This window comes from Nicotiana attenuata, chromosome 10 (assembly GCF_001879085.1).
Source record: "Nicotiana attenuata strain UT chromosome 10, NIATTr2, whole genome shotgun sequence".
Classification (NCBI taxonomy): domain Eukaryota; kingdom Viridiplantae; phylum Streptophyta; class Magnoliopsida; order Solanales; family Solanaceae; genus Nicotiana; species Nicotiana attenuata.
In genome coordinates, this window is record NC_031998.1 from 29,233,580 (window position 1) to 29,305,668 (window position 72,089).

General features: G+C 39.3%; 1 protein-coding gene across 1 annotated transcript; it reads left to right on the forward strand.

Annotated features, from left to right (window-relative positions):
- LOC109233889 lies at positions 26,099–27,656 on the forward strand. The gene is made up of 2 exons (XM_019399741.1): positions 26,099–26,313; positions 27,274–27,656. The coding sequence occupies exons 1-2, from the start codon at positions 26,181–26,183 to the stop codon at positions 27,465–27,467; spliced, it is 327 nt and encodes a 108-aa protein (XP_019255286.1). The 5' UTR covers positions 26,099–26,180; the 3' UTR covers positions 27,468–27,656.

The window sequence follows — 72,089 nt, forward strand, 5'->3', positions numbered from 1 at the left end:
TCCTGTAATACCAGGGATATATAGGCAGTTCAGGAGCCAGAGCTCGGTCAAAACCTTCTCAAATCGTTTCTTCCGGTCAAAATTGGCCATCATATCTTTACCCAACAACTCTTTCATCCTTCTCGGGTAAAGAGGGGCAGCTGTTGATACCCAATTTTTTACTACATATTTTTATACTCAAAATATTCTCAAAATAGCATGTACATGCATATACAAGCATGCCCAAGAATTTTGGTATTTTTCCCAATTTTTAAAGCTTTTTAAAATCATTTTATTGTCTGTTTTAGCAGTACAAAATCCAATAATTATTCCCAAAATTATCATTTTGGTGAGTAATTTATTTCCATCCTCATATTTACACCAAAATATAATTAAGGTGATTTTTGTATATTTTTACAAATTTATTGATATTTTTTAAGCTAAATTGTATAAAATTGCAATTATAGCCTATATTACGATTAATAGCGTTTTACAATTATAAAATTATTCCTAGTATTTCTAGATTAACGTTTATATATTATTAATTAGTTCGTTGCTTTTAATTAGTTTTTAAAATCATTTTAACTATTTAATTAAATTAAAAAAAGGGAAAATGGCTATTTAATATATAGCCCATTACCATTTCAATTTTAGCCAAATAAAACCCCCAATTTCCCAACCCAATTTTGATTTAAACCCGACCCATATCCCCTTAACCTAAGCCCGAACTGGATCCCGTTCAATCTGGACCTCGTTCAAACCCTAGCCGCCCCACCCAAACTAACCCTAATCCCCTTCGATTCTCACTGGAATCCATGGCTTCTCAGGCCATGGAAACCTTATACTCCCCTCCTACTGCTCCTATGAGCCTGATGCTTGAAGGATCGAGGAAAGACTTCAAGGGTCTTTACTCAGATCGTCACCGATTCGAGGTTTCCGGCCAACTCCGGCCTTGCTCCGGCATATCCGAGTCTCCTGAGTCTGATTCCAACTTTATCCGACTTAGATCGGATCTCTTTAAAGCCTTTCTCACTCTAGGGTTCTTCTGAAATCCTAACTATTCAAGGTTTTTCTCCGATTCCTTTAGATCTGTTATGTATCTATGCTATGCGTGATTTTTTAAAACGATTTCCCTAAATTTTCCTTTGAAAATTGCTTTCAAAACCCCTCTTTTCCGATTTAGGGTTTCTGGAAAGTGTTCAAGTGTTTTTACGATTTTTCCTTCTTTATTATTTGTATTGTTTCTCTTATTGTGTTCTTGTATCATGTTCTCACTCGCTTTCTATTGTGTTCTTATACTTGTTCTATTATGTTCTTGTGCGTTCTTCTACTGAGTTTCATACTCCGTGATTGAATTTTCTTTTGCTGTATTTTCTATACTCCGTCCTGGCATATTCTCCTTCTGTGTTCTCTACGCTATGATTCTCGCCTGTTTTTTTTCTCTTCACCATGTTCTGCTATCTTCATCCTCTATAAGCATGTATTTCTTTTACTGTTTCTTCTACTGTCAGTTGTTCTCTCATTACGTTTCGAAACTAGTTTCTTCACTCTGTTTGCTTTGATCGTTCTACTTGTTTGCATGCTTTCTCATGAGCTTCTGAAAGAAGCCACTAAGCCTATTTTTGACTACTTGCCTCTCCATCTCTGTGTTCGATTCAACTTGGAAACCCTAGAATTTGGGATTCCGCCGGGGATTCAATTATGTAGGTTAGGGTTTTATTTTTAGAACCCTAACTCTCTGCTAAACTCTCCTGCACTGGATTCTTTCCACTGATTTTACAAGGTCATGACAAAATTCTTCGTGTTTAAGCATGCCTGTGTGCTTTTATATGTATGTTGAATCTTTCTTTAAAAGGATTTCAACTAGTGATTGAATCAGAATCCTTTTTTTGGGGTCTTTAATTGATTGTTACTGATTTTCCTTGAGTAAAACCTTTTCTTCACCTTTTCTCACTGGGTTCATTCATACCAAATATTTTGGACTTGTGATTTCTTGGCTGTTAATCGATTCTCTTCCCTTAATTATACAACCCTGTACTTTCAGAAACCTTGTCCTTAAATAACCTTTATGAATTTGCCCTCAATTGCATGCTTTGCACAAAGAGTTTGATTAATTTCTTTCCTTGGTTTATAACCGTTTGAATTTTAATCCCTTAATTAAAGAGAGCTTTATGTGATTGATTGAAAATCAGACTTCAATTATTTTCTTACCTTATTTCTCATAACTTTCACACTATAAATACCCGGCCTTTTCTTGTCACAACAGACACTGAATACACTTCAGACTTCACACTTATAATTCTCACAACCTCTTCTGAACTTTCTTGTCTGCACTTTGGCTTTCACAAGACTACTGCTTTCTTTTGCTTATCTCTTTTAAAAACTGGTATGTCTTGATTCAATTCCCAGCATCATCGTAATATGTTTATTTACAGTCTTTGCGCCTATGTCTACTTTCTGCAGAATTTGACATTGAAATGCTTATGTGCTACTATTTGCTTTACTTTCTTGTGAACACTAGTTCCCCATCCCATTTACCCCCATATGTTTGTAAGGGGGACTCAGGGCATGGCAACAAGAATTGCTCATGAACTGAGTTTTGACCCCCTAAGTAGGCTAAAGGGTGTGCCAGTGTGCCCCCATTGTTGGGTATGCCCTTGCCTACTCCTTTCTTGAATCCTGCTTGTTATGAATCCCCATATCCCCACTCCCCTATATATGTTGAGTTAAGGAATAGCCTGGCAGCATCCCAATTGCTGTCCAAGGCTGAACCTGACCTTCAATAGGTCCTAACTCCCCAATTTACAACTGACAAGTTGGTCAGGGGTGTGCCAGCACCCCAAAAATGCTTGGCATGACCACCAGCTTGCCATTTCCCCTCTACTGCACTTGCACTTACTCTTAGCCTCTAAGTTCTTCCCCCCTCCTATGAGCCTTGCCTTGGGACCTTGATTTCCCTCTAAACTTGGACATTTGAGGGCTGACCCTTCCACACTGCACCATAATCTGATTCTGCAATGATATTTGGGGTGTAAGCATTGCCTGGAGTTCTTGAAGCTCCTTGGAACTGTGACACATCCCAAATAAGAGAAAGGCTTTAAAAAATCTGATCTTGGAAGTTGGTTTATCTTATATTGTTAGACTCTGAGTCTGGATTAAGCTGATTAGATGAGATGTAATCACTGATGTAATTTTACTTTCTTTCTGATATATTTGGTCTGTAATAATTTTGTAATAACTACTGGGGTGGATAGTGAAAGGGATGGGATTGAATGCATGCTAGAGGGGTAGATATCATGTCTATAGGAATTACTACTTCCAAAATTCTGCATCTCATATAGATATCATGTCTATAGGAATTACTACTTCCGAAATTCTGCATCTCATATAGATATCATGTCTATAGGAATTACTACTTCCGAAATTCTGCATCTCATATAGAAATCATGTCTATAGGGAATTACTACTTCTAAAACTGCTGCATTTCATATAGATACCATGTTCATAGGTTTTCAGCATCTCATATAGATACCATGCTCATAGGTTTTATGCACGTCATATAAATACCATGTCCATAAGTCGTTACTAAAATTCTGCATATCATATAGATAATATGCCTATAGGACTTCCTGCATTTCGCATACGAATCTGTCACTAGGCAAATCTGCTTATAGGGGTTAAATAACCAATTGCATATAGATAACCTGCCTATAGGATCTCTGCATGACAATAACAGCGATTAAAATCAGTAACACCTAGAAAGCATCTTGTAGGAGCTATCAACTAAACCTGAATCGTCCAGTCGCTCCTAAGTCTAAAATCAGTAGTAATTTTGTTTAACACTCGCAGAACTTATGACTTTGTAACTGATAATTCTTTTTCTGCAATCAGTTTATGCCTTCGTCTCTGAACTAATAGATATCATGCCTACAGGTCCCGTTTAACACATAGGCAAATGGTTAGGTAATTAATCAACTGTGTCAGTCTTTGACAACTACATCTAAGTAGGGCTAATTTGGACTCCCTATCTGGGAAATATATGGTAATTAACCTATCCTACGCCTTAATTTAATTCAGACCAAACCAGTATGTGTAAGACATGCTAAACTATATGCTTCTCTTCAATTTTAGGAGGTTTATTTGATCCATATCTGCTTACTTGCTCTCCCAAAACTTGTTGTATATGTTTTGAATGTCGCCTTAGAATTTTATCCTTTGAAACTCTCAAAATTCCCCGAACTCCCTCCCCTTTAGGATTAGTAGTCCTATATGCCTCCGGGACTGAGAGGATTGGGACGGGTAATAGCATGCAACAAGTAACGATACTATTCCGCGCTTAATACCTTAACGGGGTGGGAAGGGTAGATATGGATATGATGACCGGTCCGCTAATATCACGTGCGACCCCTCTTCTGAGGAGTGATTGCTGGATATTGCATATATGTGATCCATATTGATTATAAACCTAGGACTCCCTTCCCTTTATGTGTTTTCTTACTTGTTTTCCCTATAAGTTATTCAAATCTTTTTCACAAAAATTCTGCCTTATCCTTTTTCTCAAATGAGTTTAAACTTGTGTGCAAGCCCCTTTATTTGAGCCCTAATTGCTTATTTGTAAAGTCACAATTGTAATATGGCCGAGAACCATACTAGTGGATCTCGAGGGGTGCCTAACACCTTCCCCTCGAGATAATTTCTAGCCCTTACCCGAACTCTGGTTTTCCAACTCAAAAACTCTTAGTGTCCTAATGCACTTAATCATTAGGTGGCGACTCTTCAAATCCAAAAACCCAAAATCCCAAAAGGGAATAGAGTTGTCCTCCCAAATGTCGTAAACCCGATTTCGCGAGAAAAAGAGGGCGTCGACAGAGGCCAAGTGGCCTACTTCAGCAGATGGTTATATAGGCTTCGAAGAAGGAGCAAATCACTATTGATTTCGTAGTTGGGTTGTTGCGGACGTTGAGAAATTTGATGCCATTTGGGTCATTCGACAGACTGACCAAGTCTGCACACTTTATTTCGATGGTGACTACATACTCTTCAGAGAGGTTGGCCCAGATCTACATTTCAAGAGATCATCCGGTTGAATGGTGTGTCTATTTTCATCATTTCAGATAGAGGCCCTCAGTTCACTTCACATTTCTAGAGAGCTATACAGAGTGAGTTGGGTACCCGGGTAGATCTCAACACAACCTTTCATCCGTAGACCGACGGGTAGTCGGAGCAGAGAATTCAGATTCTGGAGGATCAACATGTGTGATTGACTTTGAAGGGCAGTGGGATCGATTCTTACCTTTGGCCGAGTTTTCTTATAATAACAGTTATCAATCCAACATCGAGATCGATTCATTTAAGGCTTTGTATGGTCGGCGATGTCGTTCCCCCATCGGGTGGTTTGAGCCTAGCGGGGCTAGGTTATATGGTACTTATTTGGTAAAGGATGCCTTGGATAAGTTGAAGTTGATACAGGAGCGACTTCGCGCAGCTTAGTTCGTATAGAAGAGTTACACGGATTAGAAAGCGCGTGATTTATCATTTATGGTGGGCGAGAAGGTTCACATTAAAGTCTCGCCGATGAAAGGTATCATGAGGATCGGAAAGAAGGGCAAACTGAGTCCGAGGTTCATCATTCCATTTGAGGTGTTGGAGCGAATTGGAGAGGTTACTTATAGGCTTGCTTTGCCACCCAGTCTATCAGAAGTTCATCCAGTTTTCCATGTGTATATGATCTGGAAGTACCATCCCGACCGGCCACATGTGTTAAATTACAATACAGTTAAGCTAGATGAGAGTTTGGGTTATAAGGAGGATTTAGTTGCTATTGTTGGCAGGCAGGTCCGCCAGTTGAGGTCTAAGAAGATTTTAGCGGTAAAGGTCCAGTGGAGGGGTCAATTAGTTGAGAAGGCAACTTGAGAAACAGGGGGGGCATGCGGAGCAGATAGCCACGCTTATTCAGCAGTCCAGGTATGGTTCTAGACCCATTCGAGGATGAATGTTTGTTTAAGAGGTGGAGGATGTAACGACCCGATCGGTCATTTTTCTTTCTAGATCCCCATTCCCATATTCAAGACTTCCCATATGTCCTTTTATTATATTATGACTTGCGGGATGATTGATTTGATTTTGGAAGGGTTTGGGTTAAATTTGGAACACTTAGTTCCTTAATAATGACCTAGATGGCCAAATTTGACTTGAGTTAACATTTTGAGTAAACGAGCTCAGAACTGGGATTTGAAGGTTCCAATAGGTTCGTATGATGATTTTGGAGTTGGACGTGTGTCCAGATCGAGTTTCGGGGTGAACCGGGAGCAATTTTGCGCTTATTATTGAAAGTTGGAACCTTAAAGGTTTTAAAGTTTCCTAAATTTGATTTGAAGTAGACTTTTGTACTATCGATGTCTGTTTGTGATTCGAGCCTAGGAATAGGTTTGTATCGTGATTTGTAACTTGTGCGATAGCGTCATTCCGAGTTGCCTAAGTATGATTCGTCGCGTTCGGAGCTAGTTGAAGAAGTTTGAAGTTCATACGTTGATTAATTTGGTTTAGGGTGTGATTCTTAGTTTCGATGTTGTTTTATGTGTTCTGAGGCTTCGAGTGGGTCTGTATCATGTTTATGAACTTGCTGATGCATTTGGACGAGGTCCTGGACGGCTTGCCATACGGACCTAACGGAACCATCGAAACTCTGATCCGAGATCAAATACGCAAAAGTCAAACTTGGTCAACTCTTCCAATTTAAAGCTTCTAAAATAAAAACAATTTTTCTAATTCAAATCTAGAATCGCTCGAAAACCAAAACCGACCATACACGCAATTCAGATCACATAATATGAAATCATTCAAGGTCTCAAAATACCGAACGGAACGCTAACTCGCTAAGCTTCAAATGACTGATCGGGTCATTACTTTCCATATAACTTTCCAATTATAAGATTTAGGTATTATAAACCTTCAAATCTTTTCAAATGCCCGTATGTCCAAGTTAGAGCCTGCATAAGAACGTAACAGATAGCGGAAAAACTTCGGGGCATTACAGTCAATAAATAAACCAATTAACTTTATCTTATCAATTTTAGTGGATCTTATCAATTTTAGTGGATGTCTCCTTTATCATACGAATGCAATTGTTCATAAGGACAGAGGCGTATTTAGTGTTGAAGCTATTCGTTCAACTGAATCATAACGTTTACTCATAGCCTGTATTTTTGCTTAAAATATTACTCCATTAAATATGTACAAATAATAAATTTTAAACCCGTTAAATTAGATGAGATGTGGTAGAATTATAAATCTGAACCCATAAAGTTTAAATCTTGCATCCGCCTCTACATAAGGTTAACAATATCAGTTTATGTCTTGGTATTTTTTATTTCCTATAACGTATTAGAGAAAACTTGAGCCTGAAATAAACACCGCATATTCACCTCTCTTTTTTCTTCTTTTCTTTTTTTTAAAAAAAAGAAAGAAAAAGAAAAAAAGAAGGTCGGACTATTCGTCTAATTATTTCAGCATCTTTTTAGCAATGCAATACAAATTTAAATTAGTGTCTGTTAAGGAGGAAATGTTCATGAAATTGCTATCTCCAAATTTAAATTGGTCACCGTCATTTCGATTTCTAACTTACATTTTTTTTAATAATATGAGATTGATATCTTTGTTTAGTCATATCCAGCTGGCTAGTGGGGACGTTTTTTCCAGTCAAAATAATATATGCATGGTTGGCACTAGGCAGGAATCAGCAGGGCAAGCTCATGATATGTTGACAATGCCACATCATTTTCTATTACGGAGAAAAATTCATATTTCAGTACTGTATTATTCATACTTAGTTGCAAGGTCAAATGTTGGAGTTACTTTTGCTAAAATAAATGTTGAAGTTATCCTTTTTCCTCGGTATTATTTTATTTACAGAAAACCACAATTAATTGTAAAGTACATGTCGTATTTGTGTTTGAATTCTAAGAATCTTAATTAGCAAATATTCCTATACATTATGTTCGAACCATTGATAATAGGTGAATTTGACTATAATCACGCACCGAATAACCACCTTCTTGTGAACTTTAATGTGGAAAAATGACAACAAAATGCTCTTATTGGTACTTTTCATGATTTGCAGGTGATATAGGTGTAAGGAAGGCTAAGGAGCAGTTTGGAGTCAACTATTGATGAAAAAAAAGGCTAATTGTTGCATTTCCCAAGTGACCCATTCAAAACAGGCCAAATTGCCCGGGTACAGGGTCCACCGCGGTTCCACCGCGACCGCGGTGAAACCGCGGTGGAAGGTAGTCTCTGAATAATTGAAGATCCGCGAGGGTATTTTACCGCGGTTCTACCGCGATCGCGGTAGAACCGCGGTGGACACAGAAACTTCGGGGACCAAAGTGTAAAACACGGGATTTTTAGACCTAAACCCTATTTTAAACACTAGACTTCGCCCAAGAGAGGCATGTATTGATTTTTTAGGTTTCTTAGCAAGGAGAACAATTGTGAGAAAGTACTCAAAACATCTTTCTTCTTTTCTTTTGATTTTATGATGAATTCAAGTTTAGTTTATTCTCCCATAACTATGAGTAGCTAAATTTCTTGTCTAAGGCTTTGATGGAACCTATTGGGTGATGAACTTCTTGTTTATGTGAATACAAATTGCTAGTTTAATCTTTATTTGTTCAACTTCGTGTTCGTTGTAGTTAATTGACAGGATCCTCAATTAGCTGTGCCTATTTAGTGTGCATAACTTGGAAAAGAGTGCATATTTAGGGTTTTGTTGAACAACACCACTCCTAGATTATTAGAGGAATCTATAATTGCGGGTTTAAAGGCGGGATTAGGAATAACGAAGCCTTGGGTGCAATCTAAAGTGAATTGTGCTAAATAAAGCAAGCTAGTGTATCTCGGGAGAGTGCAATAGTAGATTACTGTGATTACTCGGGAGAGATTTGCGGTAAGATTAGTGTTCATGATTGATAGAGGTGTGTGGGTAAATTTGTATGAGCATAAACAGAAGGGATTCCATCAATAGGGGAAATCATTGCTTTAGCTTTTTCTCATAATTGTTTACAACCCTTTTTATTAGTTATAGCATTGTAGTTACTTGAAAGTTAGTTAGTAAAGAACACTCAATTGAGAATTTAAATATTTGGGAAGATGATTCTGAAGACTTGGTGGGTCTGAAGGTTGCAACTGATAGGTTAACTCTCTGTGGGATATCGACTCCGGACTTGTAAACCGGATTATATTTGCAGCGACCGCATTGTCCTTTTTATAAGGCATAGTTGGGCGTGATCAGAAACCAATAGCCCGTCGATAGCAGACTCTCCACTTGGCTTAAAGCCAAGGAATAAAGCATCTTATAACTTACAATAGCCACCCCCATACTGGCATAACACCGCAATAGGATTCAACTAAATCCTTCCTAAGCTCACTTAACACAACCCATATAGTATCTCAAATCATTTGCAAATCTCGCATTCATCCTCGTAACAGTCAAGCCCACTCTCATAGGCGATCCAAACTCAAATAGCAACACATATAACTCACGGGTAAAAGAGAACTCGATACAAAACAATATAGGGATCACACAACCCTCAAGACACCCCACAGGAGATAACCTGCATGCTTCACCTCAAACTAACATACCCTTATACCCTTCCACAGTCACAAATGCTACGCAATTACTTAGTCTTCCTTTTCCGAACTCACCAACAAGATATGAGAATCTAATTCGTTCCACAATTAAACAACATGAAAGATCCTCCAATATGCTCATAACTCGATACTATACATAACATCAAGGTAGAAATCAAGCACCCAATAGTCCTCTTTACATTAAAAGCAAACTCTTCTCGTCAAATTCAACCCATATGAACACATCTCGCAGTCGCATCATATTCATCACACAGCCATCCAGCCACACACTAATAGGGATACTACCGGACATATAAATCCAAAAGCACGTGCTCACACAATGAACACCTATGTGCTCAAGCTACAGTCAAAACCCGGCCTCAAGTCTTCCATCCTGTCCCTTCATCAACATACTAAAATCACATCTCGTACCTCCTCTAGGGAATCACAAGTCGTCGATGCACAGCTGATACCGAGCGCTCATGTGCACATACGAATGCGTGGAAGGAATTCAAAGAGTTATGCTTTAAGCTGAATCAATGTCGTACGATAGGGAAAGAAAGATGGAAAGTATATCCTAAATGTCTTGTAGACTCTCGAAGATAGGTGTGGACGTCATCATACCGATCCGCAAGACTCTACTAGACACTTGCTCATGACTTGTAGAACCTATGAACCTAGAGCTCTATGATTCATATAGATTGAGGCGTAGTAGTTGTTGTTGTTGGTTCCCTATTTTGGTTGAATTCTGTTACCTTATTTTTTATTTAAGTTTGGCATGTTCTTTTCTTGCACTTTGCCTGTTTGGTTGTGTTGTTTTGATTTAATAAACTTCGTTGCTGAAAAGGTTGATTTGCTTCCCACTGAAACCTAAAGCTGTTTGATAAATGGATTGGTTGTTATATTTTGGCGTTGGACTTTCATTCTCATTCTCTAAACCGTTTTCCCTGTCCCTTGGTAACATAAGAACCAAAATATTTCCATTTTGGGACAAAATAATACTTTGTCCAAAATGATAGCTTCGCTAGAAAGATGTTTGCAAGGATGGTTTAACGAGACCTAGTGCTCCATAACTATCTCTAAATAAATAACAAACAGTTCCGTATCAAAAACAAAGAAAAACCAAGCAGTCTAGTAAAATTCAAACCAAATAGGTNTATATATATATATATATATATATATATATATATATATATATATATATATATATATATATATATATATATCGCAATTAAAAAATTAGTCAGACTTCAGGAATGAAAATTAAGATGCATCCAAAAGTGTAACTTAATCAATGGTGACTTATTACAAAAATTGAGGTTCATATCTTCAAGCTGGAAAATTTTATTTGGTGGCTCATACAACTGACACTAGTTGTATGATGCATCTTTTGTCTCACAATTTTATGGATCCAAATTTTTGTAGACCCAGAAGTGTAAGATTGCGGCTCACAAATTTGTGAGAGAAAAAGGAGTCTCACACAACTAATGTCAGTTGTGTGAGGCACACAATTAAACTTCTCATTTATATAAAATCTGTAGGGAAATGACACCGAAAAATAACAATAATAATACTGCAATAATATTATTTGTAAGCGATACACGAATTGGCTTGAGTCGTGTTAGGCAGTGTCCTAAGAAACTATTTCAGCAATGTGAAATATTTTCCCAGGATTAAACAAGTCCATCTCTATTTGTTTAGAGGATACAGGAATCAACAAAATTTAAATATTACAAACCCAACTATTTAAAAGAGGGGAACAAGAGAAGTTAAACTACCAAAAAAGAAAGACAACAAAGGGAAATTGATGAATAATGAAATTATAAGGAAAGAGGAGAAGGATTTCTTTTTGTCTTGCTGATGATTTTCTTGTCCGATTAAGAGCCTATTTATAGGCACATGTGCATGGATTCATATGCTGAGGGATAGGAACGTGGCAAAGCAATTGCCACTTTTCAAAAGCATTTTGCCATTTATATCATAGCTTCTAGAAGGCTTCCCACATGGATTTAGTTAAGACATTTGTCAACAAAAGTGTTAGAAAATATTGCCACAAATCATACTAATTCATTATGGTTATGTGTGATGTGTTTATCAGGTTGGTGTAAACATTGAATGTAAGTAAGTTTTTATCCCGAACTGTTGGATTTTTCTAAAGGGCGTGAATGTAAAATGGAAGAAGCACTTTTTGGCTTGTACCTCTTCATTTCACCTTTTCATTGTCTATAAATTTAGAGACATGGCCTCATTTTTATACATGAAAATCTGAAAACTTTTCCCCTCTTTTTTACATTGTTGCATTATTTTTCCAAATAAACAAAGTGACAAGTGTGATTTGCTCTGTTTGTTGAGTTCGCTGAAGTTTTGTAATTTTGATTGCCAGTATTGCAGAATAGTTTTCTCCGTTTTATCCTGAGAGGAAGTAATCCATAACCTTGGGCAACAGTGAGGGGATTAAATTCCTTAAGCACACACAAGCAACTTGTGGGCTCGGAAATTATTTTATGTTTTGTTTTATTGAACTAACACTTCCTTACTTCTCTGATTTTCTGATTTTTAACCGAGATTACCAACAAGCAGAAGGAATTTAAATGCTATGTTCTATGTTCGTCTTAATATTTGTGTGTTGGAGACTAAGCTAGAGACATTGAAGTGTTGGAATTTATTCTGCTATCATCATTGGTACGTGATCAAAAGACACAAAAGAATTGAAACTCTCTGCGTCAAAGGAAATAAGGGCTAATTATATTTAAGTCCTTTGTCAATCCCTTGACACATTAAATAGTGATCTGGCATCAAATTGTTATGTACCGGAAGACAGGAAATTGTTGATTCCAATAGATAAAGAAAAGTCCTATAACAGTTGAGGCGATGATTCGAGGAGAAAGTGGCTACAAATCGGGTTCTACTTTCTTTACTCTACTTATTTTTAGTTTTCTACCCTTTTATGATTTATGAGATATAATTTTTTTTATAACTATTAGGGTAGATATTTATTTGATGATCTCAAAATATATCTTATTTGTATGCTAAGATTAGGAATAACTTATTTTTTAAGGAAAATTGGTATTCAGCTTACCAAATGAAATTGGCAAGTTGGCAGGTGAATTAGGCTTATACTAATACTTGAAAGTATTTTTGAGATCATGAAATAATATATGCAAAAAAAATTTATATATGTTTGTTTGATAAGAAAATATATCAAACTGTTGAAATATTTAGGCGTTATAATGGTTTAGTTGGAAAGCCATTTGAAAAGAAAATCAAAATACTTGTGATTTTCTACCCCTGGTTTGTAGAAAATTAAAATTCTCGTGATTGCTATGGAAACTAAAATCTGCGTGATTTTCTACTCGTTCGTTAAGATTAAAGTCTTTGTGACTTTCTACTCATTGGTAGGGATTAAAGTCTAGGTGACTTTCTACTCGGTTTGGAGATTAAAATCTTTGTGATTTTCTACTCCAATTTATTATTCGGTTTGAAGATTAAAAACTTCACTGTTTATCAGATCCGATATCATATATTACTCAGTTGGAAGATTAAAAACTTCACCATTTACTAATTCTGGTTGTGTCAGATCGGTTTGAAGATTAAAAAACTTCACCATTTATTCTGGCTCTGTCATGACACAAACAACAGTTCTTGTGGTTGGCTCTACAAAGTAATAGGGGCGGCAAATATGAATCTCCTTTCGAAGAAATATGTTTGGAATATGATATAATTCACCGAACGATTGCCCTTACTCACCGCAATCTAATGGAATTGCGGAACGAAAGAATAGAACGTTAAAGGATATGATGAATATCTTGTTGATAAGTTCTTGTTTATCCCAAAAATTGTGGGTGGGAGAGTTATTCTTACAGCTAACCGATTACTCAGTCGAGTTCCTCATAGCAAGACGCAATCAATTCTATATGAAAAATGGAATGGAAGGAAGCTCAACTTAAATATTTTAAAATGTGGGGATGCTTAGCTAAAGTGCAAGTTCCTAAACCCATATAGTAAGGCATATCATTTTCTGGGTCATAAATCAGAAAATTCCGACATTGATAATAATACGATAATCGAATCAGATAATGCTGAATTCTTCGAGAATATTTATCCGTATAAAAAGGAATGAGTCATCTAGTAAAATATCTAAGCGGCCTCGGGAAGAAGCAAAGGCAAGTACACCTAATGAGGTGAATCAAAGACATATTAAACGTCAAAGGACAACTACTTCCATTAGATCAGATTTTATTACATTCTTGTTAAAAAATGAGCCTCAAACGTTTAAAGACGGTCAATAGTGAGATGGAATCCATATTAAATAACCATGCTTGGAGTTAGTTGGGTTAAAAATAAATTTTCAAGAGGAAAATAAAGGATGATGGCACTATTGACATGTATAAGACTTGTTGTCAAAGAGTGTAGACAACGAGAAGGCCTTGACTATTTTGACATATACTCGTCGGTTACGAGTATTACGTACAAATAAATATTAGTAGCATTGGCTACAGTATACGGTCTTGGAATCCTTCAAATAGATATGAAGATAACCTTTTTAAATTGTTATTTGGAAAGAATAAAATCCACATGGAACAACCAAGGGTTTGTGATTGCTGGAAAAAAAAAGAAGGTGTGCGAACATGTTAAGTCTCGTTATGGACTAAAATAAGCACCCAAACAATGATATGCAAAATTTGACAAAATAATATTATCAAATGGTTTCAAAATTAATGAGTGTAAACAAATATATTTACATTAAGAATACTCCAAATCACGTAGTCATTGTGTGTTTATATGTGGATAATATGTTGATAATGAATAATAGAAATGGCACATGAAATATTTGAAATATGGGGGCGTTTAGCTTATGCATGACAAAAGCTAATGTTAGACTTGATGTCAGTATTATTTAGAAGAATTAAATGATATATTTTTTGGACCCCATAAATTTTTAGTAGATATTAATATGAAAGTCGATGAATTAATCAGTTATTCAGGCTTAGTGAAGACTAGTTGATGAAACTACCAATTCGGAAGTTGGTCACGTGCCTTTCTCGAAAGGTTATTTTCTTTCTTGAAAATTTATATTGTTTAGTTATTTTATGAAAGGATGTCACTTCTAAGGTCGTGACTTTTTATGGAAAGATACGTCTGTATATTTTTGTATGGACATGATCGTTTATGAACGGATATATTAATAAGTTGGTCTATAATATTGTGAACCAGCCGATGAAAATGATAAAAATCCATAACAAGTTGGATTTGATTCATGAACGTGTTAGATCTAATTTTAATGATGAAAATAATATATTTGCTTTTTGTGTAGGAACTCTTGGATTGACGAAATCAATTAGCAATGATCAAGGAACGTATGGAAACGTATGGATTGAGTTACAAGATTGAAGGAATATAGGCGCGGTTAAAGGAAGAAGAAATCAATCATGAAGATACCGACGGAATCAAGGGACGCGATTAAAGGAAGAAGAAATCACAGAAGATACAGATGGGATCAATTATAGATAAACTCAAGGAATCAGATAAATCAAGATCTCGCTGAATATTCAATCAAGTGCCTAAATATAGAGGATCAAGATTTCGAGTTCAACAGAGCCGTTACAGAACAACTTTATTCTTGGAAAGAATCAATCTCTTTCCAAGGATCAAATCTCTTGGGTTGGCAAATCTTTCCAGAATTCAAGCCTCTCTCTCAAAGTATTTAAACCTGTAATCACACCTTAGCTAAATATACTTTGATCGAACCAAACACCCTCTCTTTGTTCTACTGCAAACAAATATTGTAGCTCTCTAAGACCTGCTGTGTAACAAGTCAGAGAAGAAAGAGAGAACAACACTGGTGAGGCATTGTATCAAAAGAGACGAGTGATATAGGAACTGAGCTATCACGTCATTTTCATTGTACTTGAAGAAACTCATTCACTGAAGAGAACTCCCTTGCAACCCAAGGGGACTGGACTAGGATTCACATTGAACCTGAACTAGTATAAAAATTTTGGTGTCTTTAATTCCTGCATTTACTTTCAGCATCTTATATTCTGTTATTACAACTGTTAGTTTATTGCATCTAGTCGACTAATTGAAAAACCAGTCAACTAACAGAGATTAAGTTTAAAAATATACAATTCAACCCCCCTCTTGTACTTTCAATTGGTATCAGAGCAAGGCTTACATTTTTCTTTTGTTTAACAGCTTGTGAGAAAAGATCATGGCAAATCAAGTTATCATAGGAGCTCTCTTCCAGGAAGGAACTAGGCCACCATACTTCAATGGATAATATTTCTCTCACTGGAAAGTACGTATGGAGATCTATGCCAAGGCACATGATGTTAAAGTTTGGAGAGTCATCAAAAAGGGGAACTATCCCCTGCCAGCTGCTGCTTAACCACTTGCTTATCCTGAGGATATAGATTCATATATAAAAGAGCAAATGGAAGTGGTACAAGTTAACAATAAAGCGAGAAACCTGCTTTACAATGCCATAAGTGGTGAAGAGTATGAGAAAATCTCTAGCTGCGACACAGCCAAAGAAATGTGGGACAAGCTTGAGGTTACATACGAAGGAACCAGCAAAGTAAAGGAAACACATATCAACATGTTGGTTCATGATTACGAACTCTTTTCAATGAAAGAAGGAGAGTCTATTGAAGAGATATTTGCCAGATTCAGCAAAATAATTAGCGATCTAAAAGTATTTAGCAAACCATATACGAGTGGTGATCAAGTCAGAAAAATTCTCAGAAGCCTACCAACCACGTGGCAGACCAAAGTGGTTACACTTGAATCTCAGGATCTAAATAAGTTATCCTATGATGAACTACGAGGAGAACTCATAGTCTTTGAAAAGACACATCTCAAGAAGACTAGTCAAGAAGAAAAAAGGAAAACAATCGCATTCAAGGCCTCAACTGAAATAGCTGAAAATGAAATCGATGATGATCCTGAAGCTCTCCAAGAAGAGATTGATGTGCTATCAAGAAACATGGATGGCTTAATGAGAAGATTCAGGAATACGAGGAAAGGAAGAATCCCACCTAGGCGATCCAGGCAATACAGCGAACAGGACAAGAATGATGGAAAATGCTATGAGTATGGAAGATTTGGACACATTCAAGCTGAGTGCCCAGATCTAAAAAGAAAAATTTCCAGAGGCTTTAACAAGAAAAAATCTTTTGGAAGTTGGAGCAATGAAGACAGTTCAGAACAAATCCTCAGGATGTTGGACGGATGACGACACTTCAGATGACGAATGCAAAGATGACAATGAGAACTGTTTCATGGCACGAGGTGAAACAAGTGAGGTAAGATCTTATAACTGTGAAAGATGCAATGAATTGCAGGATATTCTTGATTTAACTTTGAAAGAGTCTCAAAAAATGATGAATGAGCTTAAAAGACTTAATAAAGAAGTTAAAGACTGGAAACTCAAACATGAAGTATGTGAAATTGAAAAAGAAGTACTTCAAGAAGAATTTGAGGAATTGCAAATGCAACTCAATGGCATGCGCAAATCCACCAGTCATAGTTCTGTCAGGTCAAACCCGGTGACCTACAAGTAAACTAGAAAAGGACCAGCTAGAACAAAGTCCACTAGTACTAACACAAATGAAAGACCCAAAAGTGGATCAGGAGTTACGTGTCACTACTGTAACAAAAGTGGACATAAATATTCTTTTTGTCGCTTTCGTAAAGCAAATGTTTCAGGATGGGTTTGGAAACCAAAAAACAATTCTGAATCTAGTAATACTAACCCTCCAGGACCCAAGCAAGCTTGGGTACCTAAAAGAAAGTAATCACTATTTTTTGCAGGAACACCACAAAATAAGCCGCAAAGGAAAATGGTACTTAGATAGTGCGTGTTCCAGTCACATGACAGGTGATAAAAACCTGTTCAAAGAAGTTACAAAGATTGATGGAGAAAGCGTTAAGTTTGGAGATGACTCAAAGGGAAAGATAATTGGTACTGGAACAATTCCTTTCAATAACAACTGTTACATCACTGAAGTTTATCTCGTCGATAGACTTAACAACAATCTCCTGAGCATAAGTCAACTATGCGACTCAGGATATGAGGTAAATTTTAAGAAAACAGGCTGTGCTATTGAAGACGAGACAGGTAAAATAGTCCTCCCAGGAAAAAGGTACTGAAATGTTTATATTTTTGAAGGACTTGAAAAGATAGATGGTCATATTTGCTTAACATCTATGTCTGATGATCCATGGTTATGGCATAGAAAACTTGGTCATGCAAGCATGCATTTGATAGAAAAATTGTCCAAACATGAGTTAGTTATTGGTCTACCCAAACTGAATTTTTCTAGAACTCATATCTGTGATGTGTGTCAAATAGGTAAGCAAACCAGAAACTCTTTCAAAAATAAAGATATTGCATCTACTTCTAAACCTTTGCAATTGCTTCATATGGACCTATTTGGGCCTACTAGAACTGCTAGTATAGGAGGAAAAAGATATGCTTTTGTTATTGTTGATGATTATTCACGTTTCACTTGGGTAATTTTCTTATCTCATAAAGATGAAGCTTTAAGAAGTTTTGAGATTTTATGCAAAAAGGTTGAAAGAGAAAAGGGATATCTGATTTAAACAATTCAGAGTGATCATGGAGGAGAATTTGAAAGTAGAGCAATTGAAGATTTATGTAATGATTAGGGATACACTCATAATTTCTCTGCACCACGGTCACCACAACAAAATGGGGTCGTTGAGAGGAAAAACAGAACCCTCCAAGACATGGCAAGAACCATGTTACTAGATCATTCACTGCCAAATCACTTTTGGGCATAAGGTGTAAGTACAGCTTGTCACATTCTCAACCGATGTCTCATAAGGCCCATTCTGAAGAAGACTCCTTATGAACTATGGAAATGTAAACGTCTTAATATAAGTTATTTTCATCTCTTCGAAAGTAAGTGTTTCATTCACAATAACGGTAAGGACAACCTTGGAAAATTCGATCCAAGAAGTGATGAAGGTATTTTTCTGGGCTACTCATAGTAGATCTTTTAGAGTCTATAATAAACATACATTATGTGTAGAAGAATCTGTACATGTTATATTCGATGAAAATAACCCCTTGGTCGAGAAAGGAATTACTGCAGGTGACGAAGATCAAGCTCAAGAAATTCTGGAGACAAGAAAATCTCAAGAGTCAACTGATAAATCTGCTACGATAGAGTCAACTAATGAAATCAGCAACAGTGTACCAGATCATCCGATCGATTTGACTACTAATGTAGTGCGTCCAAATGAATGGAGGAGCGAACCTGAATATCCTCAAAAATTCATCATAGGGGATCCAAATTAAGGAATGAAAACCAGGGGAGCTCTCAAAAAGAAAGCAAATTTGGCACTAATCTCTCAGGTTGAACCAAAGAAGATAGAGGAAGCTCTAAAAGACTCAAGTCGGGTACAAGCAATGCAGGAAGAGTTAGATCAGTTTGGTAAAAATCAAGTATGGAAACTGATACCCAAACCTGAAAATGTTTCTGTAATTGGAACAAAGTGGGTCTTCAGAAATAAATTGAATGAGGATGGAAAGGTCGTAAGGAATAAAGCCAGATTAGTTGCTCAGGGATATTCACAATAGGAAGGAGTCGACTATGACGAAACTTTTGCTCCAGTAGCTCGCTTGGAGTCTATACGAATCCTTCTGGCATATGCATCGTTTAAGGGATTCAGGTTGTTTCAAATGGATGTCAAAAGTGCCTTTTTGAACGGAGTTATTGAGGAAGAAGTATACGTAAAACAACCGCCTGGGTTTGTAGATTCAAAGTTTCCCTACCATGTATATAAGCTCACCAAAGCACTATATGGACTAAAGCAAGCTCCACGAGCATGGTATGATAGACTTAGTTCCTTTCTTATTGATCATGGCTTCACAAGAGGTAAAGTAGACACTATCTTGTTTATTAAAAGATCATCAGAAGGTAATCTCATTATTCAGATTTATGTTGATGATATTATATTTGGTAGTGCTAACCCTCTTATGTGCAAGGAATTTTCAAATCTCATGCAAAGTGAATTCGAAATGAGCAAGATGGGAGAGCTAACATTCTTCCTTGGACTTCAAATTCAACAATCTGAAGAAGGAACCTTTATATGTCAAACCAAATACACAAAGGAACTGATTCAAAAATTTGGCATGAGCAATGCTAAATCCATTGGCACACCAATGAGTCCTTCAACGAGTCTAGACAAAAATGAACAGGGAATCTCTGTTGATGAAACTAAGCATCGTGGAATGATTGGCTCATTACTGTATCTGACTGCAAGTCGACCAAATATTATGTTCAGTGTATGTAAATGTGCCAGGTTTCAGTCAACTCCTAAGGAATCTCATCCGACTGCAGTAAAGAGAATCATTCGATATCTCATTGGAACTGTCTCCCATGGACTATGGCATCCTCACTCTAACTCTTTTAAATTAGAAGGTTTTTCAGATGCTGACATTGCAGGTGATAAGGAAGATGGAAAGAGCACAAGTGGTACATGTCAATTACTTGGAAAAGCATTGATATCTTGGAACAGTAAAAAACAAGCATCAGTTGCATTATCTACCACTGAAGCTGAATACATTGCTATTGGACAATGCTATGCACAATTACTGTGGATGTCCCATCAACTGGGTGACTATGAACTTTCTTTTAAACTTATACAGATTTTTTGTGATAATTCAAGTGCTATTTGTCTTTCTAAAAATCCTGTTCATTATTATAGGGCAAAGCATATAGATATCAAGCATCACTTCATTAGAGATCATGTTCTTAAGGGAAATATAGAAATATCCTTTGTAGGAACAGCTGATCGACTAGCGGATATCTTTACCAAGCCACTGTTAGAAGAAAGATTCTATTCGCTTAGAAAAATTCTTGGCATTATTTGCATTAATAGCTAATAATAGGACCTTTGTATCATTATTTAATCTTATATATAGAAAAAGTCCACATTTTCTTTATGCATTAATTACGCCTCCATTTTCCCTCCTTTTTCTTCTCTTTTCACATCAGTCTCAGAACTCAAAAAAGGAAATTCAATCATCGCGTCTGATCAACTGACGTTTTTTCCTTTTCTGTACTCAACCGTCAGAAAACCTTTTCTTATGCTATCTTCTCATATCAATCTCCATTGTCTCTATCGCCCTCATACCCCTTCTCCGAAATCTTGCTCCACCTCCAACCTCCTACAATGGCTAAACAATCCAAAACTCCTTCTGTCTCCACTAGAAAGAGCACCCGCTCCAAGGGAAAACCCCCTTCTCAACCCCTTGAACAGGTAGACCTAGGGTCCGATCACTCCGATCATTCTCAACCCTTAGGAGAAAAAGCCCTGGGTAAAAGACCCATGGAAGAACGCCCTGTCTCCTCCACTCCAAAGAAATCAAAAGTTGACCTTTCTAGTTCCCTTGAGTCAGAACTCAATTTCTGGGGTTCTCCTAACAGGGACCTCTTTCTTGCCCTAACAGACAAGCCTATTGCTCATGGGAGGGTAGTCGACCTTGATGACACAGAAGCCCTAAATTGTAAGGTAAAGGACCTGTTTGTTTATCAAGGGTGGTCAAAGTTCTATTCTGTTCCTCCTCCTAAAGTCTATGAACCTCTAGTGAGAATGTTCTATGCAAATCTTTGTTCCAGTAGGTCTGATAAGTTGGAATCCTTAGTACTAGGAAAGCGTATTGTTCTTGACTGTTCCATGTTTGATTCGATCTTTCAATGCAAGTGTTCTGGTTTCCCTATGCTCTTTAAAAATTCCTGGCCCGATGATTTTGAAATTTCTTTTGATCAAGCCAAAAGATGTATTGCTGAGTGTCCATTTGAATCCCTTCCAAACCAACTAGGTCCCAGTGATGTTAGTTTTGAAAGTCGTGTTCTAGCTCACATTGTGGCAACTACTCTGCTTCCCCGTACTGGCTCTTTCTCAACTTTCTCTTTACGAGATATTTTTCTGGTCTACTATCTTGTGACCAAACTCAAAATCAAGCTGTCCTCTTGGGTTATCAATTTCATGATTGAACGTGCCGAAGATCTCACCAGTCTACCATATGGAATGGCCATCACCCACATTCTGGAAGCCCACAATATTTCCCTCTCTGCATACTCCTTTACCACTGTTTCAAAATCATACAACTCCAGAGCCTTTGCAAGTATGGGGTATGTGTGTGTGAAGGGTTCATGGGTCAAGAAACAGGAGAGTGATGTCAAGACTGCCCATACAGAATCCAAGCCCAAACCTTCTGCTTCTCATCCTAGTCTTAGTGAATCTGACTTGTCTGAGAAAATTAGCGCCATTGGTAAAGAGCTCTCTGCAATCAAGGATCTTCTCATTGCCACACAGTCCACTGTTGGTACCATTCATGCTATCTCCAAGGAAACAGGGTCTGATGTCTCCAAAATACGGGTTGCAGTTCTCAGAGTTAGGGAAAACGCTGTCAAGGCTTTCAAGGAGGTTCATGACAGGCTTGATGAAATGAGTGTCTCAGCCAACGCCAGTATTGATCAACTAAAGGAGGCCATCTGCAACACTCTTACCTATTTTCTACGTCGTTAGTGTGGAAGTTTAAGACAATATTTTTTACTGTGCTGTTTTTGGACTGAGATATCAGTCAGTGGATATTTTTCTTTCTTCTTTTGTTATGGTCTAATTCTACCAGTACATTCTGCTATAGATTCTGTTTATGCATGCTATTGTGTTATTCCCTCTTTGCTGATGCCAAAAAGGGGGAGAAAAGGATATATGTATTTTGTGCTGCAGGTATATGTATTTTGTGCTGCAGGTATATGTATTTTGTGCAGGTATATGTCTTTTAACAAGTCAACTATGGCACTCCTTGAGGGGGAGTCATAGATTCTGAGGATGTCGACTACATGCGCCTCAAGATACTCACTGCTCCTATCGAGGGGGAGTAAACCACAGAGAAGTCAACTCATGCAGTCGACTACATGCACCTTAAATTACTTACTACTCCTGTTGAGGGGGAGCAAACTACAGGGAAGTCAACTGGTGTTTATACATATATTATTTTATCATTATCAAAAAGGGGGAGATAGTTAGATCTAATTTTAATGATGAAAATAATATATTTGCTTTTTGTGTAGGAACTCTTGGATTGGCAAAATCAATTAGCAATGATCAAGGAACGTATGGAAACGTATGGATTGAGTTACAAGATTGAAGGAATATAGGCGCGGTTAAAGGAAGAAGAAATCAATCGTGAAGATACTGACGGAATCAAGGGACGCGATTAAAGGAAGAAGAAATCACAGAAGATACAGATGGGATCAATTATAGCTAAACTCAAGGAATCATATAAATCAAGATCTTGCTGAATATTCAATCAAGTGCCTAAATATAGATGATCAAGATTCCGAGTTCAAAGAGCCGTTACAGAACAACTTTATTTTTGGAAAGAATCAATCTCTTTCCAAGGATCAAATCTTTTAGGTTGGCAAATCTTTCCAGAATTCAAGCCTCTCTTTCAAAGTATTTAAACCTGTAATCACACCTTAGCTTAATATACCTTGATCGAACCAAACACCCTCTCTTTGTTCTGCTGCAAACAAACATTGTAGCTCTCTAAGACCTGCTGTGTAACAAGTTAGAGAAGAAAGAAAGAACAACACTGGTGAGGCATTGTATCAAAATAGATGAGTGATATAGGAACTAAGCTATCACGTCATTTCCATTGTACTCGAAGAAACTCATTCACTAAAGAGAACTCCCTAGCTACCCAAGGGGACTGGACTAGGATTCACATTGAATCCGAACCAGTATAAAAATTCTGGTGTCTTTAATTCCTGCATTTACATCTTATATTCTGTTATTAAAACTGTTAGTTTATTGCATCTAGTCGACTAATTGAAAAACCAGTCAACTAACAGAGATTAAGTTTAAAAATATAATATTCACCTCCCCTCTTGTACTTTCAGAACGAAGGTGTTATAATTTACATATCGTATAGACATGTATTCTATTTGTGGAATATGAATAAATAACATACAAATGCTAGTAAAAGAGGGAGTGGTTGCGAAATGTGTTATATATTAAACGGTTGTTGGCACAACTGAGATCAACCATCCAGCTGCTGTTATAATATAATGTTGTTATAATAATTGGATATGTAATAGAAGTTGAGATGTATTAGTCTACGACAAAAGAAAGTTTGCATTGAACTGTCATGACAATGAAATGGGTCTTAAGATATTTGAAATATACTCAAAATTATGCTTTGTACTACAATAAGTATTCTGTGGTAATTGAGGGGTATAGTGATACAAATGAGTTTACTGGTTCAGCTGATTCTAAATTCACAAGTGGATATATCTTTACAGTTGGTGGAGGAGCGTTGTGTTGGATATCATCCAAATAAACGTGCATTGCTCGCTCTACAATAGAAGCTGAGTTCACAACTATAGACAAAGCTAGTGAAGAAGCTAAATGGTTCCGAAATTTCTGAGAAGACAGTCCATTTTTGACCAAACCGTTAGCACCTATATGTATACATTGCAATAGTCATGTAGCAACAGGAAGGGCCGGAAGCACTATTCATAACGAAAAATCTCGTCACATACGACGAAGACATAATACCATTAGACAATTACTCTCTAGTGAAATTATTATAATTGACTATGTAAAGTCAAAGGATAATGTGTCGGATCCGCTTATAAAAGGTCTAACTAGAGAGGTAGTTGAGAGATTATCGAAGAGAATGAGACTATGGCTGAGGACAATTCAGTGTGGCGGTAACTCTACCTAGAAGATTGGAGATCCCAAGATTTAGGTTCGACGAGATCAAATTAAGTCATTAGTGACGGTTCAACATTGTCAAATAAATCTTTGGTCCATTCTCGTGATGAAGACAATGTTCAGTATCAAGGACAAAGCATTAAGGCTTTGTAATGGTTCTAAGTTTGATACAGGATATATCAAATAGCGTATCTATGGGATTACACGTTTAGGAATCACCTAGATAAGTGTGAAGTGTTAACCGCTTCAAGGAGAGTTCTGTAAGGCCAATTCTATATGCACTTATAAAATCAGACGGTGTTCATGGCTGAAACAAACACAACAATGAGAACCAAAAATGTTATAAGGGTTGATTGTGTGACTTATGTTTGTCTAAGTATACACCAAAGCTCGAAGGTTCAAAAATATCAATTCTATCGATTGACCGAGTATATCCGACATAAGTTCACTATGGAAAGTTCAAAGGAAAACATACTTATCCAGATGCGATTAATCCTTGCTTGCGAATCACACAATTTTCATGCATATTTTTATACATATGGCCATTCCCCATTCATGTGGGGGATTGTTGGGTTTTTTTTCTAAAGAGTGTGAATGGAAAATGGAAGAGGCACCTCTTGGCTTGCACCTCTTCATATCACCCTTTCATTGTCTATAAATTTAGAGACTTGGCCTCATTTTTATACATGAAAAATCTGAAAACTTCTCTCCTCTTGTCTACGTTGTTGCATTATTTTTCCAAATAAACAAAGTGTCAAGTGTGATTTGCTCTGTTTATTGAATTCGCTGAAGTTCTGTAATTTCGATTGCCAGTATTGCAGAATAGTTTTTCCATTCTATCCTGGGAAAAAGTAATCCATACCTTGGGTAATAGTGAGGGGATTAAATTCCTTAAGGGCACACAAGCAACTTGTGGGCTCGAAAATTATTTTATATTTTTTTTATTGAACTAACATTTCTTTACTTCTCTGATTGCTGCTTCTTTGCCATGCGCTTTGCTTCGCTTTATTTTATAGAAGAAAGAGACCAAATGAGAGTGAAAGGCAAGGGCAAGCGATAGAAAGGAGAGTCCCGATTTTGAACAAAGATTACAACCACGAACAACTGTCCCTTTTATGTTACACAAATCATGAACCGTATGCTAACGCCTATGTATTAATTAAGTTTAGTAATTAAATTTAACTACATGAGTAAAGACTAAAGATAAAACAATTAGAATAGACATCTATTTTTACGTGAAATAATCTTAAAAAGTTGATTTTGTGACTCAGGTTCATTTTAATCCAACATTCCTTTTATTTTATCTCGTATTGACAATGAGTCCCGCAATGAAATTTTGAAGTGCTTTATTCTAATTTTGTAGTTTCTTAGATTTATTTTAATTTAACTATGGTAATAAATTTATTTGTTTGGTACATACATCCATGCTTAAGTTTCTATTTTTTTGGCATTCATAAGTTTAAAAAAAAGATTGTATTTCCAAAACTTAATTCAATTTTTTTTTTAAATGAAACCAGTAACATTGTTGATAAGAAAAAGCAACTCTTATTTCACGTTGTAGCATCATTCATGGACTCAGATAATCAAACATCTGGTCAAATGACATAATAAATAGTTATTTTTGTGGTTATTATCTTAAAACCTTTCATGGCTACCCTTGGACTCCGGTAAACCATGACCATGCATTTCCACTTTTACGTTCCATGTATCCTTATATTTAGACCCTGCATTTTCCTCTTCCTTTTCAACTGCAATATTTTAATTTCTCCAATAAGTTAAGAGGAAAGCGTACGTTCTAGCAAGAATAAAATATAATGGCACGTAAAATCATGATTCTTGCCCTCGTTTTCTTCGGCATGGTGTGCATGGCCTCAGCCATTGATGGCCCGGCAGCTTTGAAAGATGCCGCAAACGCTCCGATTGCAGTTGAAAATAACGATGTCATTGGTACTGTTGAATTGTGATCATCTCATCTAAATATTTTACGCACATTTTTAATTACTTATGTTATGTTTCAACACGGCCCTTCACATGGGCTTGCATTTTTATTTATGGGTCAAACACATGGAAATGTTTTATGGGCTTAATTTGTAAGATTTATGGGTCTTCATAAAAACCCGAAAAACCGAACCAAACCGAAAATCGAACTAAACCGACCAAAAAAACCGATACTTTTTGGTTTGGTTTGGTTTTGGTTTTGAATTTTAAAAAGCGATCAAATTTGGAATGGTTTTGGTTTTAATCAAAAAATAACCGAAAAAACCGAACCAAACCGACTATAGGAGTAGCTATTTCAAATTTATTATTACATCTATATATATGTATATTTTATACAAAGTTTCAGAAATTCCAAATTTATTATTACACCTATATATATGTATATTTTTATACAAAGTTTCAAAAATTTTATGGTGAATGTTAATCGTTTGCACTTTTAGTGCAGTTCTTTACCTTTATATTCTAGTTTGATTGGTAGTTTTCTTTTATTAAGTGTAAGAAATCATTTCATGTTAAAAAAATATATTTTTAATTGAGTCCTTAAATTATTCATCACTATTTGATTCAATTATCATCAATATATTTTGGTAAATAATAGATTTGGTGAAGGGCAATTGATTTGATAGTGTTACGTCGAAAATGTGGTCGCCGGAATATGTGTTTGGTAGTGTATGTCTTATATTTAAGAAAAAACCGACAAATAATCGAAAAAAACGAAAAACCGACAAAACCCGACATAAACCGAATCGAGAAAAAACCGACTTAATTGGTTTGGTTTGGTTCTAATATTTGAAAAATCGACTTACTTGGTTTGGTTTCTTTTTAGAAAAATAACGATCCAAACCGAACCATGAACACCCCTAGTAAGAATGAACACATTTTTAATTACTTATTTATATTATGTCTTAGGTATCGTTGATGGAACCATGGAAAATGGAGTTGTAGCTGCTGCACCAGTTGGTGGACCAGTTCCTGCAAATGCTTTCCCTAACATAAGTTTGCCATCACCACCAAATAGTGGAGCCACAACTGGCACCCTTGACTTTTTCTCCATTGCCACCACTGTTGTCTCTGTTGCCATTGCTGGTTCATTCTTTTTTTGAATGCCAAATTAAGAACCGGACATCTTATCTGGAGCTTGAATCATTGTGTTGCATCTTTTTTCTGGTTACACATTTCCCTGTCTTTAATCTTTATGTAATGTGTTACATATTATGTTGGACAATATGTCAAAGACAGCATCTTTGTTAACCATGAATATTTAATAAAAGAAAAAAAAATGTTGAACCGAATTTCTTCTTCTTCTTGCTCGATGAATTATTACTTTTTCTTTATTCTTATCATGACAATACTATATTAAAGGAAAAACAAGCAATTAAGAACACACCGTTCTCCCAAGATTATCCGTATTTATTTCACTAGCCAAATAGTGCAATCACATGTATAAAGAACACGAATTACACTATGAGTCGCGGTCTTTGTACGTCATGTTCGTTGTAAGTTAGTCTATGTAAGTACGAGACATACTTTTGAGGTTAATTACAAGCACTTAACCTCATGTCTAGTACGTTACACTTTGCACCTTTATGTTGTTGGTGTCGTGAGTGAGCTAATGTACACCCCGTATTTTCATACGTCAAAGTGCATCTTAAGTTAATCGACATAAGCCGGGAGAATAAGATTATCTTTTAGGGTACAAGTGTTTATGATGTTTAAGCAAGTGATAAGCAAGTGTTGTAAAAATTGGAGGCTAAACGAAGTGAAAAAAACAACTTCGTCAAAGTTGGCAAATTGGGAATGTTATAACTCATACTTTCGAGGTAAGATTAGGAGCGTTTAAGATGGTAAGAAGGTCATGTTATGAGGTATTTGAATCATATAATAGTGATATGTAAGTTTTGAAGTCAAGTAAGTTGTAAAACAAAAGTCGGCAAAAGTTATCGCAAGTTACGTTTATAAGTTTATTGAAATTTAGGTCTAATGTCAATGAGCTTTTCTCCCAATATACTTGGAGTTACGAGGTCATCCACCCACCAAATTGAAGTTCTACGAGTCTTCTTTGCAATGCATTAAACCGTTCACCGATACAAAATCGTAGTAGACAAATATTTATATTTTTGCGAGACTATGTAGACTGCCCCATTAGGACCCACAGAGGTGGTGGAAAGTTTCACCTTTCTATTAAAGCGATACAACCCTTTTACCACCCCATTTTTTGCCCAAAACTGAACCCTAAGCTCATAAAAAGCTCCCAAGACCTTCTCCAACCGTTCAAGTAAAGTTCTAAAAGAAATTAAAGTGGTTTTTCCCATGGAGATTATACAAGTGTAAGAGAAAACTTGTTCTTCCCTTATTGTGGTGAGATTGAAGTTATCTCGAGTTGAAGTAAGGTATAAAGGGGATGATTTCGTGCATCTATGGTAAGGCTCACTCTCTCCTACATGTGTAAGAGTTTAATGAAGTCTTTGAAGTGTTGTTTGATTAAGAACTCATGAGATAAAGGTCAGAAATCTTATTTAAAGTGTTATGTTGTAGTAGACTGGTTTGAACCCATGTTTGTGATGTGTTGTTGCTGGAAATAGGTGGAATAACTTGGATATGACGTGGTTAATGTTGTTCTTGTTTTTTGTTGTTGTTAAGGGCTTGGGGAAAGTAGAGAGACGTAGGGAAAGTGCTGCCCGATTTTGTATAAGCAAGCTTGCCGCTCGTCGGCTATCGATATGTTCTTAATATTGATAAAAGCTATAGTTTCATCTTGTAGACCAGCGTGTTGATGAGTCATTTGTGGAATCGTGAAGAATAGCTACGTTTGATTTATGTAAGGTCTTCCTTCCTTATTTTGTCATGATTTCGTAAGTCATGCCACCCTTATAAGAGAATTAGGGACAAGTTCTTGTGTATGCTCTTTGTCGACGAATTAAGGCCGTCTATAAGTTTATGACGTTAATATAGATAAGTTGTAAGCTATCTGGAGTTGCACTTCATGAATATTCCCTAGAAATGAGTAGAGCTCTGGGAAGCTTGTATTGTATATAAGATCAGAAGTGTATTCTCTGATTGATTGTTACCTATAAATGGCTTAACGAGCTAGAGGTCTTGCACAGTCGATAGAATGACTTAATCGCTAGAAACAGATCATGATAGTTAAATAAAGATAGCCATAACCTCCCTAATGTTAGGGAGAACGAAATATAAGTTAAGAAAGGTAATAAGCTGCCTAAACACGAGTCCCCTTGTAGATTAAAGATTTTGGACAAATGAGCTAACCAACGAATGGTAACATAAAAGTAGAAGAAGATAAAGTTATATAAGTTGTAGAATTAGATTGTAATAGGGCCACACGATAGTCATACACATCCTAGGATAGACATGAACTTCATGAACTTCCTAAAGCTAAGGGAAGTAGGATATGAGTAATGAACGTAAGAAGCAGTTTAAAGGAAACTAGTTATCAAATACGAATCATGAGTTACAGAGAGTACTGGACAAGTTTAATTTTTTATAAGTACGAGTACCTAGCTTATATATTGTTGATTTCTAAATGTTGTTGTGTTAGGTTTCAGTTTTAATGATGAAAAAGATATAACTGCTTTTGGTATAGGAACTCAAGGAAGCATCCAAGATTGAAGGAATCAAGAGGAAGAAATCAATTAACCATCTGGAGATTCGCAATCAATCAGAGATTGATTTAAATGGAAAAGAAGCAATCGAAGATCTTGCTAGATAATCAATCAAGCTGCTATTTTCAAAAGGAGCAATAATCAAGGAGTAAAACCCACATTATCAAAGCTTGTAGAAGGAAAGCTATCAATGAGGAAGAGCAACGGCAAGCTGCTAGTTTCGGAAGAACCAACAATCAAGGAGTAAAACTCGCTCATCAAGATCTGTAGAAGGAAAGCTATCAATGCCCTCTCATCAAGGAAGAGCAACAACAAATAACCTTATTCTTGGAAAGAATCAATCTCTTCCCAATGATCAAATCTCTTGGGTTGTCAAATCTCTTCTGCAAACGGCCTCCTACAAAGTATTTATACACATCCTTAAGGCTTAGACAAATATACTTTGATTGAACCAAATACCTTCTCTTTGTTCTACTGCAAACAAACATTGTAGCTCTACTAGATCTGCTGTGTAATAAGTTAGAGAAGAAAGAGAGAACAACACTGGTGAGGCTGTTACACCCCATATTTTCGTACGTGAAAGTACGCCATAAATAAATTGATGAAAGCTCGGAAATGAGATGTTGCATACCGCATTTTCGTATGTTAAAGTTTCGTCGTAAGTTAATCGACGTAAGTTCGTGAATGAGATTATTTTGAGATTATAAGCATTATGCTATTTCAGACAAGTGATGAGTAAGTTCGTGAAGGTGAGAGGGTAAGCAAGTCGAAGAAAGTGAATTTCGTCAAGTTTGACAATTTGGGATAAAATATGGCCCGAGCTAAAATACCCGATATTTATGGACTAGTGTCATACAAGGTACCACATGACCATAATAGTAAGGTGTATAAGGTATGTTAAAAGTGAGTAAGTATTTTAAGTAATTTGAGATAATCCGTAATCATGTGAATTATTGGATAATGAGGGAATTAACAAGTTAATTAATAATTAGTGGTTGATTAATTGAAATCTTTGGATAAAGACAAAGCCAAAAAAAACGTGGCAGCCCCTACATGAGTCATTATGTGACTCTTGCATAACTTTGCAAGGTGTCAACCTTTAAAGAAATATCTTACTGATTGCTCACATCCATGTTATATGATTGCTCGTGCAAAATGTGTAAAGTGCAAGTCAATAATCTATATGTAAGCAGTACGACCTTATACATGAACACAAGCTTCTTACAATACCATCTTCAACATAAACCTTTTCCCAAATGTAGATAGGCTAATAATTTAGCAGTTGGCAGAAAGTGTGTATAAAACAAAAATCATAATGTCATGCAGAATGATAGCAAAAAAAACTTACCTGAGCAAAATGAGCTATGTATCAGCAGAATTGGAGAACCATCAAAAATGACCAGTGACTCAATCATTGCGAATTTCAGCAATTCAACGATGAGCTCCCTTAATTAGATACATGTAGCGTATCAACCTTTGACAGCGCACAAGGTTGAGATCAATTCATAAGTGATCATACGGAATTTTTTACCAAAAATTCATACGAAATTTCATAAGATAATGGCAACGGGATTTTGTGATTCGGAGAGAGCACGGTACAATCTTTCTCAGGAATATCATACGGATTTTGCCCTACTCCGATCTTGCCGTCGCGAGTTTTGTCGCAATTGTCATATGTTAGAAGGATTGTCCAGAGAACCGGCTCAGGTATGTTAAGGCTATCCCTTCTTTCTTTTGGCATGATCTATACGACACCAACGAAACGAGAGAATGCACAACTTCCATTAATGACTCTATTCATAGAAGTATTAGAGGTGCCTATGTTCTTGAATTTCCATGTGTCATATTATTCTATTATCTGTTCATGGGTCTCAGAAAAATACGTAAGTTGAAAAAAAAGTTTACTTCATGATATTACTCGAAGGCATAACGGTCTTATGACATTCCAAGAGATTTTATTGACGTACTTCTCATGCATTGCATTCATGTACATTGACCCATGACCAGATGGCATTATATACGTGTATATATGTATATATATTTATACGGGATATGGGAAAAGGTTATGGCATTATATACGCACCACCACCTGATCAGCGCTGGTATACATTGATGATTTGCCCATAGTGGCCAAGATGATATGATGGGATGCCCTCAGAGACTTGATGATGTTATGAACGCATATACCCATGCATGGTATGACATTTATACGCATATGCATGATATTATAATACTAAATGATTCACAAAGTTATTCAGATATACATGTTGAGTCTTTTACTCCATGTTTCTCTCATGTCTACTAGTTACTGATTTTTATTCCTTACATACTCGGTACATTATATGTACTAACGTTCCTTTTACCTGGGGACGCTGTATTTCATGCCCGCAGGTCCTGATAGACAGGTCGAGAGTCCTCCAAGTAGGCTATCAGCTCAGCGGAAGGTGTTGGTGCGCTTCATTTGCTCCGAAGTGGCTTCTTTGGTCAGTATGATTAGTACATGTATTGATTGGTATGGCGGGACCCTGTCCCGACCTTTATGATATTATGTATTCTTAGAGGCTTGTAGACAGATGTCATGTATATGGATACTTGTATGGCCTTGTCGCCCTATGTTTCGAGTATATAAAGAATCATGCCGGCCTTATAGGCCCGTACTTTATATGTATAAGTTTGTATTCCCTCATACTTTACTCCGGTTCATTTACCTATGATAGAATGATATGAAAGATATGTTAATTGGTACTTGGTTGAGTAAGGTACCGGGTGCCCGTCGCGGCCCATCGGTTTGGGTCGTGACAGAGGCATGGTATCAAAGAGAAACGAGTGATATAGGAACTGAGCTATCGGTGTAGATCACACCATTCACTATGTACCTTGAAAAACTTATTCACTGAAAGAGAACTCCCTTGCAACCCAAGGGGACTGGACTAGGATTCACATTGAAGTCCGAACCAGTATAAAAATTTCGGTGTCTTTAATTCCTGCATTTAGTTTCTGCATTTTAAATTCACTCTTTACTGTTATCAAGTTATTTACATCTAGTCGACTAATTAGAAAACTAGTCAATTGGCACCGATTAATATTAAAAAATAAATAATTCACCCCCCCTCTTGTACTTTCAATTGGTATCAGAGCTTGGCTCACATTTTTCTTTTTCTTTACAGCTTGTGAGAAAAGATCATGGCAAATCAAGTTATTATAGGAGCACTCTTCCAAGAAGGAACTTCGCAAGTGTGGCCACCATACTTTAATGGACACCATTTCTCTCACTGGAAAGTGCGTATGGAAATATACGCAAAGGCTTATGATGTTAAAGTCTGGAGAGTTATCAAAAAGGGAACTATCCTCTACCGGCTGTTGCTCAACCACTTGTTGATCCAGAAGATATAGATTCATATATAGATAAGCAAATGGCAGTTGTACAAGTCAACAATAAGACAAGAAATTTGCTCTTCAATGCTATAAGTGGTGAAGAGTATGAGAAAACCTCCAGTTGTGATACATCCAAAGAGATGTGGGATAAACTTGAAGTTACATAAGAAGGAACCAACAGAGTAAAAGAAACACATATCAACATGTTGGTTCGTGATTACGAACTCTTTCAGATGAAAGAAGGAGATTTTATGAAGAGATGTTTGCCAAATTCAGCAAAATCATTAGCGATCTAAAAGCCATTGGGAAACCATACTCAAGTGTGATCAAGTTAGGAAGATTCTTAGAAGCCTACCCACTACTTGGCAGACCAAAGTGGTCACACTTGAATCATAGGATCTGAATAAACTATATGATGAACTTCGAGGAGAACTCATAGCTTTCGAGAAAACACATCTCAAGAAAACAAACCAAGAAGAAAAGAATAAAATAGTTGCATTCAACGCCACAACTAAAATAGCAGAAAATGATATCGATGATGATCCTGAAGCTCTTCAAGAAGAAATTGCTATGGTGTCAAGAAACATGGATGGTTTAATGAGAAGATTCAGGAATGCGAGAAAAGGAAGGATGCCACCTAGGCGATCCAGGCAATATAATGAACAAGACAAAAACGATGGAAAATGCTATGAGTGTGGAAGATTTGGACATGTTCAAGCTGAGTGTCCAGATCTAAAAAGAAAAATCTCCAGAAGTTTCAACAAGAACAAATCATTTGGAAGCTGGAGTGATGAAGACAGTTCAGAACATGAAGAAATAGCAAATCTTTGCTTCATGACAATTATGGAAAACGACATGAACAAACTTTTAGGATACTGGACAGATGAGGACACCTCAGACAATGAATGCAAAGATGACAATGAGAACTGTTTCATGGTATGAGGTGAAACAAGCGAGGTAAGATCTTATAACTGTGAAAGGTGTAATGAATTGCAGGATATTCTTGATCTTACTTTGAAAGAGTCTCAACAAATGACGAATGAACTAAAGAGACTCAACAAAGAAGTAAAAGACTAGAAACTCAAACATGAAGTATGTGAAATCGAAAAAGAAGTACTTCAAGAAGAGTTTGAGGAATTGCAAATGCAACTTAATGGCATGCGCAAATCCACCAGTCATAGTTCTGTCAGGTCAAACCAGGCAACTTACAAGTCAACTGGAGAAGGACCAGCCAGAACAGAGTCCACTAGTACTAACACTAATGAAAGATCAAAAAATGGATCAGGAGTTACATGTCACTACTGTAAAAAGAGTGGACATAGATATTCCTTTTGTCGATTTCGTAAATCAAATGTTTCAGGTTGGATTTGGAAACCCAAAAACAATTCTGAGTCAAGTAATACTAACAAACTAGGACCCAAGCAAGCTTGGGTACCTAAAAGAAAGTAATCACTATGTCTTGCAGGAACACCACCGGAGGAGCCGCAAAGGAAAATGGTGCTTAGATAGTGCGTGTTCCAGTCACATGACAGGTGATAAAAACCTATTTAAGGAAGTTACAAAAATAGATGGAGGAAGTTTTAAGTTTGGCGATGATTCAAAAGGAAAAATAGTCGGTACGGGAACAGTCCCTTTCAATAACAATTGTGATATCATTGAGGTTTATCTCGTTGATGAACTTAACTATAATCTTCTGAGTATAAGTCAGCTATGTGAGTCAGGGTATGAGGTAAAATTCAAGAAAACAGGTTGTGCTATTGAAGATGAGACAGGTAAAATAATCCTCCCAGGTAAAAGGTATGGAAATATTTATATTCTTGATGGATTTGAAAATATAGATGGTCATATTTGTGTAACATCCATATCTGATGATCCTTGGTTATGGCATAAGAAACTTGGTCATGCAAGCATGCATTTGATAGAAAAACTTTCTAAGCATGAGTTAGTTATTGGTTTGCCCAAACTAAATTTCTCTAGAAATCATATATGTGATACTTGTCAAATTGGAAAACAAACTAGAAACTCTTTCAAAAACAAAGATATCGTATCTACCTCTAAGCCTTTGCAATTGCTTCATATGGATTTGTTTGGGCCTACTAGAACTGCTAGCTTAGGAGGGAAACGATATGCTTTTGTTATTGTTGATGATTACTCACGTTGTACTTGGGTGATTTTCTTATCTCATAAAGATGAAGTGTTGAAATTTTTTGAGATTTTCTGTAAGAAGGTTGAAAGAGAAAAGGGGTATCTGATTACAACAATCCAAAGTGATCATAGAGGAGAATTTGAAAGCAGAGCATTTGAAGACTTCTGTAATGATCAAAGATATGCTCACAATTTCTCTGCACCAAGATCACCCCAACAGAATGGAGTCGTTGAAAGGAAAAATAGAACCCTGTAAGATATGGCAAGAACTATGATACTAGAACATTTACTGCCAAATCACTTCTGGGCAGAGGAGTAAGTACAACATGTCACATTCTCAATCGATGTCTCATAAGGCCTATTTTGAAGAAAACACCTTATGAACTTTGGAAAGGTAAGCGACCCAATATTAGTTACTTTCATCCGTTTGGAAGTAAGTATTTCATTCACAATATTGGTAAGGACAATCTTGGAAAATTCGATCCAAGAAGTGATGAAGGTATTTTTCTGGGTTATTCATTGAACAGTAGATCTTTTAGAGTCTATAATAAATGCACACTGTGTGTGGAAAAATCAGTACATGTTATATTTGATGAAATTAATTCTTCGACCGAGAAAGGAATTATTGCAGGTGATGAAGATCAAGCTCAAGAAATTCAGGAGACAAGCAAATCTCAAGAGTCGACTAATAGATCTGATGTTGTGATAGAGTCAACTAATGAAACCAGCAACAATCCACCAGAACCTCCGAAGGAGTCAACTACTCACATAGTTCGTCCAAATGAATGGAGAAGTGAACCTGAATATCCTCAAAAATTCATCATAGGAGATCCAAGCGAGGGAATGAAAAACAGGGGAGCTCTCAAGAAGAAAGCAAATATAACACTAATTTCGCAGATTGAGCCAAAGAAAATAGAGGAAGCTCTGAAAGACTTAAGCTGGTTGCAAGCGATGCAGGAAGAGCTAGATCAATTCGACAAAAATCAAGTATGGAAACGGACACCCAAACCTGAAAGTGTTCCTGTAATTGGAAAAAAGTGGCTCTTCAGAAATAAACTGAATGAGGATGGAAAAGTTGTAAGAAACTAAGCCAGATTAGTTGCTCAAGGATATTCTCAACAAGAAGGAGTCGACTATGATGAAACCTTTGCCCCAGTAGCTCGACTGGAATCTATACGAATTCTTCTGGCATATGCATCCTTTAAGAGATCTAGGCTATTCCGGATGGATGTTAAAAATGCCTTTTTGAATGGTTTCATTGAAGAGGAAGTATACGTGAAACAACCTCCTGGGTTTGTAGATTCAAAGTTTGCCTATCATGTGTATAAGCTAACCAAAGCGTTGTACGGACTGAAACAAGCTCCACGGGCATGGTACGAAAGACTCAGTTCATTTCTTATTGATCATGGATTTACAAGAGGTAAAGTAGACACTACTCTGTTTATTAAAAGATCATTAGAAGGTAATCTCATTATTCAAATTTACGTTGATGATATTATCTTTGGTAGTGCTAATCCTCTTATGTGCAAGGAATTTTTAAATCTTATGCAAAGTGAGTTCGAAATGCGTATGATGGGAGAACTAACGTTCTTCCTTGGACTTCAAATCCAACAATCTGAAGAAGGAACGTTCATATGTCAGACAAAGTATACAAAGGAATTGATCCAAAAATTTGGTATGAGCAATGCTAAAGCTATTGGCACACCAATGAGTCCTTCAACAAGTCTCGACAAAGACCAAAAGGGAATTCCTGTTAATGAAACTAAGTATCGTGGAATAATTGGCTCACTTCTTTATCTAACTGCTAGTCGATCAGATATTATGTTTAGTGTCTGTAAATGTACCTAGTTTCAGTTAGCTCCTAAGGAATCACATCTGACTGCAGTAAAAAGAATTATTGATATCTCATTGGAACTATCTCTCATGGATTATGGTATCCACGATCTAACAATTTTAAATTAGAAGGTTTTTCAGATGCTGATCTTGCAGGTGATAAGGAAGACAGAAGAAGCACCAGTGGAACATGTCAATTACTTGGAAAGGCACTAATATCTTGGAATAGTAAAAAGCAAGGATCAGTTGCATTATCCACGACTGAGGCTGAGTATATTACTATTGGATAATGTTGTGCACAATTACTATGGATGTCTCATCAATTGGGTGACTATGAATTATTCTTTAAACCTATTCCAATTTTCTGTGATAACTCTAGTGCTATTTGTCTATCTAAGAATCCTGTGCATCATTCTAGGGCTAAGCATATAGATATGAAGCATCATTTTATTAGAGATCATGTTCTTAAGGAAAATATAGAAGTAATTTTTGTTGGAACTACTGACCAACTAGCGGATATCTTTACTAAGCTTTGGTTCCTCTCAGGCGGATTTTTCAGACCACTCTCACACTTTAGGAGAAAAAGCCATGGGAAAAAGGCCTATGGAAGAATCCCCTGAATCCTTCACTCCAAAGAAGCCGAAAATCGATCTTTCTAGTTCTTTAGAGTCTGACCTAAATTTCTGGGACTCTCCAAATAGGGATTTTTTCATAGCTTTGAAAGACAAGCCAATTGCTCATGGGAGGGTAGTCGACCTTGATGACATGGACGCCCTAAATTGCAAGGTAAAAAATCTGTTTGTTCATCAGGGCTGGTCTAAATTCTTCTTTGTTCCCCTTCCTAAAGTCTATGAACCCCTAGTGAGAATGTTTTATGCAAATTTTTGTTCTAGTAAGCCTGATAAGTTGGAATCCTTAGTGTAAGGGAAGCGCATTGTTCTTGATTGTGCCATGTTTGATTCAATTTTCCAGTGTAAGTGTTCTGGTTTTCCCATACTTTTCAAAAATTCCTGGCCTGATGACTTTGAAATCACTTTTGATCAAGAAAAATAGTGTATTGCTGAGTGTCCATCTGATTCTGTTCCAAACCAGTTAGGTCTTAGTGATGTTAGCTTTGAAACTCGTGTTCTAGCCCACATTGTTGCAACTACTCTGCTTCCTCGTACTGGATCTTTCTCCACCTTCTCTCAGAGAGATACCTTTCTTGTCTATTGCCTTGTGACAAAACTCAAGATCAAGCTGTCCTCCTAGGTCATCAATTTTATGATTGAAAGTGCTGATGATCCCACTAGTTTGCCTTATGGCATGGCCATCACTCACATTCTGGAGGCACATAATATCTCCATCTCTAAATATTCCTTCATATCTGTCTCAAAATCTTACAATTACAGAGCATTTTCAAGTATGGGGTATATGTGCGTGAAGGGCTCATGGGTAAAGAAACAAGAAGGTGAAGTCAAACATGCTCAAATTGATCCAAAACCCAAACCCTCTGTTTCCCATCATAGTCCCAATGTCCCTAACCTTGCTGAGAAACTAGTTGCCATTGACAATCAGTTGTCCACCATCAAAGATCTCCTTACTGCTACCGAGTCCACTGTTGCAAATATTCATGCTATCTCAAAAGAGACAGGGTCTGATGTTTCAAAGATAAGAGTTACAGTTCTCAAAGTTAGGGAAAACGCAGTCAAGGCATTCAAGGAGGTCCACGATAGGTTTGATGGAGTGACTATCTCAGCCAATGCCAGCTTTGATCAACTAAAGGAGGTGATATGCAGCACTCTTACCTATTTCTTGCGTCGTTAATGTGGAAGTTTAAGACAATACTTTTGCTGTGCTGTTTTGGACTGGATAATCAGTCATTTGGATAAAAATATTTTGGCTGTCTAGACACTATGTTTTGTTTTGCCATAACTCTACTAGCGTATCATGTTTATCGTATATCTGATTCTAGTCTATAGTGTGCTGCTATCTTATCCCCTCTTTGCTGATGTCGAAAAGGGGGAGAATGGATATCTATATTCGTGCAAAATAGTGCAGGTATATTCATTGTAATGCAGGTACATCTATTGCAAGGGAAGTCGACTACGAAGAGAAGCTCACTAAAATAAGTCCAATGGCACCTCTTGTGGGGGAGTCAGAAATTTTTCAGAAGCAGTCGACTAAAGAATGCACCTACTGAGGGGGAGCCAACTGCACTCATTGAGGGGGAGAAAACTACAGGGAAGTCAACTGATGTTTACATATATTATTTTGTCATCACCAAAAAGGGGGAGATTGTAAGATTTCAGTTTTAATGATGAAAAATAATATAACTGCTTTTGGTATAGGAACTCAAGGGAGCATCCAAGATTGAAGGAATCAAGAGGAAGAAATCAATTAACCATCTGGATATTCGAAATCAATAAGTGATTGATTTAAATGGAAAAGAAGCAATCGAAGATCTTGCTAGATAATCAATCAAGCTGCTATTTTTAGAAGGAGCAATAATCAAGGAGTAAAACCCGCGTTATCAAAGCCTATAGAAGGAAAGCTATCAATGAGGAAGAGCAACGCCAAGCTGCTAATTTTGGAAGAACCAACAATCAAGGAGTAAAACTCACTCATCAAGATATGTAGAAGGAAAGCTATCAATGCCCTCTCATCAAGGAAGAGCAACGGCAAATAACCTTATTCTTGGAAAGAATCAATCTCTTTCCAAGGATCAAATCTCTTGGGTTGTCAAATCTCTTCAGCAAACGGCCTCCTACAAAGTATTTATACACATCCTTAAAGCTTAGACAAATATACTTTGATCAAACCAAATAACCTCTTTTTGTTCTACTGTAAACAAACATTGTAGCTCTACTAGATCAGCTGTGTAACAAGTTAGAGAAGAAAGAGAGAACAACACTGGTGAGGCATTGCATAAAAGAAAAATGAGTGATATAGGAATTGAGCTATCCGTGTAGATCACACCATTCACTGTGTACTCGAAAAACTTATTCACTGAAAGAGAACTCCCTTGCAACCCAAGGGGACTGGACTAGGATTCACATTGAATCCGAACCAGTATAAAAATTTCGGTATCTTAATTCCTGCATTTAATTCCTGCATTTTAAATTCAGTCTTTACTGTTATCAAGTTATTACATCTAGTTGACTAATTAGAAAACTAGTCAACTGGTAGCGATTAATATTTAAAAATAAACATTTCACCCCCCCTCTTGTACTTTCAGTTTGATGTCACATATACATAAGTGTGGGCCCTATGGAAAATCAGTAGTGATCGCCTAAGTGCACGGTAAGGTTGGTTATGGACGGCCAAGAGCACGCATAGCCAAACCCAAATATGTGAACCGTACGGACGATCTGCTTAGCTACGCGTACGTTCCACCAAAAACTTATGGTTGTAGTGCGCCTTAGGGATGGTTTGCCTTGCTATGCGTAAGAACCACTTTATGTTCAATTTTTACGAATAGACGATGACATAGTAAAAGATAAGAAATCCAGTCATTAGAGATAGTTCAGAGTACCATGACAGAATAAGTTGTGTAGTTAGACAGAGGGACCAAGCGATCCAATCGAATGTGATCTGGTAAGTCGATTGAGAGTAAGTGGTAAGTCCACTCTTGTTCTTATCTTTCAGTAAGGATTCTACTGTGTTCATTCATGTTCTTTAGTTTTCGAGTTTATATATATTATTTTCTGCCTTACATGTTTGGTACATTTTGTTGCACTGACGTCCCATTATTGGGGCGCTGCATTTCATGCCTGCAGATGTAGATAATCAATTTGACGAGCCCCCACTGTAGATAGGGTTGATATTCAGCAGAGGATTGGTAAGACTCCATTTCATTTGGAGTGCAACCGAGTCTAAAGGTCACGATAGTAGAGTTTTATGACAGACTTATGGGTAGGTTAGGGCCCTGTCCCAATCATGTTTGATGTCAGACACTCTTAGAGTCTTTATAGACACAGGTTCAGTATGTACAATATCTTAGTGGTCTTGCCGTCCCTCATTTATTTTTTTCCTTTTAGATTGTCCAATATTGATACTCATAGTGGCCTCATCGGCCCGAACATGCATTGATGTTTTGAGTATGATGTCTAGTTGATACGACGCTTGCCCGCCTACGATATATTACGAGTTGCGGCCATGATAGCGTATAGTACGATAGAGTTCGGCCATGTCGGCCTATGCACATTCTAGGTTACGTCTAACATTCAAGAGTTATAGAGTGGTTTGCTCGGGCTAGTATGGCACCGGGTGCCCAAGCCGTGCCTCACCTGGGTTGGGTTGTTAAAAAATCGGTATCAGATAAGAACGTGTCTTAGGGAGTCTACAAAATCGTGTCTAGTAGAGTCTTGTTTATGGATGTATTGTGCACCACATTTATAAATAGGAAGCTACAAAGCATTTAGGATTGGTTACCCTTCTTTCTAATCCAGATCGTGTTGTATAGAGTTGAGTCGTAAGGATTCAATGTCTAACTCCTATTTGATAAATGTTGTACAGAGATGACCAACACAAGAAGATCTATAACTAGTCAGCAGGGTAAGGCTAATGAGGGGGGAGGTACTAGTATACCACCCCCAGTTGATGTAGATCAATCTGAGGTTCGGGTTGAGTCATCTTCCCGAGTATCCCCTACTCCACCAGCACCAGAGGAGAATCATAGAGCTCTAGCATCTCCAGTACCCCCACAACTGCCTACTATTCATGATCTCAGGAGTTTTATGCACTTTGACCGAGTTAGTAGCTACACAGTGACAACAGCTTGTGCGAGACCTTCTGAGGGGCCCAAAAGTTCGAGGGTCCGCTAGTTTATTGCTTTGAGCCATCTAGAGTTCACGGGGACGGATCACTACGAGGATCCCTTAGATTTTATTGACCAACTTTACAGGATCTTTCGGGTTATGCATGCTTCTGAGACGGAGGCGGTGGAGTTAGCAGCTTTCAAGCTGCGATATATAGTTGTTTATTGATATGATTCGTCGGAATTATCCAGAGGGCAGAATGCGCAACCAACAAAGTAGGGAGAATTCTCCAGAGCCTTCATGGACCATTACTTACCATTGTAGATTCGGAAGACCAATGTTGATCAGGTTTTAGCCCTACAACAAGGTGACATGAGTTTTCGCGAGTACACCCTCGGGTTTGCTTCGTTGGCCAGGTATGCCCCATCTTTGGTTGATACAATGCGAGCCAAGATACATCAGTTTGTGGTAGGGCTGGCACAAGAGTTAGTTAAAGCTTGTACCACATCCTCGTAGAATGACAATATGGACATATCTCGGATTTAGGCTTTTGCCCATAATCTAAGGGAGCATAACCAATGATAGCAGATAAAGCAAGCTTGATATAGGTAGCAAGGTAAGAGAGACATGCCAGTTGACGAGCATGTAGGGGCAGCGAGTAGTAGTAGGTCTTAGAGGAGACAAGGTCAGTCAGCATTCAAGGCAGAGGGCAATTTATCCAGGCCTCGGGAGACACAATATTCTCAGAGTACTCAATTGAGAATCGGTCAAGGATCAAGGCCACAAGGAGTGCAAGATCAAGAGAGTGTTGGACAAATGAAACCACCTTGATGTAAGTAGTGCAGAAGGAGAGGGGTCGTACTTACAAGGTATGAATGCTTGTTTCAGATGTGGCACCCCAAGGCATATGTCACGGAATTGTCTGACATTGATTATAAGGGTAGCAGTCGTTCGGAACAACCTATGGGTTCAGTACCTTCATTTCAGTGTGGAGAAGGGGAGCGTCGGGCTCGAGAGGGTACCAGAATCAAATGTGTGCATTAGGAGATAAGTTGGACCCCGAGCACCCATATAAGAGGTATTTAGGTATGTTACCTATACGTTAATAAGCCTTTATATATCTAGTATAATATTAGAAGATGTGGTTAACTCGATTAACAATGGAGATAGAATGTTGCATCCAAGATGAGTCATAGTGGAGTATTGTTAAGAGGTAGAAATGCTAAATAAGATAATGAATCTTGTAGTAGCTTAGAGACCCTAGAACTCCCGAGATAAGATGTAAATCATAGTAAGAACCAAGTGATCTAGACATGGTAAGATTACTAAGCGATGATCATAACAAGGAAACGATAACATTTAGTAAGGGATTATACATTAGAAAGTTTGATAAGTAGGACGATGACTTCTAGCATAAGATAATGGCGAGGGCCAAGAGGGTGCCCGGTTTGTAAATAGTAAGCGGGATTAGAACGTGTTAACAAGGCTTAAACCAAAAGAAAATGAGGCAATAAGCAGCGGGATAGAAGCCATAACTATAAGTAAGTGAAATTCGTAAATGTAAGGCTTTGGATAAGGATGATAGATGCGAGAAAGGTAGAAATATAGTGTCAAACATTCGCAGACGAATGTTTCTAGGGGGAGGATGTTACACATCGGACCTTTGTACATCATGTTCGTCCTAAGTTAGTCGACGTAAGTACGAAAAAATTTAATTTTGAGGTTACAATCACTTAATCTCATGCCTAGTACGTTACACCTTGCACCTTTATGACGTTTGTGTCGCGAGTGAGCTAATGTTACACCCCGTATTTTCATATTTCAAGTGCATCGTAAGTTAATCGACATAAGCTGGGAGAATAAGGTTATATTTTTGGGTACAAGTGTTTTATGATGCTTAAGCAAGTGATAAGTAAGTAACGTAAAGATTGGAGGCTAAACGAAGTGAAGAAAACAAGTTCGTCAAAGTTGGCAAATTGGGAATGTTATAACCCATACTTTCCGGGTATGATTAGGAGTGTTTAATATAGTAAGAAGGTCATTTTATGTGGTATTTTCATATAATAGTTATATGTTAAGATTTGAAGTCAAGCAATTTGTAAAACAAAAGTCGGCAAAAGTTATCGGAAGTTACGTTTATAAGTTTACTGAAATCTGGGTCTAATGTTTCTGAGCTTTTCTCCCAATATATTTGGAGTTACGGAGTCATCCACCCATCAAATTGAAGGTCTACGAGTCTAGTTTTCGACGTATTAAATCATTTGTTGATACAACATCAAAGTAGAGAAATATTCATATTTTTGCGAGACTGCGTAGACTGCACCATTGGGACCCACATAGGCGATGGAAAGTTCGATCCTTCTATTAAAGCGGTGTAGCCTTTTTCCCACCCAGTTTTTCCCTCAAAACTGAACCCTAAGCTTATAAAATCTCCCAAGTCCTTATCCTACCATTCAAGTAAAGTTCTACAAGAAATCAAAGTGGTTTTTTCCATGGAGATCATACAAGTGTAAGAAAAAACTTGTTCTTCCCTTGTTGTGGTGAGATTGAAGTTACTTCAAGTTGAATGTAACGACCCAATTTACCCTCCGTAAGACGTCGTGACGGCACCTAGTCTCTACAACTAGGTAAGCCTAAACAATTACGGAAATAACAAGAACAGAAGTAAAACTCACAACTAAATGCAACAATAATAACATAACTAATAACCATGCCGCTCGGCATGTACAATAATCAACTCCTCAATACTACATAGTCTTCTCAAAACCCGGAACATCATGAGTCACAAACTACAGAAGGAAACTAGTGTCTCTATACATCAGAGTCTAACAAAGAAGTACAGAATATAATGGACATAGGAGAATAGAGGGGGACTCTGAGGTCTACGGACGCGGCAGATATACCTTGAAGTCTCCAACTGTCGCTGCTCACTGGTGATGCGGCTGGTAAGAAGTACCTGGATCTGCACACGAAAAAATGTGCAGAAGAGTAGCATGAGTACACCACAACGGTACCCAATAAGTGCCAAGTCTAACATTGGTCAAGTAGTGACGAGGTCAGGTCAGGGCCCTACTGGTATGTATAAATATAATCAGACGGAACAAAAATATCGCAGTAAAATAAAGACAGAAATTTAACAAGAAGGAAACACAGAAGGATAACAGTACAGTACACAGAAATAACAATAGGGGATCTCCCGAGATACCGCCTCATAGTCCCAAACGTAAATGTGCAAGGGGATCTCCCGGAATACCGTTCCGTAGTCCCAAAGTAAATATGCAGCTCAAATAATGGAAGTAACAGTTATAGCAGAGATGCTACAGTTTAGACTAAGTACAAGTCAAGAGAAAAGCAGGAAAATTCACTAAGCATGCTGCACAGAGTTCAGATAAGCATTTAAGAGACGTAGACATGTTATTCTAGACTAAACAGGATAATTACACATGCTGGTTTAACTCAAATAAGAAGGAACTTCTTCCCATTTTTCCCAATTTTCAACCTAAATCCGAAATTAAAAGATGGAATTAATGATAGATTAGTGGGATATAACCAAAACCAAGTGTAGAATTATTACCCAATTGATATCTAAATCCCTCAAAATCTTGTCCAAATCCGGGCTCCCAAACTCAAGTTCTGATAATAATGGCCTAACCCTCATTTTTAAATGTTATATTCTGCCCATGTTCTCCCTTCTTCGTGAACGAGGAAGACCCATCGCATTCGCGAAGAGCAACTTACTCTTCCCAGAATTTCTTCATCGCGAATGCGATGCCCTTGTCGCGAACGCGAAGGTCTCACAACTCAACCCTATGCGAACGCGGGACCAACATCGCGAACGCTAGGCATAAGGGCCTGGGGACCCAGCTAGCCAGTCCCTCTACGCGAACGCGGGACCTCCACCCCGAATGCGTAGGTCAACTACCCTAGTGCTTCGCGAATGCGGGACCTCCTTCGCGAACGTGAAGCACAAAATGTCACCTGCCACCAGTTCCTCTTTGCGAATGCGAGTCTCCTCTTGCGAACGCGAAGAAGGAAACCAGAACTAAAGAACACCAGAAATCTGCAATTTTCCTAAGTCCAAAAATGATCCGTTGAGCATCCGAAACACACCCGAGCCCCCGGAACCTCAACCAAACATACCAACAAGTCCTAAAATACCATACGAGCTAAGTCGAGCCCTCAAAGCACATCTGACAATGCTAAAAACACGAATCACCCTCCAATCCAAAGTTGATGAACTTGAAACTTCAAATTTCTACAATCGATGCTGAAACCTATCAAACCACGTCCGATTGACCTCAAATTTTGCACACAAGTCATATTCAACATTACGGACCTATTCCAACATCCGGAATCAGAATCCGACCCCGATATCAAAAAGTCCACTACCGATCAAAATCTCTAAAAATTTGACTTTTGCTATTTCAAGCCTAAATCAGCTACTGACCTCCAAAACACAATTCGGACACGCCCCTAAGTCTAAAATTACCCAACAGAGCTAACGGAACCGACAAAACACCATTCCGGAGTCGTCACACAGTTCCGACTACAATCAAAATCCTAAGGCTTAAGCTTCCATTTTAGGGACTAAGTGTCCCAGAACACTCCGAAACCAAAAACAAAACCTCCCGGCAAGTCACATAAGCAGAAAAAGATACGGGGGAAGCATTTAATAGGGATCGGGGCTATAACTCTCAAAATGACCGACCGGGTCGTTACATCCTCCCCCTCTTAAAACAACGTTCATCCTCGAACGAGCATAGAGACATACCTGAAGTGGTGAAAAGATGAGGATAACGGCTGCACATATCCTGCCGGTCTCCCTAGGCGCATTCTCGACCGGCTGACCCCTCCATTGAACTTTTACTGCGGCAATGTTCTTTGACCTCAACTTTCGAACCTGCCTGTCCAAAATAGCCACTGGCTCCTCAACATAAGATAGATCCTTGTCCAACTAGACTGAGCTGAAATCCAACACGTACGGATCACCGTGATATTTCCGGAGCATAGAAACATGGAATAGCGGATGAACTCTTGCTAGACTGGGAGGTAAGGCAAGCTCATAAGAAACCTCCCCAACTCGCCGCAACACCTCAAATGGACCAATGAACCTTGGGCTTAGCTTTCCCTTATTCCTGAACCTCATAATGCCCTTCATAGGAGAAACCCGAAGCAAGACCCGCTCTCCAACCATGAATGCAACATCACGAACCTTCTGATCTGCATAACTCTTCTGTCTGGATTTGGCTGTGCGAAGTCTATCCTGAATCACCTTAACCTTCTCCAAAGCATCCTGAACCAAGTCTGTACCAATAATCTAGCCTCGCCCGGCTTGAATCAACCCACTGGAGACCGACACCACCTACCATACGGAGCCTCATACGGTGCCATCTGAATGCTGGACTGGTAACTGTTGATGTAGGCACACACAAAGCATATCCTCTAGAATCTAAATAGTGCGCTCGGACTGTCCGTCCGTCTGAGGGTGAAATGATGTGCTCAACTCAACTCGAGTACCTAACTCATGTTGTACGGCCCTACAGAACCGTGATGTAAACTGCGTACTCCGGTCAGAGATGATAGATACTGGCACGCCATGAAGCCTGACAATCTTGCAGATATAAACTCGAGCCAGTTGCTCGAAAGAATAAGTAGTCATCACAGGAATGAAATGAGCTGACTTGGTCAGACTATCCACAATCACCCAAACTGCATCAAACTTTCGCTGAGTCTGTGGGAGTCTAACAACAAAATCCGTAGTGATCCGCTCCCATTTCCACTCCGGAATCTCTAACTTCTGAAGCAATCCACCCGGCCGCTGATGCTCATACTTCACTTGCTGGAAATTTAGGCACCGAGCTACATATTCCACTATATCCTTCTTCATTCTCCTCTAAAAATAATGCTGCCTTAAGTCCTGATACATTTTCGTGGCACCCGCATGAATGGAGTACCGCGAACTGCGAGATTCCTAGAGAATCAACTCACGGAATCCGTCTACATTGGGCGCATATAGCTTGCCCTGCATCCTCAATGCTCCATCATCTCCAATAGTGACCTCCTTAGCATCACCATTTAGAATCGTGTCCTTAAGGACAAACAGATAGGGGTCATCATATTGACGCTCCCTAATACGATCATAAAGAGAAGACTGAGAGACCACACAAGCCAAAACTCGACTCGGCTCAGAAATATCCAATCTAACAAACTGGTTGGCCAAGGCCTGAACATCCAATGCCAATGGCCTCTCTGCTGTTAGTAAATATGCTAAGCTCCCCAAACTCCCTGCCCTGCAACTCAAGGCATCGGCCACCACATTGACCTTCTCGGGATGGTACAGAATAGTGATATCATAATCCTTAAGCAGCTCTAACCACCTCCGCTGACGCAAGTTGAGATCCTTCTGCTTGAACAGATGCTGCAAACTCCAGTGATCACTGTATATCTCACAAGGGACACCGTACAAATAGTGCCGCCAAATCTTCAAGGCATGAACAATAGCTGCAAACTCAAGGTCGTGGACAGGATAGTTCTTTTCATGCACCTTAAGTTGTCTGGATGCATAGGCAATCACCCTACGGTCCTGCATCAACACCACACAGAGACCAATCCGTTATGCATCACAATATACAATATAAGACCCCGAACCTGTAGGCAATACCAATACTGGGCCTGTAGTCAAAGCTATCTTGAGCTTTTGAAAGATCTCCTCACACTCCTCTGTTACCTAAACGGAGCACCCTTCTGGGTCAGCCTGGTTAGAGGTGCTGCAATAGATGAGAAACCCTCAACAAATCGACGGTAATACCCCGCCAAACAAAGAAAACTTCGAATCTCTGTAGTTGAGGACAGTCTGGGCCAACTCTGTACTGCTTCTACCTTCTTCGGATCCACCTTGATCCCTACACTCGACACTACGTGACCCAAAAATGCCACTGAATCCAACCAGAATTCTCACTTTGAGAATTTTGCATATAAGTTCTTTTCTCTCAAGGTCTGAAGCACAGTTCTCAGGTGCTGCTCATGATCCTCCCGACTCCGGGAGTACACCGGAATGTCGTCAATAAACAAAATGACAAAAGAGTCAAGATAGGGCCGTAATACATTGTGCATCAAGTGTATAAATGTTGTTGGGGCGTTGGTCAGCCCAAATGACATCACAGGGAACTCGTAATGACCATACCGAGTCCTGAAAGCAGCCTTCGGGATATCTGGCTCCCGAATCTTCAACTGATTTATAACCTGAACGTAAGTCAATATTGGAAAATACTCTGGCACCCTGTAACTGATCAAATAGGTCATCAATACGAGGCAAAGGATACTGGTTCTTCACTGTGACTTTGTTCAACTGGCGATAATCAATGCACACATGCATAGAACCATTCTTTTTCTTCACAAACAAGATAGGAGCACCCCAAAGTGACACACTGGGCCGAATGAAGCCCTTATCAAGCAATTCCTGTAACTGTTCCTTCAACTCCTTCAACTCAGGAGGAGCCATACGATATGGAGAAATAGAGATGGGCTGAGTGCCCAGCAACAAATCAACACCAAAGTCGATATCTTTGTCGAGTGGCATGCCCAGAAGATCAGCTAGAAACACATCAGGGAAATCCCTCACTACTTGGACTGACTCAACTATAGGGGTATCGATACTGACATCTCTCACATAAGCTAGATACGCGTCACACCCCTTCTCAACCATTCGTTGAGCTTTAAGAAATGAACTCTACTGGGAGTGTAATCTAAGGTACCCCTCCACTCTAACCGCGGTAAGCCTGGCATAGCCAGTGTCACGGTCTTGGCATGACAATCAAGAATAGCATAATGGGGCGACAAGCAGTCCATGCCCAAGATAATATCAAAATCTACCATACTGAGAAATAACAATTCGGCTCTGGTCTCAAAACCACTAATGAAAATCGAACACGACCGATACACCCGGTCAACAATAATAAAATCTCCCACGGGTGTAGACACATGAACAGGAGAACTCATAGAATAACGTGATACACCCAAATACGGGGCAAAAATAAGATGACACATAAGAATAAGTGGAGCTTGGATCAAATAAAACCGACGCATCTCTATGACAAACTGTAACATTACCTGTAATGACAGTGTCAGAAATAATTGCCTCTGTACGAGCAGGAAGAGCATAGTATCTGGACTGGCCTCCCCCTCTAGGGCGACCTCTACCTCCACCACCTCCACCTCGAGCTGGCTGAGCAGGTGGAGTAGTAGCGGGTGCTGTAACCACAGCCTGAGGACCCGGTGGAGCACGCGGTGCCTGAGAAGTCTGTAGAGGTGCACCCCTCCTTAGTCTAGGGCAATCCCTCACCATATGGCGAGTGTCGCCACACTCAAAACAAGCTCTGAGGAGCGTGGCTGCTGTGGCTGGCTCGGGCCAGGTCTGCTGGACTGACCGCTAAAAGCATCCCGTGCAGGAGGCACACTAGATACTGGAAGTGCATAATAAGGCTCTTGGGGCCTAGGATTAGCCGGAATACCACTGGCGGCTGGAAGAACTGAATGAACAAGGCGACTCACATAGCCCCTACCATGTCGAGCTACAGCTTGGGCACGAGCACCAGAATAAGAACCAGTCTCTCGAGCTCTCTTGGCCTCTCTCTCCTCTCTCTCTCGATCAAGCATGACTTCCACTCTCCTAGCAATACTCACAACCTGCTGGTACGAAATATCCATCTCTAACTCCCGGGCCATGCTAGTCCTGATGCTGGGATGGAGTCCCTCAATAAACCGACGGACCTCTCTTGAATGTGGAAACCAAGGTCGGTGCATGTCTAGCCAAATCACTGAAACAAACTGCATACTCTGACACAGTCATAGCACCTTGGCACAACTGCTCAAACTTGGTGCGCCATGCATCTCTGAGGCTCTGGGGAACATACTCCCTCAAGAATATATCCTAGAACTGAGTCCATGTAAGTGAAGCTGCCTCAACCGGACTGTCCATCTCATAAGCATGCCACCACTGATAGGCTGCTCCTCTAAGTTGAAACACAGTGAAAGAAATCCCACTCGACTCTGATATGCCCATAGTACGGAGGATATGGTGGCACTCCTCCAGAAAGCCCTGAGCATCCTCTGTCGCCAAACTAGTAAAGGTAGGAGGGTGGTACTTCTTGTACCTCTCGAGCCTACGCTACTCCTCCTCGAAAATTGTTGTCCTACCCTCGGGCTGAACTGGGGCTATAGGCTGCATCTGTATAATCTTTAGAACCTGATCGGTCGGGACCCGCTGCTCTGGGTACGGGCGGTGGGAGTGGTGCTCCTCCCCCGGCTTGAGATGTGGCAGGAGAAAGTGGAATCAATCCTGCCTGAGCTAAGGTGCTGAACATGCTCAAAAACTGGGCTAGGGTCTCCTTGAGGGCTGGTGTAGCAACAGGTACCTCAGGTGTCTGTCCTCCAGGTGGAGCTACTAGGGGCTCCTTTGTGGCAGCTCGTGCGGGTGCTCTGGCTGCATCATGTGGATGTCCTCGGCCTCTACCTCGGCCTCGACCTCTGGCGGCTCTATCAGGGGTCGTGGGTGCCTGGTCATCTCCGGTTGTACGTGTCCTCACCATTTGTGAGAGAATAGAAGACACAAGTTTAGAATTTTGAAGTCAACAAATTTTTGCACGATGAGGAAATCAAAGAAGTGTAACTTTCCTAACAGTTCCATATCCTCCCGAATATAAGTACAGGCGTCTCCATACCGGTCCGCGAGACCCTAAATAACCGGTTTGTGCTAACGACACCTATGAGCCTAGAGCTCTGATACCAACTTGTCGTGACCCAATTTAACCTCCGTAAGACATCGTGACGGCACCTAGTCCAGAAGTAAAACTCACAACTAATTGCAACAATAATAACATAACTGATAATCATGCCGCTCAGCATGTACAGTAATCAACTCCTCAATACTACATACTCTTCCCAAAACCCGAAACATAATGAATCACAAACTACGGAACGAAAACTAGTGTCTATATACATCAGAGTCTATCAAAGAGGTATAGAAGACAATGGACATAGGGGAGAATAGAGGGGGACTCCGAGGTCTGCGAATGCGGTAGATATACCTTGAAGTCTCCAACTATCGCTGCTCACTGGTGATGTGGCTGGTAAGAAGTACCTGGATATGCACACGAAAACATGTGTAGAAGAGTAGCATGAGTACACCACAACGGTACCCAGTAACTGCCAAGCCTAACCTCGATCGAGTAGTGACGAGGTCAGGTCAGGGCCCTACTTGTTTATTTATATAAAATAAGACGGAACAACAATATCACAGTAAAATAAAGACTAAAATTTAACCAGAAGGATAACAGTACAGTACACAGAAATAACAACAGGGGATCTCCCGAGATACCGTCTCGTAGTCCAAAATGTAAATGTGCAGGGAGTATCCCAAAAATACTGTTCCGTACTCCCAAAGTAAATATGCAGGGGGGATATCTCGGGATACCGTCCTGTAGTCCCAAAGTAAATATGCAGCCCAAACAATGGAAGTAACAGTACAACAGAGATCCTACAGTTTAGACTAATAGCCTGTTTGGCCAAGCTTCTTTTTGGCCAAAAGTGCTTTTTTTTGGCCAAAAGCACTTTTGGCAAAAAAATTGAGGTGTTCGGCCAAGCTTTTGGAAGGAAAAAAAGTGCTTTTGAGGAGAAGCAGAAGCAGTTTTGGAGAAGCAGAAAAAAGTAGCTTCTCTCCAAAAGCACTTTTTTGAGAAGCACTTTTGAGAAAAATACACTTAGAAGCAGTTTTTTAAAGCTTGGCCAAACACTAATTGCTGCTCAGAAGTGCTTTTCAAACTAATTAGCCAAACACAAACTGCTTCTCAACAAAAGTACTTTTGAGAAAAGCACTTTTGAAAAAAAGCACTTCTCAAAATAAGCTGATTTTTGCAGCTTGGCCAAACGGGCTATAAGTACAAGTCAAGAGAAAAGCAGGAAAATTCACTAAGCATACTGCACAGAGTTCAGATATGTATTTAAGACATGTAGACATGCTATTCTAGGCTAAACAGGATAATTTCACAGACTGGTTTAACTCAAATAAGAAGGAACGGGTTATTACTCAGTAAAAATCGGATTTTACAACAAATAGCCCGTGTACGCACTCGTCACCTCACGTACATGACACTCACATATCAAAACAGTACCAAATCCTAAGGGGAGTTCCCCCCACACAAGGTTAGGCAAGCCACTTACCTCGAACCAAGCTCAAACAATCGATAACAATGCTTAGTCCACGAATATCCGACTCTGAATGGCCTAAATCTAGCCAAAAGCAATAAAATATCATAAATACAACTATAATAGACTAATCTAATTAATGAAATCAAGACTTTAATAAGAAATTCGAAAATCGCCCTAAAAAGTCGACCCGGGCACACGTCTCGGAATCAGGTAAAAGTCACAAGATATGAACACCCATTAACTTACGAGTTCACTCGTACCAAAATTATCCGAATCCGATATCAAAATCTCAATCAAAACCCAAAATCTTAGTTGAAGAACTTCTTCCCATTTTTCCCAATTTTCAACCCAAATCCGAAATTAAAAGATGGAATTAATGATAGATTAGTGGGATATAACCAAAATCAAGTGTAGAATCATTACCCAATTGATATCTCTTAAAATCCCTCAAAATCTCGTCCAAATCCGAGCTCCTAAACTCAAGTTTTGATAAAAATTGCCAAACCCTCGTTTTGAAATGTTATATTCTGCCCATGTGCTCCCTTCTTCGCGAACGCGGAAGACCCATCGCGTTCACGAAGAGCAACTTACTCTTCCCCGAATTTCTTCATCGCGAACGTGATACCCTTGTCGCGAACACGGGGATCTCACAACTCAACACTACGTGAACACCGGACCAACATCGCGAACGCGTAGGCATAAGGGCCTAGGGACCCAGTTGGCCAGTCCCTCTACGCGAACGCGGGACCTCCACCGCGAACGCATAGGCCAACTACCGCAGTGCTTCGCGAATGCGGGACCTCCTTCGTGAACGTGAAGCACAAAATCTCACCTGCCACCAGTTCCTCTTCGCGAACGCGAGTCTCCTCTCGCAAACGCGAAGAAGGAAACCAGAACTGAAGAACACCAGAAATATGCAATTTTCCTAAGTCAAAAAATGGTCCGTTGAGCATCCGAAACACACCCGAGGCACCCAGGACCTCAACCAAACATAACAACAAGTCCTAAAATACCATATGAACTTAGTCAAGCCCTCAAAGCACATCAAACAATGCTAAAAATAGGAATCACCCTCTAATTCAAACTTAATAAACTTGAAACTTCAAATTTCTACAACCGATGCTGAAACCTATTAAACCACGTCCGATTGACCTAAAATTTTGCACACAAGTCATATTCAACATTACATACCTACTCCAACTTCCAGAAATGAAATCCGACCTTGATATCAAAAAGTCCACTACCGGTCAAAATCTCCAAAAATTTTGCTTTCGCCATTTCAAGCCTAAATTAGCTACAGACCTCCAAAACACAACCCGGGCATGCCCCTAAGTCCCAAATCACCCAATTGAGCTAACGAAACCAACAAAACTCCATTCCGGAGTCGCCTTCACACAGTTCCGACTATGGTTAAAATCCTAAGGCTTAAGCTTCCGTTTTACTGACTAAGTACCCCAGAACACACCAAACCAAAATTAAAACCTCCCGGCAAGTTACAAAAGCAGAAAAAGATACGGGAGAAGCAGTTAATAGGGGATCGGGGCTATAAATCTCAAAACTACTGGCCGGGTCGTTACATTGAATCATGGTATAAAGGGGATGATTTCATGCATACATGGTAAGGCACACCCTCTCCTGAAGTCTTTGAAGTTTTGTTTGATTAATAACTCATGAGATAAAGGTCGGAAATAGTATTTAAAGTGTTGTGTTGTAGTGGACTATTTTGAAGCCATGTTTGTGATGTGTTGTGGCTAGAAATAGGTGTAAAAGCTTGGATATAATGTGGTTACTGTTGTTCTTGTGTTTTTTCTGTTGTTAAGGTCTTGAGAAAAGTAGATTGAAGTAGGGGAGGTGCTGCCTGATTTTGCATAACCAAGCTTGTCGCTCGTCGACTATCGATATGTTCTTAATATTGATAAAAGTTATATTTTCATCTGGTAGACCAGCGTATTGATGAGTCACTTGTGGTATCCTGAAGAACAGCTACGATTGAGGTATGTAAGGTCTTCCTTCCTTCTTTCGTCATAATTTTGTAAGTCACGTCACCCTTATAAGTGATTCAAGGGGACAAGTTTTTGCGTATGCTCTTTGTCGATGGATTAAGGATGTCTATAAGTTAATATAGATAAATTGCAAGTTGTCCATAGTTGTCCTTCATGTATATTTCCTAGTAATGAGTAGAGCTCCGGGAAGCTTATATTGTATATAAGACATGAAGTGTAATCTTTGATTGATTGTTACCTATAAACATCTTAACGAGCTAGAGGCCTTGCACAGTCGATGGAATGGCTTAATCGCTAGAAATAGATCATGATAGTTAAATAAAGATAGTCATAACCTCCCTAATAGAGTGGAATATAAGTTAAGAAACGTAATAAGCCACCTAAACACGAGTCCCCTTGTAGATTAAAGATTTCGGACAAATGAGCTACCCAACGAGTGGTAACATGAAAGTAGAAGAAATTAAAGTTATATAAGTTATAGAATTGGATTGTAATAGGGCCACGTGATAGTCGTACACATCCTAGGATAGACATGAACTTCCTAAAGCTAAGGGAAGTAGGATATGAGTAATGAACGCAAGAAGCGGTTTAAAGGAAACGAGTTAATAAAATGAATCATGAGTTATAGTACTGGATGAGTCTATTTTTTTTAAAAGAGTACTTAGATTACATACTATTGATTGCTGAATGTTGTTTGTTGTTGCTTATACATAAGTATGGTCCCTATGGACGGTCATTAGTGAACGCATAGGTGCACAGTAAGGGTTGTTATGGATGGTCAGGAGCATGCTAGCAACACCCAAGTATCTGAGTAGTACAGATGGTCTACTTAGCTACGTGTACGTGCCACCAAAATCTTATGGTTGTAGTGAACCTTACAGACGGTCTACCTTGCTACGCGTAAGAGCCACTTTATGTTCAGTTTGTATGAATACACGATGATGTAGTAAAAGATCAGAAATCCTGTTATTAGAGATAGTTCAGAATACTATGACAGTATAATTTGTGTAGTTAGACAGAGTGACCAAGCGGTCCAAGCGACTATGATCTGGTAAGTCGATCGAGAGTACGTGGTAAGTCCACTCTTGTTATTATCTTTCAGTAGAGATTCTACTGTATTCATTCATGTTCTTTAGTTATATATTATTTTCTGTCTTACATACTTAGTACGTTTCGTTGTACTAATGTCCCATTGTTGGGGCACTGCATTTCATGCTTGCAGATGCAGGTAATTAATTTAACGAGCCCTCATAGTAGATGGGGTTGATATTCAGCAGAGGATCTGATAAGACTCCATTTCATTCAGAGTGCAGCCGAGTCTAAAAGTCATGATATCACAGTTTTGCTACAAACTTATGGGTAGGTCGGGGTCCTGCCCCAATCATGTTTGATGTCGGACACTCTTAGAGGCTTTGTATATATAAGTTCAGTATGTACAATATGTCAGTGGCCATGTCGGCCCTCGTTTATTTTTTAACTTTAGGTTGTCCGATATTGATGATCATAGTGTCCTGCTCGGTCCGCACATGTATTGATGTTTTGAGTATGATGGCTATCTGATACGACACTTTCCCGCCTACGATATATTTCGAATTGCGGGATATCTTATAGTATGATAGAGTTTGGCCATGTTGACCTATGTACATTTTGGGTTACGTCCAACATTCAAGTGTTGTAGAGTGGTTCGCTCGGGCTAGTACGGGATACAACTTTTTAGAAATAATCCTAACAGTTATGTCTCTTCCATACTTATTTGATATACACATATAACATATATATTTTTCATTTGGACATGGATCCCGGTTGACCCACATAGGTGCCCCAAATCCAATTCCTTCATATATATGATGCGGGCGAATCCACCTTAATAGGTGGGGATGGTATACTACCTGCAATCTTGATAAATGATTGTATATATTTATGATTAAATTATCTAAACTATGTTAAATATGTAAGATTGTCACCCACAGTCTCAAACTAAAGATTAGTGCTAGTGCAATGGCTAAGAATATGAATATTAAAGGTTTGCTGGTGTGTGAGGTCCGAGTATGTTGGGAATCACTAACCTTTATTTTTATCCGACTATCTTACTTTTTTTCTTTCTTTTATTTTTTTATCTTTGTTTATTTCCCTTTTTTGTCATTATGTTTCCTTTTTTCCTATCTTTTTTCCTTTTCTCAGTCTATTGCTGGTTGACCAATTCCCTCTTTTCTTTTTGTTTTTCTTTTTACGTCATCATTTTCCTCCTGAATTCTATTTTTTTGTCTGTTATCTTGAAGAGACTTAGAATACACGAATAAGGAACTTCAAACAATCAAAACTTCATAAATAAAAGTCACGACTCTTAACCTCAAATTTACAAACTTTTTTTTATCATGTTTGAAATTTCTTTTATCTCATTGGCAATTTTGGATTGCAATCCAATTAAATATTTATTTTGTTTATTTATTATATAATGAAATTTATTTTTTTCTATGGTTGCTCAATTAGATTTAGAATGTTTTACTTTTAGATTATAACGAAAAGTTTGTATGCATTGGCATAGAGAAAACATGAACTTTCTAGATTTAATTTTTGAAACTTTTTAATTAATTTCTACATTTATCTTTAGTGTACTCTATTTAAAATTGATTCAGAATAACAACATTTGATAGATAAGTATTTTGAAATAATGATAGAGTTGATGTGAATGCCTTGCTATCTTTTTGTTGCATTTCAACTAATTATTTTATGTATAAATATTTTCTTCACAACATTTTTTGCTTATATACTTTATATAGTGTAATTGTCCTATATTGAAAGTGTTATTCTTGCTTGTGGACTAGTATAATTTTTCTATAGAATAATTAGTCCTTCTTACATCCCTTATTGGTGCACAACTGACTGATCCTCGAGCTATAAAGGAGGAAATTATTGCTTTATACAAATTCCTTATTGGTTGAGCTACCCTTTCAATCCCAGCAGTTAACAGACTCGCAATGGTGAAAGGTTCAACCCTCTCTCAGCAACAAAGAAAGGAGTTATGTGATGATATTACTGATAAGATGTATGGTCTGGATTACGGGCAATAGAGGATGACAAAGCTCTAGGTATTGATGGGTACAACTCTCATTTCTTTAAAGAAGCTTGGCCAATACTGAAGGATGAGGTGATTGTGGCAGTTAAACAAATCTTTGCATCTGTAACGATCCGGCCGATCGTTTTAAGAATTTATGCCCCGATCCCCTGTTAACTGCTTCCCCCGTGTCTTCTTCAGCTATAGTGATTTCCCAGATGATTCATTTTGAGTTTTGGAGTGTTTTTGGACACTTAGTCCCTAAATGAGAGCTTAATTCTTAGAATTTAGACCATAGTTGGAACAGTGTGAAGACGACTCCAGAATGGGAGTCTGTCGACTTCGTTAGCTCCGTTGGGTGATTTGGGCTTAGGGGCGTGTCCGAATTGTGTTTTTGAGGTTCGTAGCTCATTTAGGCTTGAAATAGTGAAAGTCGAATTTTTGGAGTTTCGGGCCGATAGTGGAATTTTTGATATCGGGGTTGGAATCCGATTCCGGAAGTTATAGTAGGTCCGTAGTGTTGAATATGACTTGTGTATAAAATCTGGGGTCAATCGGACATGGTTTGGTTGGTTTCGGCATCGGTTGTAGAATTTTGAAATTTCAAGTTCATTAAGTTTGGATTTGAGGGTGATTCGTGACTTTAGCATTGTTTGATGTGATTTGAGGGCTTGACTAAGTTCATATGATATTTTAGGATTGGTTGGTATGTTTGATTGAGGTCTTAGGGGCCTCGGGTGTGTTTCGGGTGCTTAACGAATTGGTTTGGGACTTATGCCTTTGCTGAAGTTTGCTGCACCTATTATTTTCGCACCTGCGGATTATGGACCGCAGTTGCGCTGACGCAGGTGCGGTGGGGGACCGCAGAAGTGGGTCGCAGTTGCGGCCCAGTGCCTGTAGATGCGGCCCCAGCCCAGTTAAGTGGCTTTCGCACCTACATGATTCTTCCGCAGGTACGGGACCGCAGATGCGGCCCTATGAGCGCAGAAGCGGAAATCGCTAGGCTATAAAGGGGATTTTGAGGGTTTGAAATTTGATAACATAAAATTCAATTTGGAGCTCGGTGGAAGGCGATTTTTCGAGGGATTTTGAAGGAGAGCTATTTGGTAACTAATCGTAACTCGATTTTGATCATATTACATTAATCTATTATCGTATTCTTCATCTAATTAAGGAATTTGAGGATGGAAGTTTGAAAAATGGGGAAAAAGTTCCCCAATCAAAAATTTGAGGTTTGAGTGGGAATTAGGCCTCGGTTTTGGATGATTTTGTATGAGTGAACTCGTGAGTGAGTGGGTGTTCATAGTTTGTGACTTTTACCCGATTCCGAGACGTGGGCCCGGGGAGGATTTTTTGGGAGTTTTTCTATTTTCTTACCCTAGCTTTGATTTCATTAGCTAAATTAGTTGCTTGTGGCTATATTTATGTTATGTAATTGATTTGATTAGATTTGGGCCACTCGGAGTTGGATACTCGTGGCAAGAGCGTGATTTCGGATTGATTTTTGAGCTTGGTTCGAGAAAAGTAGCTTGCCTAACCTTGTGTGGGGGAACTCCCCTTAGGATTTGGTACTGTTGTTATATGAATGCCGTGTACGTGAGGTGACGAGTGCGTACACGTGCTATTTTGTCAAAAAATCCCGTTTTCATTAAGTAAATATTTATGCTTTCCTTTAATTAAGCAATACTAGCATATGTAGCCATCCTGTTTAGCTTAGGAAAGCATGCTTACATGCCTTTACTGTCTTAACTGCCTACCTGGACTCTGTGCAGCATGTTTAGAGTAAGAATTACATGTCTTATTTGATATTAATTTAGTCTAAACTGTAGAATTTCTTGTTAAAACTGTTATTTATATTGATTGAGCTGTATGTTTACTTTGGGACTACGGAACGGTATTCCGGGAGATCCCCCTGCACATTTATGTTTGGGACTACGGGACGGTATCCCGAGAGATCCCCTGTTCTGGATATATTTACTTTGGGACTATGGAACGGTATTCTGGGAGATCCCCCCCTGCACATTTACGATTGGGACTACGGGACGATATCCCGGGAGATCCTCTGTACATTTACGTTTGGGACTACGAGACGGTACCTCGGGATATCCCCTGTTGCTTCTCTATATACTGAAATAATGTTTTTTTTCTGTGATTTCATTTTCATTGACTGTTAGCATTTATCTTTATTGTGATATTTCATACTGTTTTATCTTATTATATATACAAACCAGTAGGGACCTAACCTGATCTCGTCACTACTCGACCGAGGTTAGGCTTGGAACTTATTGGGTACCGCTTTGGTGTACTCATGCCCTTTCCTGCACATGTTTCTCGTGTGCAAATCTAGGTTCATCGTACCAGACTCATCACTAGTTGCTGTCTGTTGAAGACTTCAAGGTACATCTGCCCGCGCCTGCAGATCCTCGGAGTCCCCATCTATCCCCTTATGTTCATTTCTCTTTCTTTCTATAGAGATGATGTATAGAACAGTTAGAACATCTTAGTAGCTTGTGACTTGCGAGTTTCCGAGTTTTGGGTATTGTTCGGTACTTTTTCTGAAGTGATAACTGTATATGCCTAGTGGCATTTAGTTTCTTAATGGATAGTTGTGTTGCCAATAGTTAATATTCATTTCTGCAATGTGTTAGTCTTACCTAGTCGTATAGACTAGGTGCCATCACGAAAGTTCACGGAGGGAGGAATTGGGTCGTGGTAAGTTGGCAACAAGCTCTAGGTTCATAGGAGTCGTGAGTCTCAAGCCGGTTTATTAGAGTCTCGCAGATCGGTACGGAGACGTCTGTACTTATCTTGAGAGGCTATAGAACTGTTAGGAAAATTCCACTTCATTTGATTCCTTGTTGTGCGAGATTATTGACTTCGAAAATTCTAAACTTCTGTCTTCTATTCTCTCACAGATGGTGAGGACACGTGATACCGGAGATGACCAGGCACCAGCGTCCCTTGCTAGAGCTGCCAGAGGCCGGGGCCAGGGTAGAGGCCGAGGATGCGCATGTGGTGCAGTCAGAGCACCCGCGCGAGCTGCTACAGAGGAGCCACCAGCAGCTCTAGCCGGAGCCCAAGCGCCTGATACGCCTACTACTACTACTCCAGCTCTCCAGGAGACCCTTGCACAGTTCATGAGTATGTACAGCACTTTGGCTCAGGCAGGGTTGATTCCCCTTGCTGCAGCCACATCTTAGGCCGGGGGAAGGAGCACAAACTCTCGCCGCTCGCACCCCAGATCAGCGGGTTTAGGTTGATCAGATCCCAGAGGTTATACCAGTACCGCCCGTAGCCCCAGCTCAGCCTGAGTGTAGGGCAGCAGCTTCAGACAAGGAGCAGCTGAGACTTGAGAGGTACAAGAAGTACGATCCTCCTACATTCAGTGGTCTAGCATTAGAGGATGCTCAGGGATTTCTGGAGAAGTGTCACCATATCCTCCGCACTATGGGCATAGCAGAGTCGAGTGGGGTTTCCTTCACTGCCTTCCAGCTTCGAGGGGCAACCTATCAATGGTGGCGTACTTTTGAGTTGGACAGTCCGGCTGAGGCAGCTTCCCTTACATGGACCCAGTTCTCGGATATGTTTTTGAGGGAGTATGTCCCTCGGAGCCTTAGGGACGCATTGCGCATGGAGTTTGAGCATTTGCATCAGGGTACTATGACTGTTTCGGAGTATGCTGTTTGTTTCAGTGATTTGGCTAGACATGCACTGACCTTGGTTTCTACAATTCGTGAGAGTCAATTTATTGAGGGGCCCAATCCCAACATCAGGTCTGGCATGGCCCGGGAGCTAGAGATGGATATCGCCTATCAGTAGGTGGTGAGTATTGCTAGGAAAGTAGAGGGCATGCTTGCTCGGGATAGGGAGGAGAGAGAGGCCAAGAGGTCTGGAGAGTTGGGCCATTCTTCTGGTGCCCGTGCCCCAGCTGCAGTTCGTCATAGTAGGGTTTATATGAGTCGCCACGTTTATTCAGCTCTTCCAGCAGCCAGTGGTATTCCAGCTCCTCCTAGACCTCAGGAGCCTTATTATGCACCTCCAGTATCTAGTGCGCCTCCTGCACGGGGTGCTTTCAGTGGTCAGTCCAGCAGACTTGGCCTGAGCCGGTCACAGCCTCCATGCCCTTCTAGAGCTTGTTTTGAGTGTAGAGACACTCGCCATATGGTGAGGGATTGCCCTAGACTTAGGAGGGGTGCGCCTCCACAGACTTCTCAGTCACAACGTGCTCCACAGGGTTCCCTGGCTATGATCACAGCACCAGCTGCCACCCCACCTGCTTAGCCAGCTAGAGGTGGAGGTCGGGGAGTTAGAGGTCACCCTAGACGAGGAGGCTAGGCCAGATACTATGCCCTTCATTCCCGTACTGAGGTTGTTGCCTCCGATTTTGTCATTACATGTATTGTCGTCTGTCATAGAGATGTATCGGTTCTATTCGATCCAGGCTCTACTTATTCCTATGTGTCGTCTTATTTTGCCCCGCATTTGGGCGTATCTCAGGATTCTTTGAGTTCCTCGATTTATGTTTCTACTCATGTGGGAGATTCTCTTGTTGTGGATCGCGATTATCGGTTGTGTTTGATTGCTCTTAGTGGTTTTGAGACCAGAGCCGATTTATTATTGCTCAGTATGGTAGATTTTGATGTTATCTTGGGCATGGACTGGTTGTCGCCCCACTATGCTATTCTTGATTGCCATGCCAAGACCGTGATGCTGGCTATGCCAGGTTTACCGCGAGTAGAGTGGAAGGGTACTTTAGATTACACCCCCAGTAGAGTTATTTCATTTCTTAAAGCTCAGCGAATGGTTGAGAAGGGGTGTGATGTGTACCTAGCTTATGTAAGAGATGTCAGTATTGATACCCCTATAGTTGATTCAGTCCCAGTAGTGCGGGATTTTCCTGATGTGTTTCCAGGTGATCTTCCAGACATGCCGCCCGATAGAGATATTGATTTTGGCATTGATTTATTGCCAGGAACTCAGCCCATCTCTATTCCTCCTTAGCGTATGGCCCTTCTTGAGTTGAAGGAGTTGAAGGAACAGTTACAGGAATTGCTTGATAAGGGCTTTATTCGGCCCAATGTGTAACCTTGGGGTGCTCCTGTCTTGTTTGTGAAGAAAAAGGATAGTTCTATGCGTATGTGCATTGATTATCGCTATTTGAACAAAGTGACAGTGAAGAACCTGTATCCTTTACCTCGTATTGATGACTTGTTTGATCAGTTACAGGGTGCTCGAGTGTTTTCTAAGATTGACTTACGTTCAGGTTATCATCAGTTGAAGATTAGGGAGCCAGATATCCCGAAGACTGCTTTCAGGACTCGATATGGTCATTACGAGTTCCTTGTAATGTCATTTGGGCTAACCAATGCCCCGTCCGCATTTATGCATTTGATGTATAGTGTATTCCGGCCATATTTTAACTCGTTCGTTATTGTCTTTATTAATGACATTCTAGTGTACTACCGGAGTCGGGAAGATCATGAGCAGCACCAGAGGATAGTGCTTCAGACCTTGAGAGAAAAGAAATTATATGCGAAGTTCTCGAAATATGAGTTCTGGTTGGATTCCGTGGCATTCTTGGGTCACGTAGTATCGAGTGAAGGGATCAAGGTGGATCCGAAGAAAGTGGAAGCAGTGTAGAGTTGGCCTAGACCATCCTCAGCTACAGAGATCTGTAGTTGGGTTGGCGGGTTATTACCGTCGATTTGTTGAGGGATTCTCATCTATTGCAGAACCTATGACCAGGCTGACCCAGAAGGGTGCTCCGTTCAGGTGGACGGAAGAGTAAGAGGAGAGCTTTCAGAAGCTCAATACAGCTTTGACTCCAGCCCCAGTATTGGTATTGCCTACAGGTTCGGGGTCTTATACAGTCTATTATGATGCACCGCGAGTTGGCCTCGGCGCGGTGTAGGACCGTAGGGTGATTGCCTACGCGTCCAGACAGTTGAAGGTACATGAAAAGAACTATCATGTCCACGACCTTGAGTTAGCTGCTATTGTTCATGCCTTGAAGATTTGGAGGCACTATTTATACGGTGTCCCTTACGAGATCTACACTGATCACCGGAGTTTGCAGCATATGTTCAAGCAGAAGGACCTTAACTTGCGTCAGAGGAGGTGGTTAGAGCTGCTTAAGGATTATGATATCACTATTTTGTACCACCTGGGGAAGATCAATGTGGTGGCCGACGCTTTGAGTTACCGGACAGAGAGTTTGGGGAGTTTGGCTTATCTACCAACAGCAGAGGGACCCATGGCGATGGATGTTCAGGCCTTAGCTAGCCAGTTTGTGAGATTGGATATTTCGAGCCCAGTTATGTCCTAACTTGTGTGGTTTTTCGGTCTTCCTTGTTTGATCGTATTAGAGAGCGCCAGTATGATAATCCTCATTTGCTTTTCCTCAAGGACAAGGTTCTGCATGATGATGCTAGAGATGTGACCATTGGTGATGACGGGGTATTGAGGATGCAGGGCCGGATATGTGTGCCCAATGTTGATGGGCTTCGGGATTTGATTCTAGAGGAGGCCCATAGTTTGCGGTATTTTATCCATCCGCGTGCCGCAAAGATGTACCAGGATTTGAGGCAGCACTATTGGTGGAGGAGGATGAAGAAAGATACAGTTGGGTTTGTAGCTCGGTGCCTCAATTGTGAGCAGGTGAAATATGAGCATCAGAGACCAGGTGGCTTGCTTCAGCAGATAGAGATTCCGGAGTGGAAGTGGGAGCGAGTCACCATGGATTTCGTAGTTGGACTCCCACGGACTTTGAGGAAGTTCGACGCTATTTGGGTGATTGTGGATCGGCACTTTATTCCTGTGTGTACTACCTATTCTTCAGAGCGATTGGCAGAGATTTATATCCGAGAGATTGTTCGCCTGCATGGTATTCCAATTTCCGTCATTTCAGATAGGTACTCAGTTTACATCACGGTTCTGGAGAGTCGTACAGCATGAGTTGGGTACTCGGGTGGAGTTGAGCACAGCATTTCACCCCCAGACGGAGAAAGTCTGAGCGCACTATTCAGATTATTGAGGATATGCTCCGTGCATGCGTGATGGAGTTCGGAGGTTCTTGGGATCAGTTCTTGCCACTTGCGGAGTTTGCATACAACAACAATTATCAGTCCAACATTCAGATGGCACAGTATGAGGCTCTGTATGGTAGGCGGTGTAGATCCCTAGTGGGTTGGTTCGAGCCGGGCGAGGCTAGATTATTGGGCACAGACTTGGTTCGGGATTCTTTGGAGAAGGTTAAGGTGATTCAGGATAGACTTCGCACAACCCAGTCCAGACAGAAGAGTTATGCGGACAGGAAGGTTTGCTATGTTTCATTTATGGTGGGAGAGCGGGTCTTGCTTCGGGTTTCGCCTATGAAGGGCGTTATGAGATTTGGAAAGAGGGTCAAGTTAAGCCCAAGGTTTATTAGCCCCTTTGAGGTGTTGCGGCATGTTGGGGAGGTTGCTTACCTCCCAGCTTGGCGGGAGTTCATTCGGTATATAATGTTTCGATGCTCCGGATGTATCACGGCGATCCGTCTCACGTGTTGGATTTCAGAAAAGTTACTCAATGAATCAGTTGATTGGAAATGCGGGATTGATAGATGTTACAGAAGATCAGTCCAATTGGACAAGGATCTATCTTATGTTGAGGAGCCTGTGGCTATATTGGACAGGCAGGTACGAAAGCTGAGGTCAAAGAGCATTGCATCAGTAAAGGTTCAGTGGCTGGGTCAGGCGGCCGAGGAGGCGACTTGGGAGACCGAGCAGGATATGCGCAGCTGTTATCCTCATCTTTTCACCACTTCAGGTATGTCTCTATGCTCGTTTGAGGACGAACTAATATTTTAAAAGAGGGAGGATGTAACGACGCGGCCGGTTGTTTTGAGAATTTACGCCCCAATCCCCTGTTAATTGCTTCCTCGTGTTTTTTTCTGCTATTTTGATTTGCCGGGATGATTCATTTTGAGTTTCGGAGTGTTTTGGGACACTTAATCCCTAAATGAGAGCTTAATTCTTAGAATTTAAATCGTAGTCGGAACAGTGTGAAGACGGCTCTGGAATGGAATTCCGTCGACTCCGTTGGGTGATTTTGGGCTTAGGGGCATGTCCGGATTGTGTTTTTGAGGTTCGTAGCTCATTTAGGCTTGAAATGGCGAAAGTCGAATATTTGGAGTTTCGGGCCGATAGTGGTTGATATCGGGGTCGAAACCCGATTCCGGAAGTTGGAGTAGGTCCGTAGTGTTGAATATGACCTGTGTGAAAAATTTGGGGTCAATCGGAGATGGTTTGGTTGGTTTCGGCATCGGTTGTAGAATTTTGAAATTTCAAGTTCATTAAGTTTGGATTGGAGGGTGATTCGTGATTTTTGCATTGTTTGATGTGATTTGAGGGCTCGACTAAGTTCATATGATGTTTTAGAATTGGTTGGTATGTATGGTTGAGGTCCCGGGGGCCTTGGGTGTGTTTCGGGTGCTTAACGGATTGGTTTGGGACTTATGCCTTTGCTGAACTTTGCTGCACCTATTGTTTTCGCACCTGCGGATGGAGCAAAGGTGCGGTAACATAGGTGCGGGTGGGGGACCGCAGAAGCGGGCTCGGAGATGCGGCCCCAGCCCAGTTAAGTGGCTTTCGCACCTGCGATGATTCTTCCGCAGGTGCGGGACTGCAGATGCGGTCCTATGAGCGCAGAATCGGAAATCGCTGGGCAGAAAAGGGGATTTCGAGGGTTTGAAATTTCATAACACAAAATTCAATTTGGAGGTCGGCGGAAGGTGATTTTTCGAGGGATTTTAAAGGAGAGCTATTGGGTAGCTAATCCTAACTCAATTTTGATCATATTACATTAATCTATTGTCGTATTCTTCATCTAATTAAGGAATTTGAGGGTGGAAGTTTGAAAAATGGGGGAAAAGTTCCCCAATCGAAAATCTGAGGTTTGAGTGGGAATTAGGCATCGGTTTTGGATGATTTTTGTATGAGTGAACTCGTGAGTGAGTGGGTGTTAGTTTGTGACTTTTATCCGATTCCGAGACGTGGGCCCGGGGAGGATTTTTTGGGCAATTTTCTAGTTTCTTACCCTAGCTTTGATTTCATTAGCTAAATTAGTTGCTTGTGGCTATATTTGCATTATGTAATTGATTTGATTAGATTTGGGCCACTCGGAGTTGGATACTCATGGCAAGAGCGTGATTTCTGATTGATTTTTGAGCTTGGTTCGAGGTAAGTAGCTTGCCCAACCTTGTGTGGGGGAACTCCCCTTAGGATTTGGTACTGTTGTTATATGAATATCGTGTACGTGAGGTGACAAGTGCGTACATGTGTTGTTTTGTTGAAAAACCCCATTTTCATTAAGTAAATATCTATGTTTTCGTTTAATTAAGCAATACTAGCATATGTAGCCATCCTGTTTAGCTTAGGAAAGCATGCTACGTGCCTTAACTTTCTTAACTGCCTACCTGGACTTTGTGCAGCATGTTTAGAGTAAGAATTACCTGTCTTCTTTGATATGAATTTAATCTAAACTGTAGAATTTCTTGTTGAAACAGTTATTTATATTGATTGAGCTGTATGTTTGCTTTGGGACTACGGAACGGTATTCCGAGAGATCCCCCTGCACATTTATATTTGGGACTACGGGACGGTATCCCGGGAGATCCCCTGTACTGGATATATTTACTTTGGGACTACGGAACGGTATTCTGGGAGATCCCCACCTGCACATTTACGATTGGGACTACGGGATGGTATCTTGGGAGATCCTCTGTACAATTACATTTGGGACTACGGGACGGTACCCCGAGAGATCCCATGTTGCTATCTCTGTGTACTGAAATGATATTTTTTTTCTTGTGATTTCATTTTCATTGACTGTTAGCATTTATCTTTACTGCGATACTTTCATACTTTTTTATCTTATTATATATAAAAACCAGTAGCGCCCTGACCTGATCTCGTCACTACTCGACCGAGGTTAGGCTTGGCACTTACTGGGTACCGTTGTGGTGTACTCATGCCCTTTCCTGCACATATTTTTTGTATGCAGATCCAGGTTCATCGTACCAGCCTCATCACTAGTTGTAGTCGCTGTTGTCTGTTGGAGACTTCAAGGTACATCTGCCTGCGCCCGCAGATCCTCGGAGTCCCCCTCTATCCCCTTATGTTCATTTCTCTTTCTTTCTATAGAGATGATGTATAGAACAGTTAGAACATCTTAGTAGCTTGTGACTTGCGAGTTTCCGGGTTTTGGGTATTGTTCGGTACTTTTTCTGAAGTGATAACTATATATGCCGAGTGGCATTTAATTGCTTAATGGATAGTTGTGTTACCAATAGTTAATATTCATGCTTTTGTTTTCATTTCTGCAATGTGTTAGGCTTACCTAGTCGTAAAGACTAGGTGCCATCATGATAGTTCACGGAGGGAGGAATTGGGTCGTGACAACTTCGGGGAAAATGTTTAAAGCTATTAACTGTATTATCATCACTTTAATTCCAAAGAATCCTAGTCCTCTGACAGTAAAGGAGTATAGACCAATTGCTTGTTGCGCCATATTGTATAAGATCATAGCAAAAAATTTGGCTGCTAGGATTCAGAAAGTTATACCTAGTATCATCTGTGATACTCAGGCACGCTTTATTCCAGGAAGGAAGATCTCAGATAATATTATCTTGGCCCATGAATTAGTCAAAGATTATGGAAGGAAAAATGCATCTCCCAGATGTATGGTGAAGATTGATTTGCAGAAAGCCTATGATTCAGTAGAATGGCCCTATTTGAAGCAGGTAATGAGTGAATTGGGGTTCCCTGACAGATTTGTCTCTTGGATAATGGAATGTGTACAAACTGTTAATTATACTGTGATGGTAAATGGGGAAACTACAAAGCAATTTGATGCTGCTAAAGGATTGAGACAGGAAGACCCCATTTCTCCTTATCTATTTGCAATAGCTATGGATATTTGAGCATGAAAAACTTAAGGACGACAAATCCTTTAACTTCCACCCCAGATGTGCCAAATTGAAGATCACCCATCTGAGCTTTGCAGATGACTTATTGTTATTTTCTAGAGGTGACCTGATATCAGTTAATGCACTTCACCAAGATTTCAAGCAGTTCTCAGAAGCTTCTGGGTTACAAGCCAATCTACAAAAAAGCTCTATCTATTTTGGTGGAGTTGATTAGGTGGAAAGATATAGAATTGTACATAAGCTTGACATTCCTGCTGGTGAGTTACCTATTAGGTATCTTGGAGTTCCCCTATCCACTAAAAAGATCTTCTTTATTCAATGGAAACCTCTAATAGAGAAAATAGTGGCCAGAATTAGCTCCTGGACAGCTAAGAAACTCTCCAACTGGTACAATCTGTTCTTTTTGGAGTCCAATCATATTGGTCTCGGCTATTTCAAATTCCAGTTAAGGTCCTTAAACTGATTGATGCATATTGTAGAAGTTTTGTGTGGTCGGGCACTGGAACTATTACAAAAAAGGCCCTTATCTCTTGGGAAAAGATGTGTTTGCCCGGAACTTTTGGAAGATTAAACCTCCTTAACATGTGGATCTGGAATAGAGTTGCTCTAGCTAAGACACATTGGGACCTTGCTCATAAAGATGAAAAATTATGGATCAAATGGATCCATGAGTTCTACCTCAAAGGCCAGCCTCTCACCACAGCCAGAGTTCCCCAACAAGCTTGTTGGATCATGAGAAAAATATTGGAAACTCGATAGACTTTGTTGCAAGTGCAGATAAGAAAGGGACCAAGCAGCCTGACCAAACAAATTTACGAGCAGCTGCTACCTAGTTACCTTAAAGTACCCTGGAAATGTCTGATGTACAAGAATGATGTTAAACCTAAGGCCAAATTCATCATGTGGTTGCAGCTACAAGACAAGCTTCTCACTACTGATAGGCTAGCAAAATGGGGCATATCTGTTGACTTAGGATGTGTCATGTGCCATACTCAACTTGAAAGTAGAAATCATTTGTTCACGGACTGTGATTTCATCAGAGCAGTGTGGAATAGGATTCACCAATGGCTTCAAAAGCAGGTAGGGCCAACCACTGGATGGGATCAACATGTAGCTAGGATAATCCAGATTGCAAAAGGGAGGACTCAACTAGCTCAAATCTTCAAAAGTGTCTATGCAGAATGTGTCTATTCCATTTGGATGGAAAGAACTCAGAGGATCTTCAAAAAGAAATCAAGGAACTGGGAGATTATAGCTAGAGAGATTGCCTACTTGTCCAATGTTAGAGCATCCCATGGTGTCCAAAACTTGTTACATAGCATGTTGTTCTAGCTTGGTTAAGTAGATTTGATACTGTTTTGCTAGTTCAGTTTAGGCTTTTGGTGTTTTCTTTAGATAGCTAGTTGTGTTAAACTGGCTATGGTATTGTAATGTTGATTCCTGGTGATTAATATAAAGTTGAAAAAAAATTAGTGTGCTTCTCCTACTGTTGTTCGATTTGTGCAAAAAAAAAATAATAGAAAGGCTATGATTCCCTTATTGAAAATTTTATTAGTCTTTACCAATGTTAATTCACTTTTAATATGATAGAAATAGGAAGTATTCTGAATTTAATTTCTATTGGAAATGTATTTTTAGTTATGTTGTTGGTAGCAAAGGTGTGATTCCCCTGTTGAATTTTTGTTGTTGATAGAAGAGATGCAATTTTCATATTACCAATAAAAAGCCTACATATTAAATTGAATCGAATAAACTCTAGACGAACTTAAAAGGAACTGAATAGATCAAAATGAATCGAATATATGTTCCTACTCAAACTCTATGGTAAAAAATTTAGCACTCACCACCTTCAAATCGTGGACACGCTAGTGATAACTTAACTTTTAGCAAAAGTAATATCGACACATCATGTGACAACTTCTTGTCGTTATGACATTCAAAATTCAAAATATAACAACAATATTATTGGCAAAAGTGATTTTTATCACCTTGGAGTAAGCTTTTAATAATAATCAGGTTTTGACCAACTTTATATAATTTCTAAAAAGTTTATCGGAAAAGTATATTTGAAAAAAAACCATTTGCCAGACATGTTTAGAAAAAATTTAGTATTCTCTTTTTGGTGTGAAGTGTTTTTGGTAATTTTAACAGTTGATTCAAACTAAATTTGAACCAACTTTTCGGGAAATCTCTCTAACTATTTCAACTAAAAAAATCTGTCATGACCCAATTTCCACCATAGGGGTCATGATGGCACCCAGTCTCTAAGACTAGGTAAGTCGATCACTTAAAAACGTTAAATCAGCAAGATATGATGTAATAAGATAGAATTTAAATATGAAAGCAGAAATAGAGTTAACACAGGCCAAAATGGCAACACTCAATACATCTCCCAAGAACTAGGTAGTACAGAGTCATGAGCTCTAACTAAATACATAAGGATGTCTCAAATACAATACTGTCCGGATAAGAAAAATAACAGTATAAATGTAAAGATTAGACTCCAAGGGACTGCGACGATCATGCAACTCTAACTTGAATGCTTGCGACCAGTATAAGCACTCACTCCCTAGGGCCGCTGCCTCCAACACCTAGATCTGCACAAAAATGTGCAGAAGTATAGTATGAGTACACCATAATCGATACCCAGTAAGTATCAAGACTAACCCAGTGAATTGGTGACGAGGTTCAATTCATATGATACTCAAATAACCTGTGCAATATATTAAAAACTGGAAACATAATGTATAACAGAAAACAATATCAACAATCTCTTTAGAATAT

Excerpts from the sequence above, each read along its gene's own strand:
- LOC109233889 (XM_019399741.1), top strand. The coding sequence starts at position 26,181 with ATGGCACGTAAAATCATGATTCTTGCCCTCGTTTTCTTCGGCATGGTG. Across the intron at positions 26,314-27,273 it reads TGAAAATAACGATGTCATTG|GTATCGTTGATGGAACCATG; the intron begins GTACTGTTGAAT and ends ATTATGTCTTAG.